Genomic DNA, 72,089 nt, shown 5'->3' on the forward strand with positions numbered 1-72,089 from the left:
CACTGCATACCTTGTGGCGCTTGGTTGTTATTGCAAACTTGTAGGAAATACATTTTCCTTGTGGGTGCTGATTTCTCGTGAGAAAAAGCACTGCATACCTTGTGGCGCTGGTTTGTTGGTGCAAACTTGTAGGAAATATATATTTCCTTGTGGTTCCTAATTTCCAGTGAGAAATAGCACTGCCTGCCATGTAGCGCTTGGTTGTTGGTGCATACTTGTAGGAAATATATATTTCCTTGTGGTTGCTAATTTCTAGTCAGAAATAACACTGCCCACATTTTGGTGCTTATTTCCGTTTCCTATCTAGTGCTTGTGCGTTCGTTGAGAACCTACATATACCAGTGATATCGTCTGAACCTTTGGAGGAGATTGTCTTCAAAAACCCTTACAATGGTTCATCTGCCAATTACACGCCAATGAACTACCGCTTAGACATTTGTTTCAATACATTGATGGCTCTACGTCTGAAAGCTTTAACGGTGAAATAGAGAAAAAATTGAAGGATTGTGAGAAGCTTTCTTTCGTCAATTATAAACCAATTATATTCACACTACCAGATATATCCAGTGAAAAAGATTTAAGTACGGATCAAAAATACCTATTTGATATTTGTAGTGCTATTATAAGTGGGCATTGCAACGACAGCTTAAAAAAGAAAAACCCCAAAAAAATTGTTCATTCCAGGTGGCTTACTATAGCGAATAGAATAAATAAATTTATATTTTTCCAGTAATATAGAAAAGGTCTTCATTTACTCCTTTTGCATATTAAATATATTTTTAAATATCACGGTAATCGTTCTTAAGGAGTAAACTCAGGTCGCGTGTCGGAGGTGACATACACACCCTTTTTTTTTAATTTCGGAAATTCACGAATTAAGTAATATTATTAGTTCTTTCTTCTGCTTGTTCTTTTTTTTCAATTTTTAGCGGTTACGGTAAAATAGGTCGTCGGATGCATTAAATTGTGTTTTCTTACGAATGGATATTTTCGATTCAAGTGATTTCTTGCCTAAAAGCATAGGTATGTGATAGCAGAAGATCACAGAAGTTATGTGGTTTGAGAGAAAAACGAACAAAGTTTGAGCATTAAGCACTTTCCATTCGGAGATTAGGTACATTCGTGCCGAAGAGGCCAGGATGACTGCAATAAAATTGAGTCGTTACCCTCGATGCAGATGATCAAGTCTTCCCTTAGAATAAGACAAAAAGTTACTAACCTCTTATATTTATGTGTGGTGTGGTGTTGGTTGGAGTTCGCCTCGCCTCTGGTACCTCTTTGCAACATGGAAGTTGACTCCACCTCGTCTCGTGTGCCATATAGCCTACAACCAGCAGATAGGAGCACTCCAGCCTCACAATAAAAAAGCGGCAAAATAAATGCTTTTAGTTCCTTTCTGATGAGTATGTAGGGTCTTGGTGTACCTGCACGAGTATGCATCATCAGTATCACTTTTAGTCCTAATTCTCGAGATGCCTCTACTGTACTAGCGGAGATCCCCTTACCATTTCTGACCATCCCATCCATAATTGGTTTTTTTATAGCATTGAGCTTTAACGAGTTGCTTCACAAATATAGTAAACGAAAAGGTCTAGAACGTTTGATCGTGACATCAAATTGTGTCCTTGTAATCAACAGCTTTGAATATTGGGCCGAGCATTACTCTAATCAAATAATAATTTCATCTATTAGAATAAATTACATCTTTTACAATTTTTATAATGCTGGTTACTCGTGATGAAAGCACTTACGATAAATTGAGAAGTTTACTTCCTATTTGTATTGTCCAAATGCAACAACCCAAGCCGCCGATTTAAGCTTACAAAGCGAACAAAGCAAAACAGTTTACTTTAACAGAAAACAATACCAAAAACCAAATAAAACGTAGTAAGTGACTAAATTGAAAAATGCACGCATACAAAGTTGAACAAGCGTGAAACCGGTCACACCATATCATGTGATGCAATGAAATTTTATAGCAGAGTTTTGTTAGCGGAGCGGTCCGGGAGCAGCATTTTCTTGCCCTTATAAGCTCTTTGTCTAAAGCCCGATGTACGATCCGACATGTAAACATGCGAATGTTGGCAGTGGGTATGTTTCCGTCAATGGAAATAATTTAAACTTTGATATGGCGCACAGTGTAATTTTTAACGTGAAAAATAGGAAAACCGAAAGTAATAAGTTTAGTACTATTTTTTCGAGCACCGATCGTAAATACTCTAATTAAAGAAGGGCTGAACAGTTTTTCGCAATTTTCTCTTTTTAATATGATACGCTTCTAAAAGCAGAAGTTAAAAAAAATGTCACCTATGAAGTCTTGAGTATGATGAATATATTATTCCAGTTACACCAGCAGAAGTTGGTAGGAAAATAAACACAATTCAGTTGAAAACGTCCCCTGGATTTGATTTAATCACGGCTAGCGTCTTTCGTAATCTGTCAAAGAATTGCATTGCCTATGTCTCAGCTTTAGGTACGTACCTACATATAAGTTTGAAATTCGTCGCAGTTAATATATACCTAAGTCTGGGAAATAACTCAACGATCACGAATCACTTCTTACAGGATAACATCTCTGTTACCAGTAATTTCGAAGCTTTTTGAAAAAATACTTTCAAAACGTCTACAGTTAGTCATTGAAAATAAATCTGATTCCCTTTCAACAATTTGGTTTTAGAAAACATCATTCAATGCCCGATCAAATACACAGAGTCGTACATAGAAAGCGCTATGAAAAAGAAGAAAGTATGTTCAGCCGTTTTTCTTGATGTATCGCAAGTTTTCGACAAAGTAGGGCACGAAGGGCTCAAGTCCGTGCTGCCAACACAAGTATTTTAAATCCTTTGTTATATCTCCTGTATACCTCCGATCTACCATTCCCAAATCAGCAATAACTAAAACATTTTACGAGTAAAACGCACAACGGTAGCAGACCTTATGGAGAGCTAGTAGCGATTATATTGTAAAATACTTCTTAAAACTAGTTACTTTAACAAAAGTGAAAATTGTACAACGCTCTAAACAATGTCTAAGAATCTTTAATAAAAAAGAAAAGAAAAATATTATGAAACAATATTTTTCCGCAATCAACGCTACATATGGTATACATACTTACATAGTCTTGCATCGTTTTTGTCTCTATTCACTAATAATTTTCCGTTTCTGAGTAACAATTCAAGGAAAGAAAATCGTTAAGTGTAAATTAGAAAAAAACCAAATGAAAACAACAAAAAACATGTAAATTCCCGCTTTTAAAATCTTATCATTCGTTGGAAGACTGTATGTATCAGGTGTTTTTTATGAACTTGAGAACTTAAAACGATAATACAAAACGGAAATAGTGTTGTTATGCATTTTTTTTATTATAATCTGGTTGATAATTTCATGGCATTTATTTTTTAAATATGATATCCGGCATAACATGGCTCGACAAGCTCGCCTTTCACAGTAACGGCTGCTCCTTAATCATTTCAAAAGAAATAAGGACCCACGATATCGCCAGGGCTTTTTGAACTTCCCGAGTAGATTTTTTTTTTTCAAAGTAAATTTCTACAATTCGGAAACATTGTTCTGACTTTAAGCGATTCATGATGTCTATCCAAGCTTTACTGAACAGTAAAATCAACACAGTTTGTCATTCTCAGCTGTCAAACCATAGTTATCGATATCGAAGTTCTCATGCTGTTAAGAAAACACCCGATATTATAAATAAAAATTATTTCCAGGTGCTAATTCGTGCTAACCCAATTACTCCCTACTTGTATACTCGTAGTACTTTTTTTGTACGCATAAACAAAAGAAAATAAGTTGAGTGCACTTAGTAGTATGATAGAAGCCCAATCTCATATAACTCTAAGCGCTGAGTATTGGGAAAAAGTTCGCAAATTCGATTTGAAACTCGTTACAATACTACGAGATTGTAGACGTAAGAGGGATTTTTTTCAGGTATACCGATTTCCTGCAAGCCTCATTTTGTGTGGATGGTAGGTTTGCTTGTGAACCAAACCAATAAAAGGTGTAATTAGCGTGGACTTTGTTGTATGTTTGACAGAGCTCCTCCTCCTATTTCTGGTGTGCGTCTTGATATTTTTTCTATACTAACTATACAAGCAGGCACACATACACTCACAGGCGCGGATAAAGGACTTGTTTGGTTGTATAAGCCGATATCAGGTCAAGAAAATTTCCTTACCCTTGGATTTTTCACTGGTTAAACAAACAAAAGCAAACAGAACAAAAATAGTCAGAAATGAAATCGGTATTCACCTAAATTGCAATTTGGCTGTTGGTATTTGATGCTAGTGTTAGCGTTTGATTTATTGTTTTTTGTCGAGTTTGGAGATGCAAGCGTGTATATTTAAAAGTTTCAAAATTAATAGTGACATCATGTCTTCGAAAAAATTGCATTCCTTCCACGAGAAAGCCGAAACCATTGAACAAATTGGAAGAGGCGTTAGTGTTTCATCTCTGGCTTGATAAATGAACTTGGGTAGCTAAACCAACAATTTCGGAAATAAACCAAAAGAGACGTAATATCATATTATCTCGCACCAGACAGTTTTAGCATTTAAGTGGAATGCTCTTAGAAAACAGAGTATTTATTCTAATAACCGTTGTTTCCTTCTTCGATAGCCAAAAGTCGGAACTTGTCCTTCTTATAGACTCCAGACAAGCTTATTTTATCAGTAATTCTCTTCTGAGGCTAGTAGACCCCACTCTAATAATATCTTCCATTTATGTATACAGATATGGGCATTTTGAGCAAATAGAACATTTTGAATAAAAAATGTTAACCTTGATGTAGTGAAAAACCTGAGTAGTGTGAATAGGCCATGCAATAATTAGTTTATCATATCCAGACACGACTGTAAAAACTTTAAAAAGAGTGTCAATGATCCAAAGAAATAAAAAAAAGTTTTGTTACCTGTGTGAGACAGCATAGTCAGAGCTTTTATACTAACAGTATACGAGTATGAGGACTATTAAGTGCACAATTGGAACGCAGCTACTTCCCATCTCGCTGTTCTCATTATGTAAAATGAGCCATACAAACGAATTTGTGTTCAATATTCTGTTCAGACTAGCATTTCTGCAGTAGACAACGGCATGGTGTGGATCGAACAACACAAAAAATCGCAAATTTCCATGGGTTATCAGATATACGTGAAAAAATCCATGCTGGCAGCACACCAAAGAAGCCAATACTGATATAAATTTGGTCAACTGAAAATTAAGAGCAGCAAGAAGATGACAACGAAATTTATAATCAACGACGTTCCATACATCGGTAAATATGATATGAATATTTTGACGAAAATTAGAAGATATTAGTTTGGAATTAAAATATTTGAAATTTTTAGTCAATCTGACAAACTTTCCACCGGATATCACCCTGAATACTTTTATTCGAGAGCACGCGCAGTTAACGGCGACCAAATATATGTGTTTAGAAGGCGGTTGTGGTGCTTGTGTGTGTGTTGTCAAAGGTAAACATCCCGTCAGCGGTGAACTACGTGCATGGGCCGTAAATTCAGTAAGCTGGAATTTCATCACATAAATTTCTTCTTAAAAAATTAAAGAAAACAATCTTATTAAAAGTGCTTGACGCTGCTGAACACTTGTTCGGATTGGGAGATCATAACAGCTGAGGGAATTGGCAATAAAGGTTTTGGCTACCATCCGATTCAAAAACGTTTGGCCAAGATGAATGGCACACAATGTGGTTTCTGTTCGCCGGGTTTTGTAATGAATATGTATGGCCTACTTCAGTCGAAAGGTGGAACAGTCACAATGGCGGAAGTTGAGAATTCCTTTGGAGGCAACATTTGCCGCTGCACTGGGTACCGTCCGATATTAGATGCTATGAAATCCTTTGCCATCGACAGTACTATTGAAGTTCCGGAGGAATGTCAGGATATTGAAGATTTCGAGCTTATCACTTGCCCAAAAACAGGGTTGCAATGTGCGCGTAGCTGTCAAAAGTCGCTAAATACTTTGGTCTACGCCGACGGTACGCAATGGAATTGGCCAAGAACGCTCCCTGAGCTATTTGTTGCCCTCTCTAAAGTAGGCAATGACGAGTTTATGCTGGTCGCCGGAAATACAGCGCATGGTGTTTATAGGCGTTCATTAAACGTAAAGCATTTTATTGATATCAATGCAGTGCCTGAGCTGAAACATCACTCTATTACCAGTGACTTATTGACATTGGGTGGTAATCTTAGCTTGACCGAAGCGATGGACGTTTTCTTAAAAGCCGCTAAGAAGTCTGGTTTCGAGTACTGCCAACAGTTGTGGCAACACTTCGATTTGATTGCAAATGTACCAGTACGCAATGTGAGTTTTATGTTATATATTAAACTTATTTGGAAGTATTATAAAACTTTTTAATTACAATTACCGTCTGGGCGTGCATGCTTTTATTCACACAAATATGTTAAAGCCTACGAAAGGGTGGAACTTATAAACACGGTCAAAATATTGAAAAAAATAAAAGCTTTTTGTTTTTAAATTTCCAAAGTGTTATTCCAATCGATCTTTCTTGATCCATTTATTTAAATATTGCCATTGCGGGAAATAGGTATCAATTGGCCTTTAAAAGCCCTACTCCCGGCATTAACTTGTAAATATTAAATTTTTGTGTGCCTTATCTTAATCATTAATTGTAAATAAAACAAAATCAAATTGCTGAGCGAACTTTGTCGGGTGGTATTCATCGCAACATTTCGCGTAGTAAAACAGGTTTTCAAAGTTTCAAATATCTTGTTTATAAGGTGAGAGGCATATCAGGAAATGAGGCACCGTTTGCGAAGAAGATTTGCTAACGTTCTTCACTGACAACTAATTTTGTCGGCCGGTGGCAGCGACAAAATTAAAAATAAATCTATTCTCGACAAATTTTGTCACAAGAAATTGGTCGTCGTCGTTCAGACTTTCGTCGCTCAGCTATTGCTGCTTATATAACATTATATTTACTTTAAAGGTGAAGTTGAGGCTGTTCACTAAAGTGAAAACCGGCCTCCTTCCTTTTTGCCTGCCTCTCCACCACTTGTAACACTTCAAATGCTGGAACAATTGTGTGAATTGGGAGGATAACATATCTCCTAGATGACCAAACCTTGTTTAACATGAAATATGTACTCCTTCTTTCGTTTACCTTTACCCTTTTAAGAAATATTTGGACTTTAAATAGTATATTTTTATAAATGATATAAAGTTTTATTATATAACTTAATATACATACCTTCATCTGGATTGAGTTGCCGAAACTAACGAAAGGAATGACTCGGGGAAGTTCCATCATCTTTGTTCAAATGGCAAATTCTGGCAAAACTGTAGAACAGTTAGACCCAATCCTTTTTCTTAAATACTGGTGTTTTCATTTGTTATTTGTGACATCCCAATGTATTTCTTCAAAAATACATTTTTTTCTTATTTTTCATTTCTAGTTTTTTATAGATTTCAATAACTGCTCTTGTATTGAGGGCAAAATAAAAATAAATAGAATTATATTAACTGATACTGAACTGAAAGGGCTAATAGAAACGTAATGTATCTATTTGGCACATTGAAATGTATCTGCTTAAGTAATGATGGACAGTCAATTAAAACACTAATAACATCGAAAATAAACATAAAAGACTGTATGTTTCGTCTACTAGTAAAACTACGTTGTACTCGCTCAATTATTATCTTAAAAAAGTTAGATTGGACTAAATGTTGGGGAAAACACAATGTGCATGTGGATAACACAAGTGAAACCTGAGTCAAAGTGGACTCCTTGATCAAAGTATTTTTCTATAATAAAAAGTTGAAAGTCTAGAATCAAATAATTTGTGACGATACCATTTTGAACTTTCGACAGGACATAAAAGCATTTATTAGTGTTAAACCATAACGTATTTTTGATTCTCCACTCATTGTTCAAGTCATTTCATCATGTAGTAAAAGGACATCTGACGAGCATTAAATTCTAGTATAAAGTTTTAAATCATCGGCGTAAAGTGCGAACTTAGAATGCTTAAAGCAATTTCCGTTGGTGAGATCTTACGTTGGGGAGATAAGATCTCAGCCACATTGCAATTTATGAGCGGAATCCCAGCACTCAAACTTGTACAGTAAAAGATTATGTGAGACTGTATCAAATACTTTCAAGAAATCAGCAAAAATTGTGCCTAACTGATATCCACTTTTAAACGTTGAGATGAAACGATAGTCTTTTTGCCCATAATTACACGGCATAATGTGAAGAGCCACTATCTCAACACAATTCCTAAGCACATACATTAGTAGTTGTGATTGGCTTTTGATAAGCTAATATCGCTTATTTTGCAATATTGATAAAAAGTGTTTAATAAAGGTATGCTATCAATCTTCATTCGACATCTTATCTTGTTGATTCACCTTCATTATATACCCTATACCACCCCTCTGTTGTACTGATTTCGGTTGGCTCTAAAATTAACAGTAGTGTTTTAAATTTATTTTCAGACTGGAACCCTCGCGGGAAATATCAGTGTAAAAAAATACCACCCAGAATTCCCCTCGGATATTTTCATAACATTCGAAGCTCTCGATGTCCAACTTGTTGTCAGCGAAGATGTATCTACACAGAAGACCATCTCACTGAAAGACTATCTATCATTAACCAATAATAAGATTGTCATAATTGCATTCGAGTTAAAACCCTACTCAAAAGAAAATTTCGTTTTCGATTCGTATAAAGTAAGATAGTTATTGAAATGATACAACCATAAGAATTCTCTCAATTCTCGAATAATATTTTAGATAATGCCACGAGCTCAAAACGCTCATGCTTATGTCAACGCTGCTTTTTTAATAGATATGGATCCATTTGTGGGGAAAGTTAATTCTGGTCGTATTTGTTTTGGAGGTATACATCCCGAGTTTGTTCATGCCACAGCAATAGAATCTGTCTTAGCTGGACAGAATTTATTTGAGAAGGGCACTGTTTCAAATATTTTCAAAAACCTGATTGCCCAACTGAAACCCGACGATGTTCTTCCGGACGCCTCTCCCGATTTCCGAAAAACTCTAGCTGGAGGTTTGCTCTATAAGAGTTTGTTGAAGATTGCGCCAACAGACAAAGTGAAAGATGAATACAAGAGTGGTGGCAATTTACTTCAACGACCCCTCTCATCCGGAATGCAATCATTCGAAACAAATGAAAAAAATTACCCAGTTACACAGGCAGTAGAAAAAATTGAAGGTGAAATAATCAACTACTTTTATATTTGAATGTAAGAAAATAGTAACAAATAACAATTAATAACACATCTAGCTATGATTCAATGTTCCGGTGAAGCCACCTATATGAATGACATACTCACTACTTCCAATTCCGTATACTGTGCATTCGCTAATGCAACAAAAGTTGGAGCAAATATTGAACAGATTGATGCGTCCGAGGTTTTGCAAACTCCAGGGGTCATTGCCTTTTACTCGGCTAAGGATATTCCTGGAAAGAATTTGTCATGCGACCCATCATTTGGGTATGAAACTGAAGAGATATTTTGCAGTGGGATTGTTAAATATTACGATCAGCCTTTGGGCGTTGTAGTGGCTATTACAAGTGATATTGCAAATCGTACCGCCACTAAAGTGAAAGTGACCTATTCCAACAGCACCCGCAATATTTTACCCACCACTGCACATGTGTTTGAAGCACAAGAAATGGACCGTGTCAATAAGATAAAGTCCTCGCAATTTGATGATATAAAACTCTTAGAAACACCGGACATCAATGCCAAGGGTATTTTTGAAATTGGTGGACAATATCATTTTACTATGGAACCTCAAACTACCATAGCTATTCCGTTTGAAGAAGGTCTTCAAGTTTGGACAGCAACACAGTGGATGGACCATACTCAATGTGTAATCGCAAAAATGCTACAGGTTAAAGTAAATGATGTTCAACTAAAAGTACGTCGCCTCGGTGGCGGATATGGCAGTAAGATTTCGCGTGGTAATCAGGTTGCATGTGCTGCTTCTCTAGTTGCCCACAAACTAAATCGGCCAGCGCGCTTTGTGCAGACTATTGAATCCATGATGAACTCGAATGGAAAACGATGGGGTTGTCGCTCTGATTATGAGTTTCATATTAAAACCAATGGGAAAATTATAGGGCTTAAGAATACATTCTATCAGGATGCGGGGTATACGCTTAATGAAAATCCAATAAAAAAACATTCTTTTGTTTGCTCAAAAAACTGTTACGAGCTTCCTGACTCAAGTACAAAAATTGTGGCCGAGGCTGTTGTAACGGATGCTCCCAGTTCGACTTGGTGCCGTGCTCCAGGTTCGGTGGAAGGGATTGCGATGATCGAAAATATTTTAGAACACATTGCATTTGAAGCGAACATAGACCCCGCCGATGCACGATTAGTAAACTTGAAACCTGGAAATAAAATGGAAGAATTATTGCCACGATTCATTAAGTCAACTGAATACCGAAAGCGGCGAAATGAAATCGATGATTTCAATGAGAAAAATCGTTGGATAAAACGTGGTCTAGGCTTAGCTATTATGGAATACCCAGTGTTAGTACTTCGCCAATATCCTGCTACTTTATCTACATATCACGTTGACGGTACTGTAGTGATATCACATGGAGGAATAGAGATGGGTCAAGGTATGTGGAATAAAGTGTATGGAATTTAGTTAACTATTTGATTTTAATAGGTATGAACACGAAAATTGCCCAAGTGGCAGCCCATACGCTTGGAATACCACTATCTTTTATAAGGATTGAGTCAAGTGAAACTATTAATGGTGCTAATTCGATGGTGACCGGGGGTTCAGTGGGTAGCGAAAGTCTTTGTTTTGTCATTCGTAAGATCTGCGAAACTCTCAATGAACGTCTTAAGCCAGTTAGAGACGCACTTGGTAAAGAAACTAGTTGGTTGGATGTTGTTCAGCAGGCTTGGCGAAAGGCTATAAATATGACTATTAGCGATCATTGTAAAAAGGGTGACATGGAGAACTACAACGTATATGGTTTGGCATTAACCGAAGTTGAAGTGGATATCTTAACGGGTAATAACCAAATAAGACGTGTTGACATATTGGAAGATGCTGGCGAGAGTCTAAGTCCACATATTGACATTGGTCAGGTGGAAGGTTCATTTATCATGTTGTTGGGTTACTGGCTCACGGAACAATTGATCTATGACCGACAAACAGGGCAACTTCTTACTAATCGGACATGGAATTACAAACCTCCTGGAGCAAAGGATATTCCTATCGATTTTCGTGTAGAATTATTGCAAAGAAATCCAAATCCAGCAGGATTCATGCGTTCTAAAGCGACCGGTGAGCCACCTTGCTGTCTAGCGGTCAGTTCAATTTTCGCCATACAACACGCTATACAGTCTTCTCGAAAAGATGCCGGTCTCAAAAGAGAATGGGTTCGATTAGGAGCTCCAACAACGCCTGAGACTATTGTTCTGAATGCAGGCACTGATGCTACGAATTTCTCAATTGCATAGTTGCACCGGCTCAAATGCACAGAAACGTTAGATCATAATTTTTGATGTTTGGATGGAAGTATGAATTACTGTATGAACAGTTTTGGAGACCACGGGTGTCGGATTCGATTATGAAATAAAAGTTAGTTATCCTTGCTTATGATTGTGTTGTAATACTTTTAATTGTACTTTGCAATTCAACTGCTACTGTGCTATGTCTCGTCAGCAAGCTTGTCATACTTTTACAATATCTTCGTGTTATATATATTATATTTATGTATATACAATATACAATATATATAGAGATATAATATATAATATATAACACGAATATATTGTAGAATATATATTTGGCACGTACATCCCGCTTGGGTGTTTAGCCGAGCTCCTCCTCCTATTTGTGGTGTGCGTTTTGAAGTTGTTCCACAAATGGAGAGACCTACAGTTTCAAGCCGACTCCGATTGGCAGATATTTTTATGAGGAGCTTTTACATGCGCCTGAGATATCTAGAAATGTTCTTAATGAATATTTCTTGTATTCAAGAGCATTCTCTATGTTGAGTACTATCGAATGTAGCGCAATCTCTACAAATTTTCCCTTAATATCAACTTGGTGAGCCTTGGACAGGCTGCCTGGAGCTAAAGAGTATCTAATATCTAGCACAAATGAGTACAGACTTCTTCTTCTTGATTGGCGCGATAACCCCCTAACGCGATTTTCACCGAGTTTAAAAAATTGCGCCAGTCGTTTCTCTCTCATGCTAACCGGCCCCAGTTGGAGGCATTTCTCTTCCTCTGCCACCACCAGCTGGTACCGTATCGAATACTTTCAGAGCCGGAGCGTTTGTATCCATTCGGACGACATGACCCAGCCAACGTAGCTACTGGATCTTTATTCGCTGCTATGCACAGACGTAGTGTCGTCGTTAAGCTCATACAGCTCATGGTTCCATCGTTTGCGATATTCGAACGTGCAAAGGTCCACAAGTCTTCCACAGAATCATTCTTTCGAACACTCCAAGCGACGCTTCATCGGATCTTGCCATCGCCCACACTTCGGTGCTACATGTTAGGATGGGCATGATGAGAGCCTTATTCATAGAGTGTTAGTTTTGTTCATCGAGAGAGAACTTTACTACTCAGTTACCTACTTAGTCCAAAGTAGCACTTGACGGCAAGAGATATCCTTCGTTGGGTTTCAAGATTCACATTGTTATCGGTATTAATGTTGGTTATTAAACAATCTCGTAATCATAACTGTCAACAGTGACGTGGGTACCGATACGCGAATGCGATACGCGACTGTTTGTTTGAGGCATCTGCCTATCTATTTACCTGCTTTCGGCATAAAAACAATCCGAGCTTCTCCCCAGGAATGCTGAATCTCAGACATCCTATGAAAATTTTCCTTAGCCACGGTATTGCAAGTCTTATAACCCTCTGAAACATAGCCGGAAATATTCCATCAATTCTTGGAGATTTTCAATGGTCAAAGGAATTTCTTTATTTTTTTTTTTTGTTTCCATTTTCTTTATTTATTTAATCTTTCTTGTATAAGGAACTAACAATAAATTAACAAATCTTATGCGCAGAAAGGGCCAGTTTCCAGTATCCGATTCTTCGTAGCTGGGAACCGGAAAAGCCTAGTTTCCAGTTTCCCTTAAAGCTTCCGTTATCCCTCAAGCTGATTGTGCAAGTTTTTCCGGGTGTGATAGACGTGGGTGCAGGGAGCTGAAAAGGATGAGTTTTCAGTCTCCGATTCCTCGTAGCTGGGAGCCGGAAAGGCCTAGTTCCCAGACTCCTTTAAAACTTCCGTTGTCCCTCACGACGAGTATGTGCGATTTTTTTTTATGTGACGAAATTGGATAGAGGGAGCCGGAAAGGCCCAGTGTCTAGTTTCCCTTGAAGTTGCATTTATCTCTCATGGCAATGAGGCCGTACTAAAAGTCGGAATGGCCGAGATTCTGTTGCCTTCGTGGATGGACTCTGGTGCAAGATGAGATAATTAGGATAATGCACAGTGACGTGAAGATGTCTTTTTTTCTCAATCGAGTGTGACCTTCATTTAAAAGTAGATTTTGGGCTAGTTATTGCTTTCAACTTCGTAATCATTGGTAACGCTGTTGCACCCTGGGAAGTGCACATTGGCTAAGTCTTCCAATAATTCCTCACAAATGTCAGTCCATACATCATTATTATTATGATATGTACTTATCAATTTCGGTGCGGCTGGATTCTTTGATATAAGTTTCCTGAGCCTGCCTACCTCATTATTATTTTCTATTTCACCACAAAAGTCTTTCCAAGATTCCTTCTTGGCTTTACATATCGCTTTCTTATATTCTTTTTGCAGGCCCTTGAATTCAAACGTAATTCTTCAACGTTTTTAACAATGCTTAGCTCGATTTTCTCTTATATATTTCTCATATATATTCTTTTTGCAGGCCCTTGAATTCAAACGTAATTCTTCAACGTTTTTAATAATGCTTAGCTCGATTTTCTCTATTTAATTAAATAAATAGATAAATAAATATCAGATCAGTCCATAAGTTCGTGCGTATTTTACCCATAATTTCACTTTTGTACGATTTTTGCATGCAAAAAATTATTCGCGGAATATAACGGAACTATTTTCTTTGATATATTGTGCATTCAACAAGTGACTTTAATCGCGGATAGAAGGACGTGTTGCTAAAAAATTAAATGGAATCTTCGAACGCATATAAGAGGCATATTTTGTATTTTTTTTATAAAAGTGGTAAAAATGCAACAACTACTGATGCAGAAATAAATACTGTTCACGGAGAGGATACCGTGTGGAAGGATTGCGCAAAAGTGGTTTTCAAAATTGCGAAGTGGTAACTACGACGTGGAGGATGCCCCGCGCGCTGGTCGTCTTGAAGTCTTTAACTCCGACGCCGTGCTCGAACTCGTGGAAGCTGAGCCAAATTTGACAGTCGATATGATAGCTCAGAGGTTAAATTCATCGCATGGAACAGTTCACAGGTACCCTGAACCAGGGAAAGGTTTCAAAGCTGGGAAAATGGGTTCCGCATAGACTTTCCGTCGCCAACCTTCAGCAGAGAGTAAATGTGTGTTCTTAGCTGCTGCAACGGCTTGAAAATGAAAGTTTTTTGAACCGTATCGTTACTGGTAATGAAAAATGGGTCCTTTACAATAATCCTGTTCGCAAACGCCAATGGTTAGATAAAGATGAAACACCAGAACCGACCCCTAGAGATGGCCTTCACCCCAAGAAGATTCTCCTGTCTATTTGGTGGAATATGGCCGGTATTGTTTATTATGAACTTCTGGAGCCAAACCAGACGATAACTGCTGATTATTATTCCCATCAGCTACCAAAACTGAATGAGACCCTTAACAAAAATCGACCGTCTTTAGTGAATAGACGCAAAGTTTTGTTTCACTACGACAACGCAAGACCTCATACCGCAAGGCAAACATTAGGCAAGCTGAACGAGCTCGGATGGGAGCTAATGCCGCAACCACCATACTCTCCGAAAATTACACCTTGTAATTATCCCCTTTTTCGTGGGCTTCAATCCCATATGAATAACAAGAACTACTCTTCAAAAGAAGCTGTAAAAAGGGATATCGAAGCGTATTTTGGCTCCAAGGACAAACAATTTTTTGAGCAGGGAATTAAAAATTTGCCTAAACGTTGGCAAGACGATGTAAATAATGAAGAAAAATATATTATTGATTAATAAATACCTTAAACATCTTTTTCATTTATTTTAAAACCACATTTAAAAAACGCATGAACTTATGGGCTGACCTGATACATATCTTATCAATCTGCTATGACATTAAATAATTCAAAATTTAATGATTACAACTCGCAAACTATTATCATAGATAATATATGTATGTAGAAATGTACTTGCCAGGGTGAAAACGAATGGCGGCATGAAGATTACCGAGCATAGTAGTTTCGACATGGCTGCACGAAGTAAGGCGGAGGACCGTTAATTCGCCTATTGATATTTTTGATGTTCGCAGCTAAAAAATAGATACATTTTCACATTAAATTAAAACAAAATTAAATATAATTCCATCTGGGGTTTTACCAACGTTGCTAAATAACACGTTGCGTTGCATGTTGCCTAACGACGGCAGTTGTAATAATCACTTTACAGCCGCAGTAGAGAGTTTCTGGCTGGCACACTTGAATCACGGCATTGTCATTTCGTATAGTGCTGCTCTCACTGGCACCTCTACATTTCAACTTCTAACAATCCGACACAGAGGCATTTGTGAAGTGTGTCGACGCTGCTCCATGATTTTGTAGTTCTACAGTAAACGGCAAACTGTTCAGTTTATCTAGTAAATTTTATCGCAACTGCGCGCAAAGTGATTTTATATTTAAAATTTGTGAGAAAGAAAAAAATATAAAAATTAAAACTTTTGAAAGTAAAGTGAAGTTTTAAGGCGGCAAAAAGATGACAACGAAATTTATAATCAACGACGTTCCATACATCGGTAAATATGAAAATGCTCACGAAGATTAGAAGATATTAGTTTGGAATTAACATATTTTTAGTCAATCTGACAAACTTTCCACCGGATATCACCCTGAATACTTTTATTCGAGAGCACGCGCAGTTGACGGCGACCAAATATATGTGTTTAGAAGGCGGTTGTGGTGCTTGTGTGTGTGTTGTCAAAGGTAAACATCCCGTCAGCGGTGAACTACGTGCATGGGCCGTAAATTCAGTAAGCTGGAATTTCATCACATAAATTTCTTCTTAAAAAATTAAAGAAAACAATCTTATTAAAAGTGCTTGACGCTGCTGAACACTTGTTCGGATTGGGAGATCATAACAGCTGAGGGAATTGGCAATAAAGGTTTTGGCTACCATCCGATTCAAAAACGTTTGGCCAAGATGAATGGCACACAATGTGGTTTCTGTTCGCCGGGTTTTGTAATGAATATGTATGGCCTACTTCAGTCGAAAGGTGGAACAGTCACAATGGCGGAAGTTGAGAATTCCTTTGGAGGCAACATTTGCCGCTGCACTGGGTACCGTCCGATATTAGATGCTATGAAATCCTTTGCCATCGACAGTACTATTGAAGTTCCGGAGGAATGTCAGGATATTGAAGACTTCGAGCTCATCTCTTGCCCAAAAACAGGGTTGCAATGTGCGCGTAGCTGTCAAAAGTCGCTAAATACTTTGGTCTACGCCGACGGTACGCAATGGAATTGGCCACGAACGCTCCCCGAGCTATTTGATGCCCTCTCTAAAGTAGGCAATGATGAGTTTATGCTGGTCGCAGGAAATACAGCGCATGGTGTTTATAGGCGTTCATTAAACCTAAAGCATTTTATTGATATCAATGCAGTGCCTGAGCTGAAGCATCACTCTATTACCAGTGACTTATTGACATTGGGTGGTAATCTTAGCTTGACCGAAGCGATGGACATTTTCTTAAAAGCCGCTAAGAAGTCTGGTTTCGAGTACTGCCAACAGTTGTGGCAACATTTCGATTTGATTGCAAATGTACCAGTACGCAATGTGAGTATTGCTAGTTTCACCTTTAAGATTTTATTTAATTGGTAAATGTTGGAAGTGAGGCAGCGTAGTAAACGCTTTTAACATTCCGGCTGCTTAAACAATCATACATAAATATCTATATATACATAAATGTAATATGTTGCAGTCTAACAAGATATATAAGTATACGTAGCCATACAGATCACTATATACGAGTATACCTACATATGAATATGTATATACTTATCTCTCCATTTTACGTACTTATATTCATACACATATATGTATGTACATATATATATTTATATATATGTTATGTACATATGGAAATATTTCTAATATTTGATTTCAAAATTGATTAAATAGTTGGCGTTGGAAGTGAAACGGAGAATTAACACTCATAACATACAATTTATTATATATGTACTTAGAGCGGTTTTTCATATGTGTATATATCCATGTGCGTAGTGTATACCTATATCCACACATAGAAGTGCATGTGTTTCTAATTTTTAATTGTAAATGTTGATTTATGCCGGCATTCACACAGCGGCCACTTTTAGTGATTATTACACGTTGTCATTAGTGGTGACCGCTGTTTGATTGCAAGCATCCCTGCGAGAAAAGTGACAGTCATTTCTGAAGTCAGTCAGAAAACAATAGAAGTCCCCCAAATAGCGGTAGTTAAGAGCCTTGCAAAGAGCACGCATTTTTCTAACTACTTAAAATAAAAATATATTTTATTCAACAGAGTTAAAAAAAATGTTTTTATCCCTTTCAAAGAATTTGAAAGAAAGTTATCTTACTATCACATAATTCTCTCCAATCACAAAATAAAAAATTCCATGCAATGGAGTTGACAAAAAACGCTACTTTTGAAATTACGTCGTATGAATTAAAAAAGTAATTAATTCCTTTCATAACATTCGACACTCTCGATGTACGGCTTGTTGTCAGCGACGATGTATCTACACAAAAGGCTATGGAATTGACAACAAAAACTGCTTTTGAAATTACTTCTAATATTGAAATAGTACTATAATTTTATTCTTTTGCTGTGGGCTGAAAGAATCGATTACTAATTACAATTCCTTCTAATTACGCGTAATTTTGTCCCGAAAGGATTCATTACGACCCAGCTCTGTATATGAGTACATATTCATACAAAAATTGGATTTTTCAATAGAGGCGCTCGAACTTTCACACCGTATAGTAATTTTCTTCGCAAAGCTGCGGATGTCAAATTTAGCATATAATTATTCATTATTATAGATTCAATAACGCTATTCGATTCAATACCGCGTTGGAATTATTAAAATTTAGTATCAAAATCACTATTCTCTTCGCCAAACCTTATAAGAGTTTTCAGCAGACCAAACTCACGCCAAGAAAATCTGGGTTCGATAGTACGAATGCTGCCATTCAAAAGTAGAGGAATTTATATTTAATTGACCAAAATATTTCATGTAGGCTTAAAAACTTTCAAAAAATAATACCAAAAATTCCTGTTCAGAAAAGAGTAATGTAATGTGCACAATAAACATTTTTATTCGATCTACCGTTCATAGCATTTTCAAAATAAAAGGCATAACTTCAACAAGAGATTTTCATTACTTCTGAAATTGAAAACGCCATGCAGCGTCATTCTCAACTCCCTCTCAAACAATAGCGGAACGGATGGAGTTCATCTCATCTCATCTCATCCTTTAGTCCAAGCATTTGCGTTAACATGAAAGAAATATCAAATTACTGTACTATAACACATTATTATTTATATATGTATAAACAATAAAGCTCACGTTAAAGTTAAATAAATAAATTCGCACTCATATACGAGTATACTTATACATACATATATAATTAGTTACATATATTCGGCCGCCATAGCCGAATGGTTGGTGCGTGACTACCATTCGGAATTCACAGAGAGAACGTAGGTTCGAGTCTCGGTGAAACACCAAAATTAAGAAAAACATTTTTCTAATAGCAATCGTAACTCGGCAGGCAATGGCAAACCTCCAACCTCGGCCATGAAAAAGCTCCTCATAAAAATATCTGCCGTTCGGAGTCGGCTTGAAACTGTAGGTCCCTCCATTTGTGGAACAACATCAAGACGCATACCACAAATAGGAGGAGCTCGGCCAAACACCCAAAAAGGGTGTACGCGCCAATTATACATATATGTATGTTATTTGAAAATTTTAGTTCGCAAAAGCAAAACACAGTCTATATTGTGAAGCGTTTATTGGACGTATATTTAATTATATTTTTCAGACTGGAACCCTCGCGGGAAATATCAGTGTAAAAAAATACCACCCAGAATTCCCCTCGGATATTTTCATAACATTCGAAGTTCTCGATGTCCAACTTGTTGTCAGCGAAGATGTATCTACACAGAAGACCATCTCACTGAAAGAGTATCTATCATTAACCAATAATAAGATTGTCATAATTGCATTCGAGTTAAAACCCTACTCAAAAGAAAATTTCGTTTTCGATTCGTATAAAGTAAGATAGTTATTGAAATGATACAACCATAAGAATTCTCTCAATTCTCGAATAATATTTTAGATAATGCCACGAGCTCAAAACGCTCATGCTTATGTCAACGCTGCTTTTTTAATAGATATGGATCCATTTGTGGGGAAAGTTAATTCTGGTCGTATTTGTTTTGGAGGTATACATCCCGAGTTTGTTCATGCCACAGCAATAGAATCTGTCTTAGCTGGACAGAATTTATTTGAGAAGGGCACTGTTTCAAATATTTTCAAAAACCTGATTGCCCAACTGAAACCCGACGATGTTCTTCCGGACGCCTCTCCCGATTTCCGAAAAACTCTAGCTGGAGGTTTGCTTTATAAGAGTTTGTTGAAGATTGCGCCAACAGACAAAGTGAAAGATGAATACAAGAGTGGTGGCAATTTACTTCAACGACCCCTCTCATCCGGAATGCAATCATTCGAAACAAATGAAAAAAATTACCCAGTTACACAGGCAGTAGAAAAAATTGAAGGTGAAATAATCAACTACTTTTATATTTGAATGTAAGAAAATAGTAACAAATAACAATTAATAACACATCTAGCTATGATTCAATGTTCCGGTGAAGCCACCTATATGAATGACATACTCACTACTTCCAATTCCGTATACTGTGCATTCGCTAATGCAACAAAAGTTGGAGCAAATATTGAACAGATTGATGCGTCCGAGGTTTTGCAAACTCCAGGGGTCATTGCCTTTTACTCGGCTAAGGATATTCCTGGAAAGAATTTGTCATGCGACCCATCATTTGGGTATGAAACTGAAGAGATATTTTGCAGTGGGATTGTTAAATATTACGATCAGCCTTTGGGCGTTGTAGTGGCTATTACAAGTGATATTGCAAATCGTACCGCCACTAAAGTGAAAGTGACCTATTCCAACAGCACCCGCAATATTTTACCCACCACTGCACATGTGTTTGAAGCACAAGAAATGGACCGTGTCAATAAGATAAAGTCCTCGCAATTTGATGATATAAAACTCTTAGAAACACCGGACATCAATGCCAAGGGTCTTTTTGAAATTGGTGGACAATATCATTTTACTATGGAACCTCAAACTACCATAGCTATTCCGTTTGAAGAAGGTCTTCAAGTTTGGACAGCAACACAGTGGATGGACCATACTCAATGTGTAATCGCAAAAATGCTACAGGTTAAAGTAAATGATGTTCAACTAAAAGTACGTCGCCTCGGTGGCGGATATGGCAGTAAGATTTCGCGTGGTAATCAGGTTGCATGTGCTGCTTCTCTAGTTGCCCACAAACTAAATCGGCCAGCGCGCTTTGTGCAGACTATTGAATCCATGATGAACTCGAATGGAAAACGATGGGGTTGTCGCTCTGATTATGAGTTTCATATTAAAACCAATGGGAAAATTATAGGGCTTAAGAATACATTCTATCAGGATGCGGGGTATACGCTTAATGAAAATCCTATCAAAGGACATTCGGTTGCATGCGCGAAAAACTGTTACGAGCTTCCTGACTCAAGTACAAAAATCGTGGCCGAGGCTGTTATAACGGATGCTCCCAGTTCGACTTGGTGCCGTGCTCCAGGTTCGGTGGAAGGGATTGCGATGATCGAAAATATTTTAGAACACATTGCATTTGAAGCGAACATAGATCCCGCCGATGCACGATTAGTAAACTTGAAACCTGGAAATAAAATGGAAGAATTATTGCCACGATTCATTAAGTCAACTGAATACCGAAAGCGGCGAAATGAAATCGATGATTTCAATGAGAAAAATCGTTGGGTAAAACGTGGTCTAGGCTTAGCCATTATGGAATACCCAGTTTTTCTATTTGGTCAATACCCAGCCACTGTATCGGTATATCACATTGACGGTACTGTAGTGATATCGCATGGAGGAATAGAGATGGGTCAAGGTATGTGGAATAAAGTGTATGGAATTAAGTTAACTATTTGATTTTAATAGGTATGAACACGAAAATTGCCCAAGTGGCAGCCCATACGCTTGGAATACCACTATCTTTTATAAGGATTGAGTCAAGTGACACTATTAATGGTGCTAATTCGATGGTGACTGGCGGCGCAGTTGGTAGCGAAAGTCTTTGTTTTGCAGTTCGTAAAGCTTGCGAAACTCTCAATGAACGTCTTAAGCCAGTTAGAGACGCACTTGGTAAAGAAACTAGTTGGTTGGATGTTGTTCAACAGGCTTGGGGAAAGGCTATAAATATGATCGTTAGTGATCAATATAAAAAGGGTGACATGGAGAACTACAACGTATATGGTTTGGCATTAACCGAAGTTGAAGTGGATATCTTAACGGGTAATAACCAAATAAGACGTGTTGACATATTGGAAGATGCTGGCGAGAGTCTAAGTCCACATATTGACATTGGTCAGGTGGAAGGTTCATTTATCATGTTGTTGGGTTACTGGCTCACGGAACAATTGATCTATGACCGACAAACAGGGCAACTTCTTACTAATCGGACATGGAATTACAAACCTCCTGGAGCAAAGGATATTCCTATCGATTTTCGTGTAGAATTATTGCAAAGAAATCCAAATCCAGCAGGATTCATGCGTTCTAAAGCGACCGGTGAGCCACCTTGCTGTCTAGCGGTCAGTTCAATTTTCGCCATACAACACGCTATACAGTCTTCTCGAAAAGATGCCGGTCTCAAAAGAGAATGGGTTCGATTAGGAGCTCCAACAACGCCTGAGACTATTGTTTTGAATGCAGGCACTGATATTTCAAAGCTCTCATTAGACTAGCGTATTACGCCGGTCAGTTTACTTGCCGTATGTTTAAGAATTGCATTGGTGGTTGGGAAATATAAATAAATCAAAAACAAATATTGCATTCGAATAGATATGTACATACATATGTATATACTTCGGAAGTTTTCAAAACCCTACGTATGTATATACTGTAAAGGTATTGCATTAATACTGTATGAATACTGTGTTATAAGTTATGCTTTGCAACAGTGTTGATGTTTTGTAACATTTTATTAAGTATTACTCACGAGTCGGGATGGCGACGTCGGGATTATTAATTCTTTGATACACAATGTTAGGTGAGTAATCGAATATGGTATAATACGTGTCCGTTTGTTCCGATAAGTTTTATTCCTTCCGAATGTTTCCGCATGGGGGCCTCAATTCAAATTAGCACCTAGTAGCTGCTCCTGTTGCCAGGTATAAGTTTCTAACCTACGAAATCTTAACAATGATTGTTTTCAACTGTACGCACTTTTACGCTCTCTAACTTTTTGGTATGTGAATTCAAACATTTTTATTAGGCTGTTCAATTACGGCATCAAATAACTGACAGATGTTTATAAACTCTCGGCACGATTTTACGAAAGCTGCGTAGGTTGTTGATTCTGCTTGAGGCGACCCTGTAGAGAAAACTTGGCCTAGAGAAAACGAATCCGTTTCACTAGTTTGTTAGACTGGCTCAAATATAATTTTTTTTTGTTTTTGTAGTAAATGTTAAACTTTCACGAGAGTAGTTACATTATCACTATCAGATATCACCTTTTATAGATCCTAATGAGACAAACGCCTTCAGAGGGTGATAATGCTAAAACCGAAAAGTAAGCTTAACTAAAACCGATTGATCCTGGAGCATGGTTGGAATAGTTTTTTCAAAATAAAATATAACTAGTATGTAACCCCGGAAAATCGGGTGGGCTTTTTTCCCACGGAAAGTAAACAGCATATGTGACACTTTTATGTATTAAAAGTTATGAGGATTAGAAAACTGTATATTTTTATTCATATGTAATATGTAAGAACTTATGCATATAACATTTTTTGTCTCTCTCTCCTCATTTTTTAAAACTATTTAAAATTTTGAATTTTGCAAAAAGGATCAAACGCACACAATATTTTTAAATACATACTACATACGTTTATATATTGTAATTCAATTGTACCATATATGAACGAAAACAAAAGTAGATGCTTCTACCAATCATATCCAATACGTGACGTTTCAAACATTTATCACTTACTTACCTGCTCTATTCCTCCACTTAAAGTAGGAACTCTTCTTGGTCGTCCTCTAGGCACATTTTAAAATTAAATATGGATGTACTTTTTTCTTAAAATAAATTCTATATTGCCTCTGTCCAAAACTCTTTCTAATTTGCACTGTTACCGTTGTTTTAAGTGAATTGACAAATTTCAAGTCAATTGTCAATTCATACCAATTATTGCCATCACAACAAAATTTTGAAAAAAAATTCGCAGCACCCGTTAGAACTATGTTCATGAATACATATTTATTAGTAAAGAGAACAAAACAAAACAATTAAAGAGTTCTTTGCCTATACAATGCTGTGCTCATTAGAAAGAGAGCTAAACAAAGCAAACGTACTCATATACATATATGAGTATATTTGTGTGTCAAATCGCTTTGCATAGACATCGCTGTTATCAATATGAAAATTTTGCTAACTTTACACGCAAATATTACATGAACAAATTAACCAATTTTAATTTTTATAATTTTCCGGAAATATGCTCATCAAAACCTTTCTTTTGATATATATTTCATATCTGTACATATTGTAGTTTAGTCAGAATAAGGGCCATGTTTTAAAATAATACTATAGATGAAAATAATTCAGAAGGTGTGGCTAACATCAGGAATCAGCTGGTTTGCTTACGTAACAGAATATGTGTCAGCGGTTTGTTTATTACAAAATGAAAATTGTGTTGATGATATAAGAAACAATTAACGCAGCCCTTGCTCATGTGACTTCGTTGCGGTCTGCGTAAATAACTGTGGATTTTGCTGTCGAATCTCCGATGGCAGAGCAACCGAAGTTATTCTCAATTTTACTTCGAATAGCCAAACATTGTAGTTCATCATCCTTGGCGGCAATGCGTTCGACTGGCACGTTAAAGAAAGCGCAGGAGGATGTCACAATGAATGTATTGATACGTGCCGTCGCATGTGTGCATGATTTCTTCTGTATTTTTGGGACGACACTTGGGAAGACGAAATCTTGCATACTACCTTCATTGCTATTGTGCCGGACTTACCGTAAGTGGAGAGTTGCTGACTTTTGTTCGTTCCTATACAAATACAGGCAATCCAGGTGCCAGTCAAATGCATTGTCGCAACGGACTCATTTTGGCAGGCCTATTAAGCAGCATTAACCTGAAGAGATTGTTTAGGCGATTAAACATTGGTCAATGAAAATTGCTGGTGCATAGGGTGATTGAATAAATTGTCTGGCGAAAAAAGTTTTGTCGCTCGTGTAAATGCTGTAGGTGAACAACTTGTCAATCGATTCTCGCCCGTCATGTGAAAGCTGTCTGATGGTCTCTGTGCGGTAGCAATGGATTTTCCTGCAGGGGAAATGAACTAAGATTAACATAACTATTTGACGACGGCGAATATATCGCCGTTTCGCGTTCTGTTCCGCTATAGTAATTGAAAGTTTGTATGTTTGTTGATTATAATTATAATGTTCTCATATTATTAACTTGTATAGAAGTACATGTATACAAATATCTTATATGCATACATATATACTTGCATATGCAAGAGAATGATGGTTTATAAAGGAGCGCACAATTGGAAGAGAAATTAATTTTATAAATTTTGTCGCTCAGAACGGACGTGTTAGGAGGCTCGTTTTCTAGTAAAAAATAAATCCTTTCCTCCACAATTCCAAAAAATATATTTTTTATTTTAAATTTGTTTAGACATTGCACATATTTAAGCAATAGAAACGGCGAAATGACAACAAAGTTTATTATCAACGACCGATTATACACTTGTAAGTAATTATAACAGGCCTGCCAATACGTTTTCTATTTATTATAAAATTTTACTACGCAGTTAAGTTATCCAATCTTCCATCGGACATTACTTTGAACACCTTTATCCGAGAGCATGCGGGACTATCAGGTACTAAATTTATGTGTCAAGAAGGCGGATGCGGAGTATGCGTTTGCGTGGTTACGGGTAAACACCCAGTTACTGGCGATGTGCACACTTGGGCCGTCAACTCAGTAAGTAAAAGTTTCACCATATTCTGAAAACATCAAATACCTATTTAAAAATATTTCTTCGCTATACTTAAAGTGTTTGACATTACTGAACACTTGTGCAGATTGGGAGATAACCACTATTGAGGGGATTGGGAGCAAACGTATGGGCTATCACCCGATTCAAAAACGTTTGGCTAAGATGAACGGCACTCAATGTGGTTTTTGCTCGCCAGGTTTTGTTATGAATATGTATGGGTTACTGAAATCTAAGGGAGACAAAGTTACCATGGAGGAGGTGGAGAATTCTTTTGGTGGCAACATTTGTCGATGCACTGGATACCGTCCCATATTAGATGCCATGAAATCTTTTGCAATCGACAGTACTATCGAAATTCCTGAAGAGTGCTTTGACATTGAAGACCTCAGGACTAAAACATGCCCCAAGACTGAGACTTCATGTAACAGATCTTGCATCAGCCTGACAAAGCGGCCGCCAATGAAATATGAGGATGGTAGCCAATGGTTCTGGCCGAAATCATTATCTGACGTTTTCTGTGCTATAGAGCAATCGAAAGGTTGCAAGTATATGCTGGTGGCCGGTAATACTGCTCACGGCGTCTTTCACCGCGAATATACTATTAAAACATTTATCGGCGTGAATGGAGTACCTGAACTGTGCCAATATAGTATTACTCCAAATGCCGTAACCTTAGGTGGCAATTTAAGTTTATCCCAGACAATGGAAATATTTCAAGAGGCAGCCAAATATAATGGCTTTGAGTACTCTAAACAACTTTGGAACCATTTCGATTTAATTGCAAATGTACCTGTTCGCAATGTGAGTACGCACGCGTTCATCAAACGTGACTTGTTTATAATTGCGATTTATCGCTATCGCTCTGATATGTTATCATAAGTGGTTAGAATGCTATGCAATATTTATCGAAGTACACTGTGTTTTGGTTTTTAGATGGGCACCTTGGCTGGTAACCTAATGATGAAATACTACCACAACAGCTTCCCCTCTGATATTTTTGTTCTTTTTGAAGCATTAAATGCTCAAGTGATAGTCCAAGAAAGCGCGACAAAAGAGAAGACAGTAACGATCACAGAGTTTTTGAAAACTCCAATAAAGGGTAAAGTTATTAGAGCATTCATTCTTCCACCATATTCGTTAAAGAGATATATATTTGATTCCTACAAGGTATGCTTTAATCTTATGTCTACAGAAACTTTGAAAAAAAAAAATTATATTATCTTAAACTTTAGGTTATGATCAGGGCACAAAATGCGCATGCTTATGTTAATGCTGCGTTTCTCATAAATATTGAGAGACCAAGCTTCAGAGTAAAATCTGCCCGCATCTGTTTTGGTGGCATAAATCCTGACTTCATCCACGCAACTGAAATCGAAAAAATACTAGAAGGAAAACAATTATATGATCCAGAAGTTGTAAGACGGATTTTTGTGGCAGCCAGAAATCACATCGTTGCTGATGCAGTTTTACCTGATGCTTCGCCCGACTATAGGCAGAAACTAGCTTGTGGGCTACTCTATAAAACCATTTTGAAAAATACACCAGACAGCACAATTCCAGCAAAGCTACGTAGTGGAGCAGAGATTCTGAAGCGTCCAGTATCATCAGGTAGACAAGTATACGAAAGAATAGAAGATGATTCACCTGTACACCAAGCAATTGAAAAATACGAAGGTGTAATGCAGACAGCAGGGGAAGCCACTTATGCCAATGATGTACCCGTTCAGCCACACCAGTTGTGGGCAGCTTTCGTTACGGCCAAGAAAGTAGGAGCTACGGTAGTTGACATTGACACCTCAGAAGCATTCAAACTACCTGGAGTTGTTGACTTTCTAACTACTAAAGATATACCTGGAAAAAATACGGTTTGTGGAAACGAGCCCATGTTCTTTAAAGAGAATGAGGAACTATTTGCTAGTGGTGCCACAAAATTTTACAATCAACCAATAGGTGTAATAGTGGCTGACTCTAATGCCACTGCCAATGCGGCTGTTAAACTAGTGAAGCTCACTTATGCTGGCAAAGCAGACGAAGTTTTCCCCACACTTCATGATGTTCTGAACAGTGCTTGCTCAGATAGAATTAACCATACTATTAAGTCCCTCATCGAAAATCTAAAAATTGAAGACGATTATGATGTACATGGTTCGGGAAAATTAGATTTGGGCTTGCAGTACCACTACTTCATGGAACCACATACTTCCGTAGTAATTCCGTTTGAAGGTGGATTGGAAGTGTATGCCGCCACTCAGTGGATGGACCTGCTCCAAGGAGCTCTTACAGAGTTGCTGGGAATGAAAACTAATGAAGTTCAAGTTAAGGTACGGCGATTGGGTGGTGGCTATGGTGGCAAGGCGACCCGGAGTCTTCCAGCTGCTTGCGCCGCCGCATTGGCTGCCTTTAAGCTTAACCGTCCGGTACGTTTTGTCCAATCTATAGAATCGATGATGAATGTTCTTGGAAAACGATGGGCTTTCCATTCAGATTACGACTTCTACGTTAAAAGTACGGGAAAAATTGTAGCACTGCGTAATGCATTTTACGAAGATGCAGGCTGTCTTCCTAACGAATCTCCAATGGGTCACACAGTTTTGCTCGGTAAAAATTGCTATGAATTTAGTGATAACTACAAGTTGGATGGTTACATGGTCATAACTGATTCGCCTAGCAATACACCCTGCCGTGCACCTGGTTCAGTTGAGGGAATTGCCATGATCGAAAATATTCTCGAACAGATATCTTTTGATACTGGATTAGATCCAGTGGATGTTCGTACTGCTAACTTAATTCCTGGACATAAAATGGGTAAAATTTTGGCACACTTTGTGGAATCAACAAATTACAAAATACGAAAGCAGGAAGTCAAAATTTTCAATGTACATAATCGCTGGTGTAAGAAGGGCCTTGGTATTGCTATCATGGAGTATCATATTGGGTACTTTGGACAGTTTCCGGCTACGTTAGCCATCTATCACGGCGATGGAACCGTGATTATTTCACACGGTGGTATTGAAATGGGTCAAGGAATGAACACCAAGGTCGCCCAGCTGGCGTCTTATGAGTTGGGTATACCATTAAATATGATTCGATTTGAGGGTAGCAATACTATTAATGGCGCAAATAGCATGGTAACTGGAGGCTCAATCGGCAGTGAAACACTCTGCTACGTATGTACAATATATGATAGAATATAATTTTAATTAATCAAACTTAATAAATACCACATTATGTAGGCGGTGCGGAAATGTTGCAACACAATTAACGAACGACTCAAGCCAGTGCGGGAATCCTTAAAAAATCCGACATGGCTCGAAATTATACAGACAGCTTACAGTCAACACATTAGTCTGATTGTAAACGATGATTGCAAACCAAATGATATGGATCCATATACAGTGTGTGCTCTAGGTCTTGTGGAGGTGGAAGTCGACATTCTGACCGGCAATTATCAACTACCGCGCGTAGATATATTGGAGGATGCTGGAGAGAGTTTAAATCCAAATGTGGATATCGGACAAATTGAGGGAGCATTTATGATGGGCCTCGGCTATTGGACTTCAGAAGAAATAGTTGTTGATAGAAATACTGGTGAGCTCAAAACTAACCGTACATGGAATTACAAACCACCTGGTGCTAAAGACATACCAATCGATTTCCGCATTGAAATGTTGCCACGCAGCCCAAATGCGGCTGGGTTTATGCGTTCCAAGGGTAGGCTAGACGGCTCTTATATTTTGTATGTTAAGAACTTGGTAATGATTTATTGCTTACCTTTTCAGCTACTGGTGAGCCAGCTATATGTTTAGGAATAGCTGTGGGCTTTGCTCTGCAGGAGGCTTTACAATCTGCTCGCTCTGATGCTGGGATACCAAATAAATGGATTGCGCTAAGCGCACCGATGACACCCGAACGTGTGTTGCTACAGTCAGGTACTGATTGTAGCATGTTCCAGCTCAAGTAAAGAGAAATCACGTTCAAACAGAATATGAATCCAGAAACTCACTATTGATGTATCAGTTTAAAATATTTTCATATGATCTACTATTAACCACAAATAGTTAATATCAAATAAATAACTTTTTTTGAGATAAAAGTTTCAAGTGTATCGTGCATAACCCATGGGCCGAAAAGTGCCGGACCCAACAAAGAAAACAATTTTTTGTTTTGTTCAAAATAAGCTTTATTCATCAACGTAATTTCCATCAAGAACAACGCAATCATTCATCATTTAAAACGATTTTGTGGATTTTTTGGTGTTTTCTGGTGTTACCGCCTTATTTGGTCGTCTACTGCGTTGTGCATCATCGGTGTCTCTACGACCACATTTAAAGTCAGCAAACCATCGTTTTATTTCAGCTTCCCCATAACACTTTTCAAGCAATTGCTTCGCGTAAACGGTATTTTCCCCCATCGAGAAACAGTGTAAAATTTAAACACGAAGTTCTTTTTGATCCATTGTTTTGAAAATAGTTTTTGAAACTTTGCGTCTTGCTTAGCTGATTCGCGATTTGTGATAGATTATGGTATATCATTATTCACAAAAAATTAAATTTATCTTCTGAAATGAAAATTATAATTAGATATATTGAAATGTTCAAACAAGAAATTATAGTCAGAGAAAAAAGTTGAAACATATACCAATGGATAGCATACGTGGAGACAGTTTGCACAATGTATTAAAACAGATACATAAGTGAATAGGTGCAGGTAAAATTAATCACACTATTTTACCTGTATTAATAATAGTGTGTTAGAACGGGAGAAATATATTTTTACATAAGGCGTTTTTCAATAAGTGCGCTTCAACTTTTTTCCGATAGGGAGGGCGAACGACACAATATTTTTTATTTTTCGCTTGTCATTTGTAAACTTCATTAGTATACATTTCATCATGGAACGCTACACACTTGAGCAACGATTGCAAATCGTGCAAATTTTTTATGAAAATAATCGTTCTGTTGCTGCTACTTTAATCCAGATTTTTTCCAAAAAATCATCTTCAGTGATGAAGCTCACTTTTGGCTCAATGGCTTTGTAAACAAGCAAAATATGCGTTACTGGGCAGAAAGCAATCCACACGTGATTCATGAGGCACCGTTGCATCCCGAAAAAATCACTGTTTGGTGCGGTTTACATGCCGGCGGCGTAATTGGCCCATATTTTTTCGTTGACGAGAACGATCGCCACGTTACTGTGAATGGAAATCGATACCGCGACATGATAACAAGCCGGCGACGATTTGTGAGCTCAGAGCCAATATTAAACGCGAAATTGCTGGAATTTCGGCCGATTTATGCAAAAGAGTGGTCGAAAATTGGGTTCAACGATCGGACTTCGTAAAACGTGCACGCGGTGGTCATGCAAAAGAAATCGAATTTCATACTTAAATGTATATGTTCAAACTCGATAATAAAAAAAATTAGTTAAAAAGGTCAAACCGTTTGTGTTTTATTCAAAAAAAAAGTTGAAGCGCTCTTACTGAAAAACGCTTTATATATAGTCGCACTGTAATGGCAACAATGTTGTTTGTTTGAAAATTGCTATACCTATATATTATGAATATAATCGCGTAATTGAATAGTGTGACGATGAAATACAAAACAATATTGCCGTTCTGTTGCTAAGTTTTTGGTACAAGCAGCTCTGTTTCCATACACATATAAATGTTGAAACGTATAATATAAAAATTGCCCTTGCTGTACCCATACCGAAAGCAAACAAACCAAAAAACCTGGCAGAAGGGTATAGGCCTATTTCCCTTCTAACTTGCCTATCAAAAGCCATAGAAAAAATGATATCTCGGAGACTTATGTAGTATCTTCACACAAATAAGTTTCTGTCAAACCATCCCGCATTTAAGTCCGGAACCAACACATTAAACGCATTACTTCGCTTAGACGAATACATAACCAATAGTATTTCCAGCAGAAACCACACATCTCTTATATCCATAGACATGGAAAAGGCATTCGATAGAGTTGGTTTACACTCCATAATGGATCAACTTTTAGCTTGGAAGTTGGGCCCAAAAATAATAAACTACTTTAAAATCTTTATGCTAAATCGAAAATTCCGGGTTAAAGCAAACCAAACTATAACAGATTGTTGGCCACTGGAAAATGGCTTACCTCAAGGTTCCCCCCTATCTGTCACTCTCTTTCTAGTCGCCTTTGACAAGCTCAGTTGAGTAATCAATGAGAACAAATACTTCAACTATGTCTTTTATGCAGATGATTTATGTATATATGCCAAAGTACAAGACATAACGACATTGCAATCAAAATTCAGTAGCCTTTTAGTAATAACTGGTGTGACATCAGCGGAGCTAAGATATCCATAGCCAAATATAATCATTTATTGTACATATATGCAACAGACATAAGTACTTGCATAAGCTTTGTCGTAAATACAGAAGATACACATTTTAAAAATGTTACATCACTTATAATATAAGGTATATTTTTTAACAACAAATACAACTGTAATGATCACACAAACTACTTGCACAAATCACTACAAAACAGGCTTAATATAATAAAATGTTTAAGCAACATCAAACTTGAAAGCAATACAAATGCACTACTTAATATTGTCAGAGCCACCATTCTCTCGAAAATCGGATTATGGATTATCTCTATACGGCGCCACATCACAAACAAATCTTTCAAAAATTTCATCTATATATGATACCATTCTGCGATTCGTCTGGCGTTAAGCGCTTTTCGCCCCACTCCCATCCTCAACATTCTCATCGAAGCGGGATTTCCGCTAATCAAAGATATAATCAGTTATATATCCGGACGAACGGCAATCAAACTAACACAAAATGATGAAACTGCCTTAAAATCGATAGTAAAAAACAGGCTGAAACGAAAATCACGTAAAATAGCAATAGAAAGGCTAAAAAATATCACCACCAACATAAAGAATCCTCCATGGACGCTACCGACGAACAGCATTCTACTACAGTTAACACAATATAAAAAAGAAATAACTCCGGTGTCCGTATTTCTGCAAAACTTTCAGCGCATACGCAACAATTACCATAATTCGTCCACACTATATATAATACTGACGGCTTCAAATATGTATTAAGTTGTACTCGCCTTCAGCGTTGTTAACGAGAATGCAACACCATCTTCCGCCTTATTACCATATTATTCATCCGTTTTCACAGCCGAAGCAACTGCGGAAAATGGCTTATCTGCAGTTACTCACTTTCAACTTTGACTTCAATAAAAAACATAAACAATAACGATATATTGATATCTCAAATCAGAGATACGCTAATATCAAACCCCGAAAAAAAAGTTGTTTTGGATCCCGTTTTCGGCTTGGACATACATGCCTGACCCACGGCAACCTCTTTCGAAACAACAATCCACAAAACCACGTTTGTCAATTCTGCAAAGAAGAGATACTTTCTATCAAACACATCATTACAAATTGCGAAGCATTGCATTCAATAAGGCAATCAAAATCAAGCCACACAATAGAAGAACTCCTGTCCGAAGTAAACGCAGAAAACATTAAAAGTTGTATGCACTTTATTTACAAAATTAATTTGTACTTTGAAATACAATATAAATGATAACCGAATATTAATATACTTATATAAATACTTATGGTACATAAAGCTGATGGCCTAGCCGCTAATGCTTTAAAATCATTGCGATTGCAATGCATTACTTTTCCAATTTTAAATAAAAAAAAACAAAAAAGATCGCTTAATACAGGTAAAATGGGATATTTTTCACGTTTAATTTTACTACATCTATTCACATATATAATTTAAAAAGTTTCAACATAAGCTATCCTTTTATATATGTTCGAACTTTTTTCTATGACTATATGGTAAATACTAAAACAAGGTATGACTAAATTTTGCTCTCCGTACTTATTTAACGTCGAAATTTCGACGTACGGGCGATCCTTGTATATATTGTATAATTGGCGCGTACACCTTTTTTGAGTGTTTGGCCAAGCTCCTCCTCCTATTTGTGGTGTGCGTCTTGATGCTGTTCCACAAATGGAGGGACCTACAGTTTCAAGCCGATTCCGAACGCCTGATATTTTTATGAGGAGTTTTTTCATGGCAGAAATACACTCGGAGGTCTGCCGAGGGGCGACCGCTATTACAAAAATGTTATGGTAAACCATTATTCACAAAAAATGAATTGATCTTGTGAAATGAAAATTGTAATTAGATATATTGAAATGTTCAAATAAGGAATTGTAATAATTACTATTATTTAAAAATGAATTCAAACCATAGCGAAAGGGGATTTTAATGTTGATTTTGCGGCTCATTCGAAGGGACGAAAATTAATCCTATTAAATATTTGTTAACGAATTTTGTTATATTTTGATCGGAAATATTAGTTTCCTTTAATGATTATTTTCCCCCCAAAGGTTTGCAACGCTTCAATCGCGAGGCATTCAAATGCAGCATTCGTTTCATGCCATAGACCTTTAATTGTTGCATATAGTATTTATTTGCGTTAATTCCACCACAACACCTCCACATAGCACGGACAATCTGCTCTCAAAGCCTTGGAGTATCTGAATCTATTATTACACATATGATCATTAAAATAGGTACCCTTACGTTCATATGGAAAATGCAAGTTTTTTAAATTAATAATAACACATATTCAATTGTATGTGTTTTTTATTTAATCGATTAATATAACAAATACAATGTAAATATTAATTCGAGGATCATTTAAAACTTAAACTAGTGACAATAGGATCAAAAAGGAAATATTCCTGTGGCCATTAAAATAGGTACGAAATAGAAATAGATATGATTCAAAAAGAACTTAACAGATTGTTAACTTAAGAGCTGTTTAAATTATCGAACTTTAATTAATGTCCACTGTGTCAACCAAGATTGTCAATGACTTTTTGTATTCCATTTGGCATAGAATTGATAATCATCTTCTTTAAATTTCCCCAAAGGTTTTCAATAGGGTTCAAGTCGGGTGACTGGCTTGGCCAAACCATAACTTTAACATTATTTTCTAAAAATCTCGTACGAACAAGTTTTTAAAGATTGTTTTTTGTAAAAAATCACCGAAGTGGCATATTCTCCTCAACAATTGGTAGACTTGTCCATTTTATTGGTTATGAAGGTAATAGGTCCTACTCCATACCAATAGAAGCATCCCCAAATCATAAAATTGCCGTCACTGTGCTTGACGACTATAGAGACATATTTTGTATTTTTTTATAAAAGTGGTAAAAATGCAATAACTGCTGCTGCAGAAATAAACACTGTTCACGGAGAGGATACCGTGAGTGTAAGGACTGCGCAAAAGTGGTTTTCAAAATTCCGAAGTGATAACTACGACATGGAGGATGCCCCCCGCGCTGGTCGTCATGTAGTCTTTAACTCTGATGCCTTGCTCGAACTCGTGGAAGCTGAGCCAAACTTGCAGTCGATATGATAGCTCAGAGGTTAAATTCATCGCATGGAACAGTTCACAGCCACCTGGTTCATTAATTTTAAAACCGTTATATCTTAGAAACGGTGATATTTAGGGAACAAATTATTGATACCTTTTTTGTAGATAATTTTATGATCCTCAGTTTTTGTCTGAGTTAATTTTGTCCCATTTTTCTAACCTTTGACCTCGAGTCAATTTTTTTCCCCTGGCTGGATCGATTGGGAGCTTTAAATTTTATTTTTACTTATGTTTTGAAAAATTTAATCCATTTTCAGCTTGTTATGAATTTTAGTAGCTTCGCCCTTACTTTTTCGCCTAACTTGACCGGACTAATAGTCGTTTTTGGCGGTTGGCATACACCCAGGCAAAAAAAGTTTGCGTCCACGTAAAAATTTCACCAAATGAAGGTTATAGGCATGTTTTTATGATGGAACTCCCTTCCCACAGCCCCCAGGCCGCGCCACCACTCTCATTTAATCTAAAAAATCTTGGTTTTTCCTATTTCCCACTATTTATAGCACACTCTAGACTTCATAATCCGCATAAGCTGTTCAACTACGACCCAAATGCAAAGTTCAAAAACGGTTTGAGATAGAAAATTAATAAAAATAATTTTGCTTGATATTTTTCTAATTGGTTGTTTTGATTTTATTCAACGAGGCATAGCAACGGATGTCCGGTACTGTAGTATTATGGTTATTAATTAAAAATTATTTTCAATGAAATTATTGTTTGTAATTCTTTTATATACAAATTCTAAATCCCTCAAAACTACTCCTACGCGAGCGGGGCCGCGGGTTAAATCTTAGTTTTTCCTATTTCCCACTATTTATAGCACACTCTAGACTTCATAATCCGCATAAGCTGTTCAACTATGACCCAAATGCAAAGTTCAAAAACGGTTTGAGATAGAAAATTAATACAATTAATTTTGCTTGATATTTTTCTGATTGGTTGTTTTGATTTTATTCAACGAGGCATAGCAACGGATGCCGGGTATTGTAATAGTATGGTTATTAATAAAAAATTATTTTCTATGAAATTATTGTTTGTAATTATTCTATATACATATCCTAAATCCCTCAAAACTACTCCTACGCGAGCGGGGTCGCGGGTTAAAGCTACTATACATATGTATGTGTGTAAGTGGAGGTTACAATATACACTACGCCTTACAGCATGTGTGCTGTATTTGACTATTTCAAACTGATGCAAGCCATGACACCATACTACAATGGTTGAGAAAGTGACTGTGCCCTTCCGGCAGCTTTCACTTCAGTTTTTTAGATAATAATCTAATTATCGTTTATATATAAATAAAGATATTGCTCAAACCTATACATGTAAACATTAATAACACAGGCCTGCAAAAAAATGGGTTCGGAATGTTCTATAAAAGTGTAGTGTCATTTTCAAAGTAATTTTTTGCCTAGAATCCGAATCCGGGGCTTAAATTGCTATATCACGTCAGGACTTTGAGATATCCTAACCTAAAAGTGCAAAAAACGCTGTTTTTGCCCATTTTTGAGGCTATGTAGCTACGAGGATTTTGCTCTTCATAAAAAAGTAGACGTGGTATTTTAAATTATAAGTCTTCGTCTTTTAAATGCCGTTGATGTTGCTCAAATATCTTAATTTTTCACTGAGATATCGCATTTTAAAGTCTCCAGAAGAAAGACTTATAATTTAAAAGACTATGTTTACTTTTTTATGAAGAGCAAAATCTGCGTGTCTACATAACCTCAAAAATGGGCAAAAACAGCGTTTTTTGCACTTTTAGGTTAGGATATCTGAAAATCCTGACGTGATAGAGCAATTTAAACCCCGGATTCGGATTCTACGCAAAAAACTATTTCGAAAATGACCCTACACTTTCCTAGAACAAAACGTTGTTGACCTGTGTAATTTATGTTGATCGTTGTTCGTTATCCATAACCCAGTTTTGCGATATAGAAAAAACAGCAACAACAGTGGTAAAAGCTGTCATTTGTCATCCCCACGTTTTCTGCATCAGGGATGTGTTATCGAAAGCGAATACAATATTGCATTCTCATTTCCTGGCGTATGATATTATTTTATTATTTCAGTGGCTTTCTACATCCGGAGCTTCTGCCTTGATTTAACAAAATCATTGGGAAATATTGGAATTGTAACTAGTTGGCAACCCGAATTCCTATTTCATTTCTTTTATACTTCAGTTCCTTTCACTTGTATAGATTTAAGTTTAGTGTGTAATAAAACATTGAAACGAACATCACGTTTTTCCTTTCGCTAATCTGGTTTTTTGTCATACAAAGGTTATGGGCCCAGGTGGGGCTCAAGTGCATTTTTACATACAAGGAGAAATCGCAGCTTAGGTGCAGTGATACCGAAACCATTGAACCGATTGAAACGAGATCCCAAGTATAGTGGTCTCAGGAACGGCTTCACTTTGATTGAAGTATACTGTAGTAAAAGACAGTTAATGATCATGGGTGCACCACAGCAAACTGAGAAATTGGATGATAGAAACTACGATTTCTGGTGCCTTCAAATGAAAAGTCTTCTCGTGAATGCAGATCTTTGGGAGATCGCCAGCGGAAGCCATGTGAAGAGTGACGACAAGAAGTTTAACACTAAGGACGAAAAGACGTTGGCGCTTATAATCTTGAATGTTAAATCGTCACAGGTATGTCATATTAAACATGCAGAGGCTTCAAAATAAGCATGGGATAAATTGCAAAATATATACCAGCCGCGTGGTCCAACAAGAAAAGTTACTCTGTATAAATCCCTAATCAACTTAAGTGTGCCTGAGAGTGACACAGTGGCACACCACATAAGGAAATTTTTGATAAACTCTCCGAAATTGGCGTAACAATAAACGATGAATTGCTTGTTCTAATTCTACTTACAAGTTTACCTAAGTCATTCGAGAATTCCTTTATATGTAGCTGGCGAGATTCGCGATTCGTTTCCTACCCTCGAAAGTTTAAAGCCAAAGTTGCTGGAAGAATGGGCGCAACGAATGCAGCTCAAAACAGATCAAAATGGCACCGAAGGTCAAAAAGCGTTTGTGGTGCAGTCAGATCAGAAATATGTGAAGAACAATAGTGGGAAGCAAAATTTTAAAAAGCCCAACAACAAATCTGGTCTTATACTAAGTTTCCACCGCAGCCGGAGTTTGGGTTCTCTGCCGCTATCATGTTCTTAGCGCAAACACGAAACAAAACACCTGTCAAATCCCATACAAAATTAAAACACAACTCCATACCTAAACCCACTTTTCAAAGCGTGTTTTGTTGGGTTTGCGTCTAATTTAATTATTAAGTGGTGGCAATGTTGCTCATTTTCCTCATTTATTATTGCATTCTTATCGAAACATGGCAACAATGATTGCAATTTGTCAATATGACATTTGATTGACGCACCGGCTATCCATTTGGTGAATCTTGCTCAAACGACTGTTATATATATCAAACAACAGGTAAAAAACCGAGTGTTAAACGAATAGAGGCTACTGGTGATGCGCCAATTCCGCAATATGGGCCGGGAATAGTTTTACACGAACATTATTTATATACGGTTGGGGGAACAACTGGCTTTGATTACTCTTGTGAAGTGCATCGCTTAAATTTGCGCACACGAGTGTGGGAATGCGTATATATCTGTCGTCCAGATATACGCGAAGATCCAGAGGGTCGTTATCGTCACGAAGTTGTCTACGATGGGCAATACATATATGTGCTGGGTGGTGGTACATCGAATTTAGTGTATGATTTACAACGCATCCCTGCATTTAATTTAATTACAAACCGATGGGAATATTTCGTCACATTACCCGATCGAACATCACAAACAAATCTAACAATCGAGCGACAAAATTCCGGATATCCAAACCCACGAAAGTGCTTTTCCTGCGTACAGCACACGAAATCGAATGGTGAGGTCGAAGCATTCATTACGGGAGGCTTGCAGGTGCGTAATAATTAAATTTAGTATTATTAAATTATATTTGAAGTTGGATATCCCTTTTCCATTTGCAGGCCGATCAAGTATATTTTTCAGATATATGGAGATTAAATTTTACTACTAAGCAATGGACACTTATAAAAACAGCCTCTCTACCAAAAGCTTTGTACTTCCATGCCGCAGCGCACAGTCAAAATGGTTGTATGTACATATTCGGTGGTATTGAATATGATGAAAAACGTATACGACGGTGCAATGTGGATGACCATACCATTATTAAGTGAAATTTGCTGGGAGGCAGTGTTACATTACAGACCAAATCTCAAATTGAATGGCCACTCACAGCTGCTTAAAATGGGCATACCATTGCGCTTTGCACAGAGATTGTGGCATTCTTCAAAAGCCAAAAGATTATACAATAAATGAAGAGATATATGGTATGGTATGTCATGTAACGAGCAATAAGAAGCGACAATTTTTATGTTTCATTCTAGACATAAAAGCATAATTATTGTTTGCTAACCATTTAGGAATGACATAGTTTCATATGGAAGAAATGGAACCAAAAGAATAAACATAATAAAATAAGACATTAATAATGAGTAAAAATGAAAAAAGCTAATTAATATGAAAATAAGAGTAATTATTTTTATACGCTACATATGTGTACGAGCAGTTGTGGCGATTTTTTTTACAATATGGTTCATACACTGTCAATGGATGCTCAGATCACGAATTCTAGAAAATTGTATCATAAGAGTGGAAGCAGGATCAAGTGGCCAATCGGGCAACCAGACGAACACCAAATTTAAAAGGATAATAGTCTGCCGTCTGATTTAAAGTTCGTATCCATGAGTCTATGCATAATTAAATTCGCTTTTTCCAGATTAACGACATAAACAAATTATTTTCAATAAAGAAAAGATACCAAGTTTTTAAATCAAGGCGGCAGTAATGTGCTAAATAGAGATTGACCTCGAATGCCTGCAGTTTTTTCTGCTTAAAAATTAATATGTGAAATGATATTTAAGTTTTAATGAATTGTGCCTTTTAAAGTTGCACTAAGTGCCTACTACTATCTTTTTTCAAAAATGAATAAAATGTTATTTTATAAAATTATGTATTACAAATTTTATTGTTCTGGTGAAAAGTTGTTTTTCAGATTTAAACCAATTGGACTCTTTGTAGGATATGGCTTCATTAAATGCTGAGAGAGACGAAAAGCAGAGTCCCCTATAATATGGACTGGTATTTTTGTGGATCCATACAGCAAGCTCAATTCATCAAGAAGTGCACAACTTTGCAACTCGCGCTTTAGCGATGATTTTTCAAAAATTCCGGAGTCGTTGCATCTTCCAGGACTGCCGCAATGTATATAAGCAAATCTATATTTTGCGTCTACCAAAGCCAATAGTACTACGGAATACCACCCTTTGTAGTTGTAGTAATCAATGGCTTCTTCCTTTCTTGGATGAATTTCAATATGACATCCATCTGTATAATAAAGATGCTTTTGATTAAACGTTATTTTTATCGCATTACTTATAAACCTACCTATTGCTCCAGTACATTGTGGATAGCCCATTGCATTAAAATCTGCGACTCCATTCTCAATTTGCGCCCTTGTCAGTGGAAAATTTTTCAAATTCTTATTCTTATTTCACAATGTCAACAAAAGACAGTTCAAACACAGTTTCTCCCAAACTTTCGGTGGAAACAGTTGACAGTTCTCCCAAACACAACTCCTGCAAACACGGTGTTTGCTTTTGGTGGAAACGTAATATTAGATGTCATAACTGTGGTCAAACGAGACATTTCGCAGCACATTGCCGATTACCGAAAAAAACAAAACCAACAACAAACATCATTTTCGGCTCGAACTCATAAATTTCAATTGAACAATCATGGTTAGTGCGTTGACCGTGGTGCGCTTCACACATGTGTGGTAAACGAAATATGTTCGAAAAGTTCAGAGGAACAGATTTCGGTTTCTTTTTTACTTCAGTTCCTTTTAATGGACTATGAATAAGTTCGTGCGGTTTTACAACAGATGGCGTAACTTGATTATTATTCCATCGATCCACATTTCCAAACATTCATTGGAGAGCTACTGTCGTAAGGCACAAACGTCAGTATAAGTTTTTTATTTGAAGCGTAAACAACAATATTTTTACCACACTTGAAAATGTCGAATTTCGTGCCAAATAATGTGTTTTTGCGGGGAATTCTTCTTCATTATTTTAATATGAAGAAAAAAGCAGCCGAAAGTCATCGTATCTTGGTGGAAGTTTATGGTGAGCATGCTCTAGCTGAGCGAACGTGCCAGAAGTGGTTTGCACGCTTTAAAAGTGGTGATTTTGGCTTGGAAGACGAAGAACGCGAGGGTGCGCCGCCAAAGTTCATGGATACCGAATTGGAGGAATTGCTCGATCAAGATCCGGCTCAAACGCAAGAAGAGGTTGCAAAAACTTTGGGAGTTGATCAATCAACCATTTCCAAACGTTTAAAAGCCATGGGAATGATCCGAAAGGTAGGCCATTGGGTGCCGTATGCATTGAAGCCAAGAGACGTTGAACGCCGTTTTATGGCATACGAACAACTGCTTCAACGGCACAAAAGAAAGGGTTTTTTGCATCGAATTGTGACTGGCGATGAAAAGTGGGTCCATTACGACAATCCAAAACGTCGGGCAACGTATGAATACCCTGGCCATGCTTCAACATCGACGTCGGCGCAGAATATTCATGGCCTGAAGGTTATGCTGTGTATCTGGTGGGACCAGCTGGGTGTTGTGTATTATGAGCTACTGAAACCGAATGAAACGATTACGGGGGATGTCTACCGACGACAATTGATGCGTTTGAGCCGAGCACTGCGAGAAAAACGGCCGCAATACGCCGATAGACACGACAAAGTTATTTTGCAACATGACAATGCTCGGCCACATGTTGCACAAGTGGTCAAAACATACTTAGAAACGCTCAAATGGGATGTCCTACCCCACCCGCCGTATAGTCCAGACCTTGCGCCATCCGATTACTATCTCTTCCGATCGATGCAACATGGCCTGGCTGACCAGCACTTCCGTAATTACGATGAAGTCAAAAAATGGATCGATTCGTGGATTGCGGCAAAACCGACCGAATTTTTCACAAAGGGAATCCGTGAATTCCTAGAAAGATGGGAAAAAGTAGTAGCAAGCGATGGACAATACTTTGAATATTAAATTTGTAACCATTTTACGTCAATAAAGTTTCAAATTTCGAAAAAAAACCGCACGAACTTATTCATAGTCCTATTACTTGTATAGATTTAAGTTTAATGTGTAATAAAACGTTGAATCAAATATCACGTTTTTTTTTTCGCTAATCTGTTTTTTGTCCTACAAAAATCCAATCTAATATTTTTTTTTGTATTATACTATACCGCGTTCAACTGACTGAATGTTATGTCATGTGTTTAAAGAACTTAAAATGATAATACAAAACAGAAATTTTGTTAGAATATATTATTTTTTATTATAATCTAATATACAATTCCATGCCATTTATTTTTGAAAATGATAAACTAAAAGTGTCTACGTAGTCAAAGAACAAAGGCCAGCAAGTTGAGAACGACGGCGAATCGCCATTTCGCGTCTTTTTCAACGCTTCGCTCTTGAACAGCGCGAACAGATTTATTTATTTATTTTTCAAAGTAAATTACTTAAAGTTACAAATTATTTAATATCATTTTTTCTTTAAAAGGTAATAATGAAGCATGACTTCTCGCAAATGCTGTTTTTTTTTCTAAAAAAATTCTAAACAAACAACGTAATAAATTTACAATTTTGTGTTCACGAAAAAACAGTATTGTTTTTATTGTATTAACTGAAAACCAAAATGTTGCAAAAAATCAAAACAAAACTAAATTATTTTTTTGTGTTCATTTGGTCCATATGTTCCATAAAAAGTTGATATGGTAAATAATATGCAGGGTCTGATACACGCAAATTTCCATTGACCATTATAGTGACAAAATTATCGATCACCAATTCCAACAGGATTTCAAAATCAGAGTTGGAATGAGTTGTTGTGGGGTGTACTTCTGAAAAAATGAGAAATAAACAAAATAAATGTAAAAATTCGAATTCTAACTTTATCTTGTGTATGTTCTTATTACCTTTGAATTTTTCCAATGGAGCACCATTCATTTTAAATTTTCCAAGAATTTTTTTTTATCATTTCGCGTTTCTTTCCTTTTTCATTCGATTCCAACATTTGTTCATAGCCGAAAACATCGTTTGCAAACGCATTCATTTCCATATAGAATTGGTCAAAGAAAGCATTGCTCAATTGAATTGAAACATTATTTTCATAAATACTTAGGACCTTAACTAATGCACCTTGGTACATACCTAACGCAGATATTCATCGCGACCTTGACATCGATACTATTGATGAAACAATACAAAGCGCTAGCAGAAGACACATAAATAGACTATTAACGCATACAAATCCTATGATGAGAAGACTACCAAATAAAGAAAAATCTACCCAAAGTCGGCTTAACCGTCAAACACCAACAGATCTTGCAAAATCCTTGTAATCAATTGTCAACTAATCGTATATGTCATTGTTTGTTAACCACTTGTTTTTAAATAATATGTATATATTTCTCCTAAATGAGCTTGGGGGCATTGGCCCTTCAATATCACTCTCATTCCATCTTTTTGTAAATCAAATTACTTATTGTCTAACGACAGGTGTAATATTTTATGGAAGAAATAAAAAAAAAAAAAAAATTTTCATTCGAATCATTTGAAATTTCTGTATACAATAACGAAAAATTCAAAAAAAGTTGTACACATAAAATGAATGTCGATTCGAAACTTACTTTAATCTAAGAATCGAGCAAGTTTTGTTTTGTACAATATTTTGATTTTTTCTTTTTTTTATATGAAGAAAATATTTAAAAGAAATTTTTTTTTGCTAAAAACCTTCCCCTAGTGGATCCCTATAATATGAAAAAAAGAACGAATAAAATTGGCCTCGTATCGGCCCAAAAAAATGCGCACAAACGAACATCATTTCATTTTTATATACATATATAGACTAGCGTACCCTCGCCCGCTTCGCTAGACGATAAATTCAATGATTTTCTGAAAGAGAATAAAATTAATACGAAAAAAAAGCAAATTCTTTGATACAATTTCATTCGAACTTTATTGTAACACTTTTTGGTAGACAACGTTTTTGGTTTTTTCATCTTTCGTGTGAATAATGACGATGGTTTGCCAACTCGTGAGCAAGCTACATACAATTGTCCATGAGAAAAAATTGGGTATTCTAAATTAATACCGCACATTTGTAAAGACTGTCCTTGCGCCTTATTAATTCTCATAGCGAAGGTAAGGCGAATAGGGAACTGCAAACGTTTGAAATCGAATAGTAAATCCGCCGGAATCAGTGGAATTCAGGGTATCAAAATGTCTTCTCCTTTGTACTTCCCTTTCAAAATTGTTGCTTCGATAACGTTACCCATTAGCTTCTTCACAGTGAGTCTGGTACCGTTGCAAAGTCGGGGCACATTACTATTGCGCAGCATAATAATCGGTGCTCCAATTTTTAATCGTAAATTATGAGGTGGTAAGCCTGGCAAATCGAGTGAGTTTAAGAATTCAGTTGGATAATTTACGACCTCATCTTGATCAGTAATAGTGTCCATTGACTTATACGCAACTATGTCACCAGGTATTTGATCTAAAATAGCTGAATTTATATCATTGGCGTCCTTATTTTTCCCAGCTAAAATTGCTCTTTCGCTGAGTCAATCATGGTTTTTGTAGTGTTGAACTATGTTTGGAAATACACTCTGTATCAAAGCCTCTTTAGACTGTGCAAAAGTGCAGAAATTGTTAGGCAATGTTATCATTCCTGTTGTTTTTGAAAAAAGGTTTATTTTTTTTGGTTAAAAAGTGTTTTTTGAAGTTTTGAAAAACACTTCGCTCTAACAAATTTCTTCTCAGTTAATTGCTGAAAATTATTGTAAATATTTTGAAAAAACTATTTTTTTTTAATTTAACGTTTTTGAGAAAATTTTGTTCTTTATTTTTGAAAATGATAAACTAAAAGTGTCTACGTAGTCAAAGAACAAAGGCCAGCAAGTTGAGAACGACGGCGAATCGCCATTTCGCGTCTTTTTCAACGCTTCGCTCTTGAACAGCGCGAACAGATTTATTTATTTATTTTTCAAAGTAAATTACTTAAAGTTACAAATTATTTAATATCATTTTTTCTTTAAAAGGTAATAATGAAGCATGACTTCTCGCAAATGCTGTTTTTTCGGGACGAGCGACATTTTTGACGTCAATAAAAAAGGATCTTTACGCTTCAAACGAATGTCAACTACTGCGATCGAGACCTCACATAACACCCTCAAATCACCAGAATATTACTAGAGCGAACACAAAAATAGTATCAGCAGCGACAGGAAACTTAATCCCATACCCAATATCAAAATCGCAGAGAGCCGGCTAACGAGTCTGATATTAGCCACACCATTAAATAGATGAAGGCACTGGTATAAATCAACGTGTATTGTCAACGCTGAAATAAAGCTGCCTTAAATTACATGTATTTGTAAGATAGTGAGTTATACCAGTTTGATGAGGTATAACCATACTCGCTAGCGGCGAATCTTACTAGAGAGAAAATTTATATATTTTTGCGAAGCTCAGCAAGGATACTTACTTTTATACAGGTATGTTTATGCTAAAATGGACGAAATTGGCCGGTAACCTCCTACTTTATCACGTTAATTATATAAATGTATATAACTTTGCGGTCGCTGTATCCGAATGGATTGGTGCGTGACTACCATTCGGAAGTATACAGGTTCGAATCTCTGGGCATGAAACATCATCAAATAATATAAAACGTTTTTTTTTTAATTGCGGTCGCCCCTTGGCAGGCAATGGCAAACCTCCGAGTATACGTATATCTTTGTGGAAAATTAAACCTTATCCGCTCGAGTAGATCTGGACAGCCGTGGATGCCATTAGCAACACTGAAAATAAACGAAAGTGAAAGGACTGTCCTTCTCTTTTCAAACATTTCTAGATTAATTAGCTTTAGCCGACAATTATAGGATGGAACTGGCGACTGAAGTTGTAGGGAACGTAATGCCTGCTTAAGAAAATTTTTTTGAACGCGCCCCATTCTACTAATCGAAAGTTGGTCGTAAGGTCTCCAAACGATAACGGCATGAGAACGAACAAGAGCGGTAAACAGCAGTTTATAGGTATACGGATCAGGAAATTCAAATGTATTGTGACATATGAAGTCTAGAACCGTATATGTATGTATATACAGCCTATATAGGCGGCCGCCGTAGCCGACTACCATTCGGAATTCATAGAGAGAACGTAGGTTCAAATCTCGGTGAAACAGCAAAATTAAAGAACAAAATTTTTCTAATAACGGTCGCCCCTCCGCAGGCACCTCCGAGTGTATTTCTGCCATGAAAAAGTTCCTCATAAAAATATCTGCCGTTCGCAGTCGGCTTAAAACTGTAGGTCCCTCCATTTGTGGACAACATCAAGACGAAAACCACAAATAGGAGGAGGAGCTCGGCTAAACACCCAAAAAGGGTGTACGCGCCAATTATATATATACACATATCTATATATATAAAAATGAAATGATGTTCGTTTGTAGGCATTTTTAGCAAACAATTTTTTTTTTAATATTTTCTTCATATAAAAAAAAAGAAAAAATCAAAATATTGTACAAATTGTGTTTTAGTGAAAATTCATTTTCTGTGTACAACTTTTTTTAAATAAATATGCGAAGTTTTCGTTATTGTGAAACAATTTTGGTCGTGTTGCTAAGTTTCAAACTTTTTTCGACGGAGAGTAAACATAAACACAGAGGTTTGTACGCTCTTTATGAAGAGAAATGCTTCAGTACACATACTCGAACGCCGAACTACTGATTTGTGTTTTGTGTGCAGTTCATTTGTAAGAGCAACAAGTGTGTTGACCAAGGATAATAGATTTACCAAGGTTTGTCAGACAAGAAACAGTTATTCTGCTCTCAGAAAATTTGACAGAAGTTGTTTTTGGGCTTACGTCAAACGAGGCAAGGATGAAAGATTTACCAAGGTTTGCCAGACAAGAAAACAGTTATCCGCCTCTCAGATATTTGACAGAAGTTGTTTTTGGGTTTACGTTAAACGAGATATACATTTTGTCAGAATGAAGGAAATGTTCAAACGGTTTGTTTACGAATACCGCACACCAGAGCACACCACTTTATACCTTTCCCCATGTGATGTGGCAGAAAAAATTTGTTTTTTTCAGTTTTCTTTGGGTATTCACATCGATAAGATTACAATAGCATACATTGTTCGCGGATTGATACGAATTGAAAAAAATAACATTACATTTTCGGAATGGCAGATTTAAATAAAGTTGTGGATTTATTTACCGAAGAGGATGAACACATGAATACACAAAATTCAGATAACTCCAACGATATGAGCGTGTTTGAAGACGTGGGAATTCAGATCGGTGAGGACAATGTGATTGTGGTTTCAGACGAAAACTCAACGAACAACGAGTCAAAGACGGAAATTGTTCATCACGAAACGAAAACACAATCCGAAATTCTCAATCGAGAACTGGAGCATGAATACCATTATGATTGTAATGAACTAAACACATTTGTAACATCAAATATAACTAAATTGAATGACCAACAGCAACATGTTTATGATACAATCATGAATAATGTTAGCCATGGAACTGGTGGATTGTTTTTCTTGGATGCTCCTGGGGGAACAGGAAAGACCGGAAATGGCCAAATGTCTGTCGATCCAACAGGAATGATTACATTGCCTAACAATTTCTGCACTTTTGCACAGTCTAAAGAGGCTTTGATACAGAGTGTATTTCCAAACATAGTTCAACATTACAAAAACCATGATTGACTCAGCGAAAGAGCAATTTTAGCTGGGAAAAATAAGGACGTCAATGATATAAATGCAGCTATTTTGGATCAAATACCTGGTAAGATAGTTGCATATAAGTAATTACTGATCAAGACGATGTCGTAAATTATCCTACTGAATTCTTAAACTCACTCGATTTGCCAGGTCTACCACCTCATAATTTACGATTAAAAATTGGAGCACTGATTATTATACTGCGCAACATTAATGTGCCACGACTTTGCAGCGGTACCAGACTCACTGTGAAGAAGCTAATGGGTAACGTTATCGAAGCAACAATTTTGAAAGGGAAGTACAAAGGAGAAGACGTTTTGATACCCTGAATTCCACTGATTCCGACGGATTTACCATTTGATTTCAAACGTTTGCAGTTCCCTATTCTCCTTGCCTTCGCTATGAGAATTAATAAGGCGCAAGGACAGTATCTACAAATGTGCGGTATTAATTTAGCATACCCAATTTTTTCTCATGGACAATTGTATGTAGCTTGCTCACGAGTTGGCAAACCATCGTCATTATTCACACGAAAGATGAAAAAACCAAAAACGTTGTCTACCAAAAAGTGTTACAATAAAGTTCGAATGAAATTGTATCAAAGAATTTGCTTTTTTTCGTATTAATTTTATTCTCTTTCAGCAAATCATTGAATTTATCGTCTAGCGAAGCGGGCGAGGGTACGCTAGTAAATGTGTAAAATATTTAAACTTGTAAGCGGAAAACAGTTTGGTTTGAAATACGAACATTCTACCACTCAAGGAACTCACTATCTCGTCTGATATATCAACTGGCACTGGCATAAAAAGTATTGCACAGGTGTATGCCTGATTAACCTAGAAGCTGCTTTTGATGGGCTTTGGATAAAAGATTTAATATTTAAATTAATTAAATACAAATTCCTTTTCCTCAAAACTAAAAAATTTACTTTTTTTCTAAAAAAATTCTAAACAAACAACGTAATAAATTTACAATTTTGTGTTCACGAAAAAACAGTATTGTTTTTATTGTATTAACTGAAAACCAAAATGTTGCAAAAAATCAAAACAAAACTAAATTATTTTTTTGTGTTCATTTGGTCCATATGTTCCATAAAAAGTTGATATGGTAAATAATATGCAGGGTCTGATACACGCAAATTTCCATTGACCATTATAGTGACAAAATTATCGATCACCAATTCCAACAGGATTTCAAAATCAGAGTTGGAATGAGTTGTTGTGGGGTGTACTTCTGAAAAAATGAGAAATAAACAAAATAAATCTAAAAATTCGAATTCTAACTTTATCTTGTGTATGTTCTTATTACCTTTGAATTTTTCCAATGGAGCACCATTCATTTTAAATTTTCCAAGAATTTTTTTTTATCATTTCGCGTTTCTTTCCTTTTTCATTCGATTCCAACATTTGTTCATAGCCGAAAACATCGTTTGCAAACGCATTCATTTCCATATAGAATTGGTCAAAGAAAGCATTGCTCAATTGAATTGAAACCTTCCCCTAGTGGATCCCTATAATATGAAAAAAGAACATAATAAAATTGGCCTCGTATCGGCCCAAAAAAATGCGTACAAACGAACATCATTTCATTTTTATATATATAGATAAAATTTGTTTGCTTGCCTTGCTGATATTAAGGAGAAGGCTTATGGGGCGTAAGTTGTTTATACGAGTAATAGCAGGATCTTTGCCTCTTTTGAACATAACGATGGTTTTCGACTTTTTCCAATTTTTGGAAAATACGCGTTATTCAACATGTTATTGAACAATGATCAATATTCTAACACCATTGTGTGTGGCCAATTTAGAACAATATTATTTGTGCTATCCAGACCAGATGATAGTTTTGCTAAGAGTTTTGCGGAAATAGCGATTATTGTGCCCGGAGCTGCGAAGTAATTCTCTATTTCATTGTCCTCTAGCATATTTGCATTTGTAATGCAAAGTACCAAATTTGTTTTTAATTTAAACTCATTATTGCTAATATATATTCTGAGTTGTATTATCAGGATTATTTTGTTCCGCGGAGTGAACAGATTGTATGTATATGTATATTAACCTAAGAAATTAAGTATGAGGCCTTGTTTTTTTAGTATAAAATAGTCGGATGTGGTATATTAGCTTCTTTAAATATATATTTAGAATTAATAGGTATTTCAATTTTATTCAATTCGAGCGCAGTATATGACTTACACTGCGTGGTTTCTTAAATTTTTTTAAACATGTCCAATGAGTCTTGAGGGCCTATTGCAACTAGCTTTCTTTTATAGTAGCCATTCGATACTTTGTTAATATTTTCTTTTAGTAAAATCTTAGATAATTCAAGCTTGCCTTTAAGCTATGGCAGTATTGTGTCTTTTTGTAACAAGGAGAATATTACTTAATGCAATTTTTTGATAACGGTATTGTTTGCGTCAATATTTAGAAATTTAAGTACATTTTAGTATATTTAGTATTTAAAATTAGTATTATTAATTATTAATTATTAATATTAATTATTAATTAAATAAGTAATAATTAGTATTTAAAATTTTTTTAGATAGTGCGTTTAAATGCGTTTGGGTTTATTCCAATTTGTTCTTCTATAATCATAATTTCTATTTAAAGATTATTTATACCACCTGTAGTAGCAATATAACGCGCAGTGATAACCACGGCTGAGAAGAAAAGTTCACTAACAGGATAAAGTTATAGGTCTTCATAACCGACTCGTCTTGCCAAGTGAATAAAGCGCAGATTTTCACTCCAGTAAAAGTTTGCTATATAATAATAGTCAGGCAAGGAGTGTGGACCAGAGAACATTTACTACTTTTTCAAAACTTACATATAGCTAAAGCAAATAAGAATAGTACAATGTGTCTACCACATCATCTACAATATATTGCCAACATTTCTGACTTCTGCAGATGTAAGTAAGTCTTGATTAAATTAAGAAAACAATTGTAAAGCAATGAAGACGATGGACGTATGGCACTGGACATACCAGAAACGTGCATGTAAACTCAATATTTTCGGTTACGACACAGAGTAGAAGACACACTCAAGTTAAAAAAAACCGCCCGAACATCTGCCTAACGTGTGTTTGTTTCAAATCACCTTCAGCGCCGTTCATGGCCATAAATCACAGGCAATAGCAACACGCCACACGACCACCCAAAGTGGGAGAGCTACATAAAGGCGAATAAGAATTTAATTAAACTGTTTGATTGAAATTTAGACGCGCACAGAACGTATGCTGCAGCTTGATGCAATGGTGCATGCTTAAGAAATCTAAAGGTGGAACGACTTTTGATTTCAAGCACAAGATAGAAATAAAGTAATATATTTCACTTTAATTAAAACTATAATTTTTATTTTTATTTTTGGTAGATATGTAGATACATATATCTATGAGCCTTGGCGAAAAACAGAAAATTCATTGTTATAAAAATGTACAAAAAAGTGCTCAGTAAAAAGTTACGCATACCGTCCCAATAAAGGGTTTTTCAATAATAGGTGTTCTTGGTGAATGGATTGCGCTTTCGAGAGATGATTAACGATTTTTTATGGCCGGAATTGGATGGTATTGATCTGGATAACGTTTATTTTCAACAAGACGGCGCCATGTTGTACATATGCAACGAAACCATTGATCTTTTACGAGAAAAGTTTCCGGACCGTGTTATCTCTCGAAGAGGTGATCACAATTGGCCGCCAAGATCTTGTGATTTAACACCTTATGACTGTTTTCTTTAGGGCCACGTGAAAGAGAAGGTCTACGCCAACAGCCCAGGATCGATTCAAGACCTCAAAGATAGAATTCGTGAAGCTATCGAGGGCATAGGGCAGACACTTTGCAATTCGGTTGTGGAAAATTTCATGAAAAGGATATTGTCCTATAAGCGTGGTCGTGGTGGTAATTTGCCTGATGTTATTTTCCACTATTAATGGCATACCTTCCTCTTTATAATAAAAAAAAAAACATCCGATCATTTGTATTAAAAAATAGCATTTTTCTTTGAATATAATAATAACACCTCTGTTTCGAAAACCCTTTATATTCGATAAATATTATGTTAATGTAGCTAAAAATTTAATTTTGTTAAAAATTTAGCGCAACTCGCAAGCCTATTTCTTTTAATCACATTCGCCAACAAAATTAATAATATTTACTGGAAATGAAATGGTTAATAGTAATACTATTTAGCAAAAACCTGCACACTTTCGCTTATCTTTAATTGTTAATGTTCGCAAAATGTTAAATTCGACCCTTCCGCATGGAGTAAACGCTACGGTAGCACTCGTATTTTTATTTAATTTAAATTTAAGTAAAACTATTATAACTAAACCTGTTTATTTCTATACTTCAAGCATCCAGGTCTACGCTTGCAAGACAATTTTATGGTTGTGCCACAATCCCTTACTTTTGAAATGTAATACAATCGTTTTGGGAAAAAATTAAAGCTAATAACTTTTCGGCTAATGGAAATTTTAGCCCTAAACACTTCCTAGAAAATCGCCAGGTGAACTGATATCAAAAAGGTACAGTGGCTTAATAAACAACTCGGACATTCAAGTTATATGGTTGTCAATAAAAAAAAAAATATATTAAAATACAAAACGAATGCATATTTTTCAAAACTACAAGAAACATAAACAAACTTAAACTCATTCGTACATAGAAAATACAAACATAAAAACTTAACGAAATACATGACAAAAAAGAACTCGAACATTTATGTAAAGTAGAGTTAGGCAAATATTATTATGTTAGAGAAAATACAATATAATTAATATTTAGCTGGCAAGCCTTTATTTTTTCTCACAGCATCAATTTTCTTGGCTTGGATTCGATCAGCTTCTTGCAAGTTAAAGGATCTATTTTTCCCCAATCTTTTTTAATAGCATCTTTTAGGTCTTTCTTGTTTCTAATAACAAGGTTTTTCAGTTGGTTTTCCAATTGCGCGCACAGATGTTCAATTACATTGATGTCTGGAGATTGTGGGGGTGTTTCAAGCAGTTTAGGACAGTTGCACATAAGCCATAGACGGACACCAAGTGCCTTATGCTTCGGATCGTTGTCTTGATAGTACTTAATTCCCAACTTTTCAGCACTTTCGACCAAATTTTCTTTCATATTTGTCAGGTATTGTTTGTAGTCCATATTGCATTTAATTAAGCAAAAATTTCAAATACCAGCAGTGGACGTAAGTTTTTTTCCAGCAACTCTTCATTATATCTTCTCCACACATAAGATTGTTCATCTGACCTAAATATTAAACTTGCTTTCATCTGCAAATAAAACGTGCTTCTAGAACTCGAAATCCTTATCGCATTGGCGCTTTGGGAATTTTATTCTCTTGTGTCGGTTAATCTCGTTGATGAAAGGATTTTGTCGTGCAACTCTTCCATTTTAATCTATATCTATACTAATATTATAAAGAGGAAAACTTTGTTTGTTTGGTTGTAATGAATAGGCTCAAAAACTACTGGACCGATTTTAAAAATTCTTTCACCATTCGAAAGCTACATCATCCACGAGTAGCATGGATTATATTTTATTTTGGAAATAGGGCTCGAGATATAGGTCAACACGTGGACCCGGGTAACCTTCGGACGTGTATGTACAATATGGGTATCAAATGAAAGCTGTTGATAAGTGCTTTAATACGGGGTAATTTTCATACCTATTGATGACTAGGGTCTCGAAATACATGCCAAAACGTGGACCCGCAGTGTCTTTGAACCGAATTAAACCAAACTTACACACATTGTTAAGTAGGTATTGAAGATGGTTTCCGTATAGTTTGAATACCTATTGGTATATAGGGTCTCGAGATATAGGTCAAAACGTGGACCCGGGTAACCTTCGGACGTGTATGTACAATATGGGTATCAAATGAAAGCTGTTGGTGAATGCTTTAGTACAGAGTATTTTTCATGCCGCTCCGTGACTGGGGTCTCGAGATATAGGTCAAAACGTGGACCCGGGTAACCTTTGGTTGTGTATGTACAATATGGGTATCAAATTAAAGTGCTTTAATACGGGGTAATTTTCATACCTATTGATGACTAGGGTCTCGAAATATATGCCAAAACGTGGACCCGCCGTGTCTTTGCACCGAATTAAACCAAACTTACGCACATTGTTAAGTAAGTATTGAAAATGGGTTTCGTAAAGTTTCATTGTAATTCGGAGCACTGGCAACGGGTACAGCGTTCTTTTGAACCAACCATAATGTCGCTTACTTTTTTAACGCTTGGGGCGGAACTGAACTGTCAAATTGACAGTGTGAGTTACCATGTGTCAATATTTCTTTCTGATTTGGATGCCATAACGAAAAAACGTAAGTGCAACATGTAAAAATTGTTTGTGATTTTTTTTGGAGTGGATTTTGGAACAGTGAATAATTTCTTACGAAATTTGAGAATTTAATGTGAAATCCGAATGAAATTATGTGTTCGTGGAAAAAAATTTTTTTTTCGTTTTTTTTTTTTTTGAAAAATATATTATAAATGGATAATGGTTAAAAAAGCTCCAATGCTTAATAAAACATATAAATTGAAACGAAAAATTCATGGAAGATCAGGAAAAAAGACGATTGTTTATTCATATACGTTGATTTGAAATTTAAAAACAATTTTCTTATTTCCTGATTTTCAATTTATATTTTATATTTACTCAAAAACAAATAGGAAAACAAAAAATATTGCTTATGCCAAAGCGCTTGAATAAAGAATAAAGAAATAAATATTGTAATATGAAAATCATATATTTTCTGTTCTAAACCATATCTATTCTATTTTAGTGTGCCCAGCGAAGGGGGCCGGGTTTGCTAGTAACTAATATACGCATACTTTCGGAGTTGCAGTTAATATTAAGGTGTTTTATCACGTCGTATACAGTAGAATGGGGTCTATCTACTATTCCTGCGATTTTCCGAACGGTTTTACCCTTTTCATGATGACTAATAATTAAATTTCTGACTTCAATTGAGCTTTGTCCACGTTGTCTACTCATATTTATAATTTGGACTTTTATTTTATTCAGAAAACACGACTGAAATTGTATTTTAATTTATTACGTTTCGTTCTTTCTTTGCACTGTTCTACAGAGAGAAAGTTGTTTGTGGGATTCCACGTTTTAAAGTGTTAAACAATCGCAATAATGCCAGATGTTTGACTTCTTTTTTGACACCATTTTTGGGAAAAATTTTATTTTTTTATAACATGGAGGTAATTATTATTACTATTTTTAACATCCTATTTGAATACCCAATAGAAAAATAAAAATATTTAACTTGCATTTCTTACAAAAATTTTTAAATTTGAAGCTGCATGCCAAGTTTGTCCAAGTTTTTTATTGAGCCACTGTACGTAAAGTCAAAGAAGTTACAGGTAGGTGTAGTATACATTATGTATAGTTAAGGTTTCTTTCCAGCAAATATTCCATTATATTTATACACTTCATCAATACCTTGAAAAGGTGTTGAAATTGCTACGCCACTTCCTAGTTTTCATTTTTACTTTCACTACTACTCTGGACTTGATCAGATGAGTATTGGAGCAAGTAGCGCAAAACGCACGATCAATTGTTTTACTCCGCTCCGAGCTACGTTTCGTTACTGCTAGTAACTCAGAGTACTAGTCAAATAAAGCTTCAGTACGCTCTGTAGTTAGAGTAGTAGCAAACATTTTGGAATAGGCCGGAGTGCTACTTGCGAAATTATTCATGTGTACTGCAGCTAGCGCTACTACTCTCACTTCTGTTGCGCTACTACTCGTACTACTCCCATTACATATTATATTCAGCTTGTTGTCATCTACACAATGTTGCTGCTTGCTCGATATTTAAATAAAAAAATATTCAAATAAAATTCTGAAGGACAAATATTCTTGTGTTAGTTTGCGTATATACATACATACACGGTGCGCCATGTTTTGGTTATTTAGAATTTATTAAAACTATGTTTTGAATACAATATCAATCAAGTGGCCACCTTTATTAGCTATCTCAAACTGCGATCTTTTTTCTGCGTTTGTCATCATCTTGTCAACCATTTCGGGTTTTATAGCGACGATTTCGTTTGTTTCGGTGTAAAGCGATCCCTGGTTGAAATTGTACTGAATTGACGTATCGAAAATATGTATATTATGTTGAAGTCGATCGGTTGGTAAATGGCAAAGTTATTCAGCGTTTACATACAGACATAAAAGATGGCGCAACATGTGCAACATAGTATATGCATATATTTACTTATGATTTGACATAGAATGTGATATAGCGCCATATTCCAAATAATAGACTTATATAAATAAATAATAAGTTGAGATATCAATAGATGTCATACATTTATGGATTTTTTAAATATAAAATGTTAGAGGGTTCAGGAAGTATAAAAAGTATAATAATAAAACGTTCTTTTCGAAGGTAGCTTTATTAATGACTCCTAGGTTATAATACTTACAACTAAGTTAGCAAATATGAGCTTAAAGACTAATAGTGAGAGCAAAAATGTAAATTGTTGTTATTGTGTAACAAAGAAAAATAAGTTGGTTTAGATAATGTCAGTAAAGAAAAGATCAGTTAATAAGGAAGCAAATTAAAAAACGTGAAGAAGAGGTAGGAGAGAATAAGTAAGGAAGTGTGTATTGTTGGTAGTGCGATCATGGTTATGTGACTATATAATTTTAAGTTGTATTCAACCACATGTTTTCGATACCATTGCTCCTACGAAGTAGTTAATGCAAACCCTGGAATTTTCTTTTAAAACTCAGTCCGGCAAACTCCGATAACTTCACACAAATGATTTTATACTTATACAAATGAGTATAAGACATAAGACCTGACTATCTCATCCCAATTATCAATCCTTACGCTATTGACTTCTAATATAAACACAAAGTAATATAAGTGAACTTAAGTATTTGCATGAATGTTTCAGGATGCTCGTATTCAGTTGTGCATTTAATATTAGTGCCTCCATATGTGAAAATTAGAGGTACTTTTCAGTATTTACACACGTATATGCCCTCCACTAAGGGATAACAATATAATAAGCATAATGAGTGCATTATAAGACAGCGCGAAGTACAAAAGTTGCAGTACCAAAAGCACTGCTCGCCAGGTTACTGGTATCGACATACCAGATAGTTGTCTTTACGAAACCTGACGCAAACGCTCCCAACATCATTGAGCCAAAGAATAAAGGAGCGTTGAGCCAAATACATTCATATACATTCTGTCAAAAAATGTGCGGGGAATTTTTCATTAAAACGCAAAATCAATTATTTTTAATCATTAAAATTTATTTCAGTTTTAACAAGAGGAAAAAGTCACATGGGGCTAAATCCTGTGAATACGGTGGACACGACTTCTCGGCCCTCTGCAAATATCTTAACCCCGTGTTTTTGATAAAGCACACTCGCCATAGGCTTTCTGTTAAGCCAGATTCTGGCAAACTAATAATATAATATAAATTAAATAATATTGAATTTAAAAATTGAAATTGTATTAAAGCCTAATATTAAGTTATTTTATATTGTTTAAAAATTGAAATTGTATTAAAGCTTAATATTAAGTTATTTATATTGTTTATTTATAAGTAGGTATGTAGTATACTTTACTGTTTCTCGCTGTCGCTATTTCTTTACCTGTTTCTATTTACTTCCGAGCATTGACTCTATTTTTCCAGCTATACCTACTTTCCGTTCTTCCTATTTCTATTTACTAACTGCAAACTCTCTCTAACTCTCCACTTACTGTTCTTCCATTTCCGCTATTTCTCGTATCTTAGTTTAGGGCCTAATATAAGGACAGTACATGTGTAATAAACTCCACTTTTGAATTGTAATCGGACGTGCACGGTGTTTAATTTTTTAATTACGCGGCGTTACAGGCATTCTTCATTTTAGTTCGCGCTTCTACCCTTACAAAGTGTTTTTTAAAAAATTTAATATAATACAATACCTAGTTTATCTTCTCAAAATAGTGAAGATTTTTCATGGCGCCCGAGCAGGGACAGTAGTGCGAAAGTGGTAAAAAAACAAAGTGATAGTGTCAAAAGACCACAAGTTGACAATTTGTGCATGCAAAATATTTAGTAACTAATAATTAAATTAAATAACCAACCAAATAACTAAAAGAATATTGCCTGCGCGGTCCGTTTACACGAAAAAACAAAAGTCGTCTCGCAAACAAAAAACCAAAGTAAAATAACAAAACAGACAAACAGACAGCTAAACGAATATATGTACATACATATGTATATGCATATACCAAAACAAGTGCAGTGACGTGGAAAAAGTGCACAGTGACAGTGAGGCCACAAAGAACAAAAAAAAAAAAAAAAAAAGAAAAAGTATATATATATAATATATCTATCAAAAAAGGCTAAAATCATTTGAAAAAAAAAAAAATTGTTTAACATATAAACAAAATAAAATATTTATAGCCAAAAAAGTTAAAAAAAAAAAAAAAATATATAACATCGCCAACGAAGGGGAGTGAAACTACAGCTGTAATATTCATCAGCCACCAACTGTTCACCACCAATACCAACCGTTACACCGTTACATAGGACATCGAGGGAGGAATGACCTGCAACTGCGTGGCCTGCACAAGGGAAGTTCAAGCTGGAAACAAACCAGTCCATGATAAACAGGTATTGAGTGCGAAAAATTGAAGCTAGAAATTGGCTTTGTGATTGACCGTGATTATTACAGTTGCTAATAATCGTCTCACAGTATAAGGGCTTCAATTGTTGGCATCTCTTGTATCCACTTTTTATATGCAAATAAACTTATATACTTATATATATACATATCTATATACATATACATATACTGCCTATGAAGTGAAAGATACAGTGGGACCCGAGGTAGAGGAACTTGTTTGTCGCCAAATAATTTGCGAGTACTATTTTTCGGTTTATTTTCGGGATTTTTTCAAAAAACCAAACGAAATTGCGGTTTGTTAATCAACCACAATATTTTCAAAAAAAAAAACAATTTTTTTTCGACAATACAAATTTTGTTTGAGCAAAGACTCAATTGTTCGCTGCTTATTTTCGTCTCGTTTTCGTTGGTTCTGGTCAAGTTTGAGCTATTATATAATATATTTCAGTATTATCGCTTTCGTTTTCGTTTTCGTGCTGACAAACTTCCAGAACCGTTTTCATTTTACAAAAGCCACAGGCTAAAGCAGCGAACTTTAATCTCAAAACATGAGTAAACCAAAGACTGCTATTTCAAGTCTCTCTCCAAGTAAGGAGATGATTGACTTAAAGTCTTTAAAGCGCCAGAGAACTGTTGCAAAAACCAGCATAGTGCGCATAAAAACGGGTCTCCTTGAAAAGACCATGTCGCTAGATCCAATCGAATTGGAGTGCCGACTCGACATATTGAACTCCCACAGTGAAAAACTCATGAAATGTCAGTCGAAAATTGAGGAAATCGACGAAGAAGACATTGCCCGTGGAGAGTTAGAGGACTTAATTGTAGAAACAAAGTCCATTATAAAGTCCATTCTGGCGAGAAATAAATCGTCAATTGCCGAAACATCTTTTACTGCACCTCACAGCTCGCGACTACCAAAAATGTCGTTACCTACGTTCAAAGGAGAATATTCCGAGTTTAAAAACTTTATGAGTCTGTTTGAGAGTTTCGTGCATAATGATCCCACAATCCCGGATATTGAAAAATTTAATCATTTAGTATCATGTCTATCCGGTGAAGCCTTAGGCACAGTGAAGTCCTTCCAAATGTCGGAAAAAAATTATCCAAAGGCGTTGGCAAGTTTGAGAAAAGTTTATGACAATAAATGCCTGATATTCTTTAATACAGTGTCTAAACTTTTTGAATTGTCAAAAATCCAAAGGCCTTCTGCGTCGTCTTTGCGATCAATGATCGATACAGTGTCTGTAGTATATGACTCCCTCTTATCGCTGGGTGACGATAAACTTATTTCAAATGCGATGTTGATTCACATAGTCATGTCGAAGGTTGATCCCACTACTCGGTCAAAGTGGGAGGAGCAACTTGACTATGATAAGCTGCCGCTTTGGGCTGAGTGTGAAGCTATGCTAAACAAGAGGTACCAGCATTTATCAGCTGAAGAAGCTTCCTCATCCCAACAAAGGCCAAATAATGAAGATACGCGGCAGAAAACAAAAAATCAACAACTGCGACACTCAAAGACAACATTTATCGCGACAAATTCCAAACTGCCGACTTGCCTTCACTTTGGTTCCAAGGACCATTATTTGACAGCTTGTCCAAAATTCCAAGCGCTTACTGCACTTAAAAGATTTGAATTAGCAAAATCTATTTCCCTGTGCATAAATTGCTTGCGCAAGGGACACACGGTCTCAAAGTGCAAAGCAGATCGCTGTGGTGTATGCAACCGTTCGCATCACACCATGTTGCATCAATATCCGATCTCCTTTGAGACCGAGCCGCAACCTTCGACGTCACAGGCCATGCATATTAGCAGCCTGCCTGACCGAGTCATGTTAGCTACAGCCGTAGTTAATGTAAAGGCCAGCTCCGGTGTTTACGTGCAAGCGCGAGCCCTACTTGACTCCGGTTCTCAAGTCAACTTTATGACCGAAGAGCTTATGCAGAAATTGCGAATCCGAAAAGAAAAATTCGCTCTAAATATAGTTGGAATTGGCAATTCAAATAAAAAGGTCCAAGGCAAGCTTAAAACTTATATAAAATCGAGGATCAACAATTTTGAATTTTCGGCGGACTTTTGGGTAATGCGTTCGATATCAGTCAATCATCCAGATCGGACTGTAAACACAAATGGCTGGAAAATCCCACAAAATATTGAACTAGCTGACCCAAGTTTCTACAAGTGTCAGAAAATAGACATACTTTTAGGAGCTGAAATATTCTTTGATCTGTTATCGGTGGGTCAGATCAGAACCAGCCCAAGGCAGCCAACGCTGCAAAAAACTGTGTTAGGCTGGATAATTTCAGGCAAGTATGCCACAAATAATAGCTCCAGTGCCCAAGTAAGCAGCACATTATGTCAATTTGAAGAAAGCGTTGCTAGTATTGATACCACAATCCGAAAATTCTGGGAATTGGAAGAAATACCTGCACAAATAAATTCCACACGACTGACTCCAGAGCAGGCAAAATGTGAGGAATTTTTTTCGAAAACCACACAGGTTTTACCATGTGGAAGGCTTCAAGTCAGACTGCCTTTCAAAACCGACCGTAAATTACTCGGTCATTCGTATGAAACCGCAGCTCGGCGGTTTCAGGCGCTGGAGAGAAGGACGCTGAAAGATCCAGTACTTCGTAAAATGTACCTGGACTTCATGCAAGAGTATCTCGAATTGGGGCATATGAGTCCAACAAATAATCGACTCCCGAGTGAGCCGCACTATTTCATTCCGCACCAGTGTGTGTTAAGACCGCAGAGCACAACTACCAAGTTGCGCGTAGTTTTTGATGCTTCGAGTCGCACATCAACACAAGTTGCGTTGAATGAAACCTTGATGGTCGGACCGATCGTTCAAGAGGAGCTTTTTTCGACCCTCCTTCGCTTCCGATTGCACAAATATGCCATGACTGCTGACATCACGAAGATGTATCGTCAAATATTGGTGCACGAAGACGACAGGAACTTCCAGCTCATAGTGTGGAGACAGGATCCATCGGAGCATTTGCAAATTTTTCGATTAAACACCGTAACATACGGCACAGCGCCTGCACCATTTCTCGCCACACGGTGTCTGCAAATGCTAAGCGACAAAAATAAAGCCAAATATCCACTCGGTTCCAAAGTCATTCGGAATGACTTTTACGTCGACGACCTATTAACAGGATCCGACAGTATAGAAAGCCTCACCCAGATACAACAGGAAGTAAATATAATTTTAGAATCGGCAGGCCTGAAATTAGCAAAGTGGTTTTCCAATCATACAAGCTCATCGAATAGTGAGAGTCTCCAAAAATTATTGCAGCTCAGCGATACCGACTCCACCAAAACGCTGGGAATCCACTGGCAGCCGAAAGATGACATTTTTCGCTTCATTCTGGAAGATAATTTTAGCGAGCTGCGAGCAACTAAACGTAATATTTTATCCGTTTCCGCTCGCCTCTTTGACCCTCTTGGTTTATTAGCCCCGCTAGTTACCAAAGCTAAAATCTTATTACAAGAGCTTTGGATTCAAAAGCTAGACTGGGATGAGTCGATTCCATTGCGGCTTGACACTAGCTGGCAAAACTTTAAAGCCAATTTGTTGCAGCTTTCATCAATTAGCATTCCTCGGTATGTAAATACAGAGTCGAGTGCCAGCTGCCAAATTCATGGCTTTTCCGACGCTTCAATAAGAGCGTATGGCTGCTGCGTATATATACGTAGCCAATCCGCTAGTGGTACGAAATGCACGCTGCTTACTTCAAAGTCTAGAGTAGCTCCGCTGAAGACTAAATCTCTCCGCGTTTAGAGCTCTCGGCAGCCCATCTTCTTGCCAAATTATGGTCAAGAATTTCACCAATGTTGAGTCGACCAATAGAACAAACAATTTTCTGGACAGACTCCGAAATAGTTCTGCATTGGATTAAAACGCATCCATGGTCGTTGCAAACTTTCGTCGCAAATAGAGTGTCCGAGATCCAAGAGTGGACCCAGAATGTGTCGTGGCGTCATGTGCCCACAAAACAAAATCCAGCGGATCAAGTGTCTCGGGGTTGTAACGTGGACGAATTGGGTAATTCAATATGGTTTAGTGGTCCACAGTTCCTCCTAGAAGACCCTGCTACATGGCCAAAAAATGTCAACTTCAGTCTCTCTCCAGAACAAGAAGCACTCGAGAAGAAGAAGAACGCAATTACGTTAACCGCAATCAATGCCACAACAAATCCACTTCTCGAAATAATTAATAGGTTCTCATCTCACAGAAAAGTGCTTCGGATTTTCGCTTATATACTCAGATGGCTTCGAAAAATACGAGAGCGAAAAGCAGAATCTGAAATAATACCCACGGCAAAGGAATTACAATTGAGTTTCCTTAAAATTGTCGAAATAATTCAACATTTTGAATTTAGCGATGAAATAAATAAATTATCGAAAAATAACGTACTTCCCTCAAGTTTGCAGAAATTAACTCCATTTCTGCATGAACACTCGGAATCATCATTATCGTTTAAATTGATTCGAGTAGGTGGCCGTTTATTAAACGCGCCAATCCCCTATGATGCTAAGTTCCCTTTGCTATTACGCAAAGACTCGCACTTTGTGAAAGCATACATCCGGTTCCTACATTTTCGTAATCACCATGCCGGTCCAAAGGCATTGGTAGCGCTTCTGCGAGAAAAAATATGGCTGGTAAATGCTCGAGAAGCCTGTAGTCGAACTGTAAGAGAATGTATTCACTGTTTTCGTTATAAGCCAAAATTACAAGGTCAGATCATGGGCAATCTACCCGCCGATCGATTACGCGCCCAACGGCCCTTCACAATATGTGGGGTAGATTACTGCGGGCCCATTCAAATAACCTTAAAAATTCGCGGTCGCTCTCCCGTGAAAATGTATATTGCCATTTTCGTGTGTTTCGCTTCAAAGGCAGTTCATCTAGAACTTGTAACTGATTTAACTGCTGATAAATTTATTTTCGCTCTCAAAAGGTTCATTGGGCGCCGAGGGATGCCAGCCAAAATATACTGCGACAACGCGACGAACTTCGTGGGAGCAGAGAGGAAGCTGAGGGAGCTCCGGGAAGCCTTTCTGGCACAGAAAGAGGAGATTCTTCAATACGCCGCCGACGAAGGATTCATCTTCGCCTTCATACCTCCGAGGGCACCCCACTTCGGCGGCCTGTGGGAAGCAGCAGTGAAGTCGGCCAAACATCTGCTGGTGCGCGCCGTAGGCAACGTGCTGTTAACCGCCGAAGAAAGCGCAACGCTTCTCGTCGAAGTAAAAGCGGTACTGAATTCCCGACCGCTCGCACCACTCAGCAACGACCCCAACGACGGCGAGGCGCTAACGCCGGCGCATCTACTAATCGGTTGCCCCTTGCGAGCTTTGCCACCGGAGAAGGTACCCGTCAACCTCGGCCGCTGCTTAGAGAGATGGCAGCTTGTTTGCTCTCTCAAGCAACAATTTTGGCGCGCGTGGTCGAAGAGCTACCTTCTGGAGCTTCAGCAGCGCAACAAATGGGTGCACCCGCAGCGCAACGTCCAACCAGGCCAACTCGTCGTCGTCCACGAAGACAACGTACCACCGCAGCATTGGGTGCTCGGTCGAGTAACCGCAACCATTCCCGGAGCGGACGGCAAAATTCGAGTCGCAGACATCACCACTAGGTCGGGTGAAGTACGACGCCCTATTCACAAACTCGCCGTGCTGCCGGTGGAAAACAAGAATTGAGGGCTGTTGGATTCCTTCAAGGTGGCCGGTGTTAAGCCAGATTCTGGCAAACTAATAATATAATATAAATTAAATAATATTGAATTTAAAAATTGAAATTGTATTAAAGCCTAATATTAAGTTATTTTATATTGTTTAAAAATTGAAATTGTATTAAAGCTTAATATTAAGTTATTTATATTGTTTATTTATAAGTAGGTATGTAGTATACTTTACTGTTTCTCGCTGTCGCTATTTCTTTACCTGTTTCTATTTACTTCCGAGCATTGACTCTATTTTTCCAGCTATACCTACTTTCCGTTCTTCCTATTTCTATTTACTAACTGCAAACTCTCTCTAACTCTCCACTTACTGTTCTTCCATTTCCGCTATTTCTCGTATCTTAGTTTAGGGCCTAATATAAGGACAGTACATGTGTAATAAACTCCACTTTTGAATTGTAATCGGACGTGCACGGTATTTAATTTTTTAATTACGCGGCGTTACAGGCATTCTTCATTTTAGTTCGCGCTTCTACCCTTACAAAGTGTTTTTTAAAAAATTTAATATAATACAATACCTAGTTTATCTTCTCAAAATAGTGAAGATTTTTCACTTTCTTCAACATTTTCAATGATTTGGAATAGGAAATCCCGTTCAAAACACCATATTTAAGACAAATCCTTTGTTCGAAAATAGCACACCTGCGATTGACTGATATAATTAAATGCCAAAAACAAGCTAATTGACAGACCACGCTCAAACTCTGCGACACTATAGAGGACAATTGTAGCAACATTACAGCAAAAAAATTTAGACATATGTGTAGCGCGCGCTTTTTAAAAGAACAATTCCCGATATTTTTTGATGGAATGTATACATACAAAATAATATAACGCAAATTAATATGTCGATCGAAGCACTGCAGAATGTGGAGTGAGGACTGACCTCTAATTCTTCCTCCTTTAAACAGATTTTAATTATTAAAAGCAACACCAATTGCGTGCAGTAAATACGCCGGACGCATGCGTCAGCATTTAGCAGAAGCAATAACGTTTTACCGGATACGTGTGCACCAACTTGATAACCAATATTTGGCTTGTTGCGCCAATTCGTGGAATTGGTCGCAACTTCGATTGTGAGACAGGATAGGCAAAAATGTAATTTAGCAAAACTTATGAAGAATTCACCTGTGGGAAATTCTGATTGCGAAAGTTAATACTAAACTGAATAATTAGCGTTAATTTGTTTATGAGAAATCAAATAGATAATTATGTAAATATGTTGATCGCTTTGTTATAGCGGAATAAAAGCTAAACTTTAGTTAATATTAATTTGGACTATCCGCATTAATTTGTTTATAAGGAACCAAAATTGTAAGTATGTAAATATGTAAATTGCTTTATAGTGCAAACAGTGTTTACTTTCGAAAGCAAAGTGGCACTTCTTGAAATTCAAAATGGCGGATCCAATATGGCGGATTCAATATGGCGCAATTTTGCAGTTCGTGCATCAGATTTATGCTATGAACTGCATAATTGAATGATAAAAAATGTGATGAATAATCAGTGACCAATAAAAATAAATAATTAACTTGGAATTATGTAAAATTAAATCCAATGCAACAATTTTACTTAAAAATAAATAAAGAAAACACGAAATAGCATAAATCTGATGCACGAACTGCAAAATTGCGCCATATTGAATCCGCCATATTGGATCCGCCATTTTGAATTTCAAGAAGTGCCACTTTGCTTTCGAAAGTAAACATAATTACCTACATTTTAAGCCCTCATAGACCTCTTTTCGTCAAAATCTATTCTGGGGGCAGGGGGTCTCACGTTCAGAAAGAATGCCCCATATATATATATATCACTGGCGCGTACACCCTTTTTGGGTGTTTGGCCCAGCTCCTCCTCCTATTTGTGGTGTGCGTCTTGATGTTGTTCCACAAATGAAGAGACCTACAGTTTCAACTCCGAACGGCAGATATTTTTATGAGGAGTGTTTTCATGGCAGAAATACACTCGGAAGCATGCCATTGCCTGCCGAGGGGCGACCGCTATTAGAAAAATGTTTGTCTTAATTTTGGTGTTTCAAGCATGCACCATATGTTAGCTTATTTTCTGCGTCCATAATAAAATATTCCTAATTTATAGCATTTATTGATTCTTATTGACAATGATGGATAGAGTATTTAGGTGGTTCACAATCTGATAAATTGAAAATGTTTCAAATGTTAAATATTATATTTGTCCAAAGGAGACGTAATCCCATAATAATATATCACATATATACACCGATATACTAAGCATATGCCCAGCATCTGAAGCATGTGGGGGGTTCCCCACGACACTAACCACCTTATCACATGCCCCAACAAACCCACTCATCTAACACTCCTCTCCCTCTGGACCAACCTGTCGAAACAGTAAGTTTCCTGGGCCTACCGGTAGATGAGCTAGACGAAGATGGCCGGTACTCTACACTAAACTGACAGGGTTAAGTATACTGCGACATCAACAATAACGTACTTATGTTCATTTACCCACCGACGTTTTCAGACCCATTAAATTAAATATCATTCAAATTATACGATTAAAAAATTGTTGGCTTCTCGAAGTTCTGTAAACCGGACGAAACATTTAACGATAGAATATAAAATATTTATTATAAGCAGAAGATATACCTCCACCTAATTTTCTGATAATGCAGTAAAAAAGGAGGGTTCGGGTCCTCCGCTACTACTCATTTACGTAACCTTCCGTAAGGCACATAAATAAAGATTAAATTATGACCGAAAACAAACAAATTAATTACTGTTATTTATAAACAAGATTATTATTTCATAGACAAAAAAGAACATGATTAAACACACAGTCCAAAATAGATTAAAAAAATATACAAAAAATATTTAAATGACAAAGCGGAATTAAGGATTGATTTGGCATTACAACAAAAAAATCGTCGCTTCTATCATAGTGCCTGACGGGAGATTAAGTTAATGGATAGCAGTGAACCGAAGGATGTTAGAATAATACGTGCCCACGATAGTCGGTTCTACGTAATCCGGCCAAGGACTGCCATTCCAGCAGCATTTCCGGTACATATGTGGGGAATGTTTATGCTGCTACAACTGCAGAATAATATGAAGAGCAATTAAAGTGTAGAAGTTAATTTGCAAAAAATCAAAACAAATCAATTTAAAATTCATGGCAGCGTGTGAATATCGTGCATACGCGCATAACTAAAATGTGGCAGAAATATTTACAATCAATAATTGACAGCAAAGTTCCGAGACGAGTTCATATAAATGTGATAAAAATACGAGTGCAGCCACTGTAACTGAGTGGATTTGTATATGACTAGCATTCGACTAGCCTAGGGTATCATGTCCACTTTAAATAGAAAGTATACAAAGTGTTTTTTTCGAAATCATTCCTTTGCAACGTTGATTATGGTTATCGGTAGTCGCATACAATCATAGAAGATAAGGAGTTATTGGCCTAACGCACATATATACATAAATAACTATTTTATCAACAATGATAATGAACTTTTAGTCTGCGCCAGCAAAAGTCGACAGCGTAGACTCGCACTCGATGTTAATCCATCAACATGAATAAAGTCTCATGCACATTCTCTGCCAGCTGCTTAGTATTCCTCGCCACCGTTAGTTGCTCATTGGCAGCATCGAGCATCTGGAGCTGTGCTGTAAACGTTTCTACTATTGAATTCAATGTATCACGTGTGAGTTAAATGGGGAAAAGTTAATAAATATTAAGTTAAGACTTCTCGTAACTTTGTCCACATTCTTATGTATACATGCTTACATATTATATACAGATATCAGGCATTTGGTATGAGACAGCGAGGTTTCCCGAGACAGAAGTGCCGGCTTGCGTTAAAGTGTCAGCACCGACGACTCCCATCGATGGACACTACACGCTACGGATGAATTATTTCAATAACGTCGATAAAGGTTGGAAGAATACTACAGAAGATATTGTATTTACTTGGAATGAGAATACGCAAAACGGTACATTCGAGCTTGTTTATGGTTATAGCCCATTCAGCATAACTGTCATTTTCAAATTGATCGCAACGGATTATGAGACATTAGCTCTCGTTTGCGGGTACTCACCTATGGCCCCACAGATTAACCTCATTAAGGTACTTACCAGACACGCGCCGCTAAACCCGATATTGATTGAGAAGATCAATGATTTGGCCAACATTTATAATGTTGGTTCACTCATCACCTGGGTGGAGCATTCGAGCAGGTAGGTTTGAAACTCCATGAAAATTGAGGATATATTGACTTTTGCCGCATTGTTAATTTCAGATGTAACGCAGCCAGCAAAACAGCAGCGTCGTTTTTGCTCTTGTTCGTTTTGGTTTGTGGAATCCAACAAGTTTTGAACTATGCACATTTATATATATAATACTAATAGTGAATTGAAATCCGTTATTTTATCAAAAGTTGAGTGTAGGAAAGAAGTAGTGTACCTCTAATATAACTTAAAAAGCGTAAACAATTCAATTATTAGTTTGCACTTCAGAAGCGTGTGACTATTCATGTGTACATATACCTACTCGTATGTATGCATATATACAAAGGTTCTGATAACTTTTTATTACGAAGAAAACGCAGACTATTATCAGAAATTCAACGATAAAGGCTATTAAATATTAGTTTTATTATACTAAAAAAGCAGCATACTGCCAGCACCTTATTTAACGATATGGGTATCGAAAAGTAATGATTAAGTATATTAACAATCTCCGCATTAAATTAGAAAATTAAACTTAAATTTGATCTACGAGGTGAAGACATATGCTGCGCACACTCACCGACGTAAACGCAGTCCCCTGTCAGCTGTTACGATCAAACAAATGATCGGTATCGTAGTATCGTAGATTTTACGGCAGGATTTTAGAAAATCCCGTAGAATCGAGTCAGCTGATTGCTCTCTGTCCACACAGTACATTTCGAAATCATTTACAAAATAAACTTAGAAAAATTTTAATTTCTATTAAAATAACTTAAAAAGAATGTTGAATAATGTTAATTATAGATAAACTTGCTTTAACCCGCGGCCCCGCTCGCATAGGAGTAGTTTTTAGGGATTAAGAATATGTATATAAAAGAATTACAAACAATAATTCCATAGAAAATAATTTTTTATTAATAACCATAATACTATAGTACAATACCCGGCATCCGTTGCTATGCCTCGTTGAATAAAATCAAAACAACCAATCAGAAAAATATCAAGCAAAATTATTTTTATTAATTTTCTATCTCAAACCGTTTTTGAACTTTGCATTTGGGTCATAGTTGAACAGCTTATGCGGATTATGAAGTCTAAAGTGTGCTATAAATAGTGGGAAATAGGAAAAACTAAGATTTTTTAGATTAAATGAGAGTGGTGGCGAGGCCTGGGGGCTGTGGGAAGGGAGTTCCATCATAAAAACATGCCTATAATGTTCATTGGGTGAAAATATGAATGCATACAAATTTTTACGTGATTTGGTGTTATCGTTTCGTAGTGATGCGGACAACGTACAGACATTCACCTTTATAGTATAGATTTGTTGGTTTTTGACTTTGCCTTATTAAGTGGTCAGATAGCCATATTTTCCCTGATTTTCATTAAAACTATTTAAAATGAAGAAGTCAATATATGTTTTTCAAGATTGGCATACAGTTTATTTATACATTAAAATAATAAATTTTTTTTTTTTTTTAATCATTTAACATGGCGGATGTGCACCCAATTTTTCTAGGAAATTCGCAGAGGGGCTTCTCAATCGGCGGGCATTGTAACATCGGCGTTAGTGTCCTGAATACAAAAAACCAAAAATTTTTGTGTTTATCGAATTCATAATTTCTATATAAATTAAACAAAAATGGAAAAAAAATTCGCGAAATAAAATGCTTCAAAAAAAAAAAATTAATTTTGGGGTGAATTTTCCTACTATTTTTGCTTCGAAAAAATAATTTTTTCGAAAAATTTTCGAATTGTAAATTCACATAGAAAGTAATATTATAAAACACATGTGTGCAAATTTCAGGGAGATCGGTCAATATTTTTTCGTGTACGCCAATTCAAAAAATATAGTTTTGAGAAAAACGCGTCTAAAGTCGGCAACGTAACTATACATACCTCTCCCAGCGCTAGAACGTAAAGAATAGAGTCGTCACGGTTGACTATCTATAATATCTATCTATCTATAATATAAAGAATACTTAAATTTATGTTCTAAAAATTGTTTTACATATTCTTAAAGGATTATATTAACATATATGAAAACAAACATTTTTTTTCGAACAATTAAAACTTGTAACTAATAATGCGGGTGTGTGAAAAGTGTGTATGCAAAGATATTAATGACAACATTGTGTATATATGTAACTAAAAGAACGCAAGTGATTTCTACGTTTCTGAAGCACAAACTTAAGGCTGCTCATCGCAGCAGAAAATCGTGCTAGTAAGATGACTTAAAAACAACGGAATTGCATGTAATAGCAAATAATCCAATGCCGAAAGGAGCATTTCCTTTTTTGGGACAAAAAAAAATTATGCTAGAGCATCGGATGCGGAAATAGTTGTGGTAGCGAAAGTGGTTGTAACTGAGACTTTAGCCTTGTTTCTGTATAACCGTGATTATGGTTGTTATGAGTTTTGTTATTGGTAAGACTGATATAATTGTAGTTGCGAATATTGAATGCTACAAATAACGGGAAGAAAGCTCCAAAATAGCTAAAACATTATGTATAAAGAAGAAAGGTGTAGCAAAATCGTTTTAATACTTTTAGTCTCAGCTGAAAATCACCATATTCTCCTATATTCAATGATCAAATTAACTAAAGCAAAGAGTGTCCCATTAAAATGGTAGATTTTGAATTTAGCCCCAATAATTTTTTCAACCATTGTGTCAAACACACTGTTCGTTATTCAGTCAGAAGTCAACAATTATGTGTGAACCTTGAGTTTGGGCATGGATGGTTTATACATAGACACACCCACCAAACATTGGAGGCTGTTTTAAATTGTCGTTATATCGTTCCATTGTTCACAAAAATCATACTCTTTGATCTTTTCACCCTGCGTTTTTTGGAAGGAAGGTGTTTGCCAAAAACTTAATAACGATTGGACGATAAGGTTGTATTACCATTACCTCAGAATGTCATCAACGATTTCGAGTGCCAGTACTATGCCTAAATATGATACAAAAGTTTTCACTAGCTGACCATTGATCGGATATTGCGTTCCATGCCTAGCTTTATTGTGAACATTCTTTACTGCAAAATACAACAGATTTTTTCAAATAAACCAGTACAGTATGTTCCTTTTAATTTGGAAGAAAGTGAATTTAATTCGGAGCCTGTTATTACCTTCGGCATTGTTATACAATTATAGTTTTGATTGATTATTTAATAGGGTATACCATTCTTGTTGTTATTGTAGCAGCAAAAACATTTTCCATACATGTATGGGAAGTGTTGCCAGAGTGACAGTCCTTGGCCGGATATATGTATAATAAATCCGGGTCGTTCCGGTAATGTAAAACCGACTGCCGGGGAAATGCTGCCCGAAGCTTTGCAGTGCCGCTTAAGTTTCCACGTAGTTACAATGTTAGAGTTCATGGATTCGCAATAAAATAAAACTTAAGATGGACTGAAATTCAGCATTTTTTCTTTTTAAATACTTTAAATATGAAGAAAGATTGTGACATGTCCCAAATTTGTGGCTAAAAGTATTGTTCGAGCTCCTCACATC

The 72,089-nt window shown here is 36.5% G+C and overlaps 5 protein-coding genes and 1 pseudogene across 5 annotated transcripts; all 6 read left to right on the forward strand.

Moving 5' to 3' along the window:
- Positions 1-5,121: 5,121 nt before the first annotated feature.
- LOC129253281 (uncharacterized) lies at positions 5,122-11,646 on the forward strand. The gene is made up of 7 exons (XM_054891584.1): positions 5,122-5,287; positions 5,361-5,533; positions 5,599-6,336; positions 8,491-8,724; positions 8,788-9,229; positions 9,302-10,651; positions 10,702-11,646. The coding sequence occupies exons 1-7, from the start codon at positions 5,248-5,250 to the stop codon at positions 11,505-11,507; spliced, it is 3,783 nt and encodes a 1,260-aa protein (XP_054747559.1). The 5' UTR covers positions 5,122-5,247; the 3' UTR covers positions 11,508-11,646.
- A 4,105-nt stretch (positions 11,647-15,751) lies between these two features.
- On the forward strand, positions 15,752-22,478 carry LOC129235954 (uncharacterized). Its single transcript, XM_054870048.1, has 7 exons — positions 15,752-15,989; positions 16,051-16,223; positions 16,289-17,026; positions 19,280-19,513; positions 19,577-20,018; positions 20,091-21,440; positions 21,491-22,478. The coding sequence occupies exons 1-7, from the start codon at positions 15,950-15,952 to the stop codon at positions 22,294-22,296; spliced, it is 3,783 nt and encodes a 1,260-aa protein (XP_054726023.1). The 5' UTR covers positions 15,752-15,949; the 3' UTR covers positions 22,297-22,478.
- A 136-nt stretch (positions 22,479-22,614) lies between these two features.
- On the forward strand, positions 22,615-29,666 carry LOC129235953 (xanthine dehydrogenase). The gene is made up of 8 exons (XM_054870047.1): positions 22,615-25,184; positions 25,249-25,322; positions 25,385-25,557; positions 25,631-26,374; positions 26,507-26,740; positions 26,806-28,740; positions 28,807-29,284; positions 29,353-29,666. Exons 2-8 carry the CDS (start codon positions 25,283-25,285, stop codon positions 29,532-29,534), a joined length of 3,786 nt encoding a protein of 1,261 aa, XP_054726022.1. The 5' UTR covers positions 22,615-25,184; positions 25,249-25,282; the 3' UTR covers positions 29,535-29,666.
- Positions 29,667-37,492: 7,826 nt separating this feature from the next.
- LOC129253374 (kelch domain-containing protein 10 homolog) lies at positions 37,493-40,252 on the forward strand (annotated as a pseudogene).
- Positions 40,253-59,161: 18,909 nt separating this feature from the next.
- Positions 59,162-64,323, forward strand: LOC129253408 (uncharacterized). Its single transcript, XM_054891771.1, has 2 exons — positions 59,162-62,223; positions 63,582-64,323. The coding sequence occupies exons 1-2, from the start codon at positions 59,162-59,164 to the stop codon at positions 64,321-64,323; spliced, it is 3,804 nt and encodes a 1,267-aa protein (XP_054747746.1).
- A 3,569-nt stretch (positions 64,324-67,892) lies between these two features.
- Positions 67,893-68,845, forward strand: LOC129253329 (uncharacterized). The gene is made up of 3 exons (XM_054891643.1): positions 67,893-68,052; positions 68,149-68,585; positions 68,648-68,845. Exons 1-3 carry the CDS (start codon positions 67,921-67,923, stop codon positions 68,745-68,747), a joined length of 669 nt encoding a protein of 222 aa, XP_054747618.1. The 5' UTR covers positions 67,893-67,920; the 3' UTR covers positions 68,748-68,845.
- Positions 68,846-72,089: the final 3,244 nt, after the last annotated feature.

Source organism: Anastrepha obliqua, chromosome 1 (assembly GCF_027943255.1).
Source record: "Anastrepha obliqua isolate idAnaObli1 chromosome 1, idAnaObli1_1.0, whole genome shotgun sequence".
NCBI lineage: Eukaryota > Metazoa > Arthropoda > Insecta > Diptera > Tephritidae > Anastrepha > Anastrepha obliqua.

Bases quoted from the DNA above. Each gene is read 5' to 3' on its own strand.
- LOC129253281 (XM_054891584.1), top strand. From the start codon at position 5,248: ATGACAACGAAATTTATAATCAACGACGTTCCATACATCG. The intron at 6,337-8,490 runs GTGAGTTTTATG...ATTTATTTTCAG, and splicing joins CAAATGTACCAGTACGCAAT to ACTGGAACCCTCGCGGGAAA. The intron at 9,230-9,301 runs GTGAAATAATCA...TAACACATCTAG, and splicing joins GGCAGTAGAAAAAATTGAAG to CTATGATTCAATGTTCCGGT.
- LOC129235954 (XM_054870048.1), top strand. From the start codon at position 15,950: ATGACAACGAAATTTATAATCAACGACGTTCCATACATCG. The intron at 16,224-16,288 runs GTAAGCTGGAAT...TCTTATTAAAAG, and splicing joins GTGCATGGGCCGTAAATTCA to TGCTTGACGCTGCTGAACAC. The intron at 17,027-19,279 runs GTGAGTATTGCT...TATATTTTTCAG, and splicing joins CAAATGTACCAGTACGCAAT to ACTGGAACCCTCGCGGGAAA.
- LOC129235953 (XM_054870047.1), top strand. From the start codon at position 25,283: ATGACAACAAAGTTTATTATCAACGACCGATTATACACTT. The intron at 25,558-25,630 runs GTAAGTAAAAGT...CTATACTTAAAG, and splicing joins ACACTTGGGCCGTCAACTCA to TGTTTGACATTACTGAACAC. The intron at 26,375-26,506 runs GTGAGTACGCAC...TTTGGTTTTTAG, and splicing joins CAAATGTACCTGTTCGCAAT to ATGGGCACCTTGGCTGGTAA.
- LOC129253408 (XM_054891771.1), top strand. From the start codon at position 59,162: ATGAGTAAACCAAAGACTGCTATTTCAAGTCTCTCTCCAAGTAAGGAG. The intron at 62,224-63,581 runs GTATGTAAATAC...CGCTCTCAAAAG, and splicing joins TCATCAATTAGCATTCCTCG to GTTCATTGGGCGCCGAGGGA.
- LOC129253329 (XM_054891643.1), top strand. From the start codon at position 67,921: ATGAATAAAGTCTCATGCACATTCTCTGCCAGCTGCTTAGTATTCCTC. The intron at 68,053-68,148 runs GTGAGTTAAATG...TATTATATACAG, and splicing joins TTGAATTCAATGTATCACGT to ATATCAGGCATTTGGTATGA. The intron at 68,586-68,647 runs GTAGGTTTGAAA...TGTTAATTTCAG, and splicing joins TGGGTGGAGCATTCGAGCAG to ATGTAACGCAGCCAGCAAAA.